Genomic DNA, 72,089 nt, shown 5'->3' with positions numbered 1-72,089 from the left:
AAGCATAGTATTGTGCGGGCGGGTCCCAGACCGACGTTTCCGGTTTTGTCTTAGTTTTACATCTTGTGTTTGTTTTGTTGGATGTCAGGTAGCCTCACCAAGATTAGCATTAGTCGCTCGTTAGGCTGCTACTAGTCCCAGTTACCACCTTGTGATCTGAATGCAACTCTTGGCTGCCTTTCTTTTCGCTCGTGAATGTGCTTTTGGTGTGACCAAGCCGGCCGGTGTGGCCATGCGGTTCTAGGCGCTTCAGTCTGGAACCGCGTGACCGCTACGGTCGCACGTTCGAATCCTGCCTCGGGCATGGATGTGTGTGTTGTCCTTAGGTTAGTTAGGATTAAGTAGTTGTAAGTTCTAGGGGACTGATGACCACAGATGTTAAGTCCCACAGTGTTCAGAGCCATTTGAACCATTTTTGGTGTGACCAACTCAGAGGTCAACTCCTGGACCACCGTCTGTCACTGGCCCTTGTGTTTTATTTTACTATTGTACTATTTAGTTACCATCATTTGTCTCAGATGTTGGGTGATCTGTTGTTTGTTTTTTTAAATTAACTTTTGCTATGCCATTCGCCGTTTGACAGTATGTTTGTTAAATTTTTTATAATTGCCTTTTTGGCGTTAAAGGCCTTCAGCCGTGATTGTGGTTACTTGCTTTACAATTTTGATTGTTATCACATTGGTTAATTTTCAAAACTTACACTACTGGCCATTAAAATTGCTACATCACGAAGATGTGCTACAGACGCGAAATTTAACCGATAGGAAGAAGATAATCAAATGATTAGCTTCTCAGATCATCCCACAAGGTTGGCGCCGGTGGCGACACCTACAACGTGCTGACACGAGGAAAGTTTCCAACCGATTTCTTGTACACAAACAACAGTTGACCGGCGTTGCCTGGTGAAACGTTGTTGTGATGCCTAGTGTAACGATAAGAAATGCGTACCATCACGTTTCCCACTTTGATAAAGATCGGATTGTAGCCTATCGCGATTGCGGTTTATCGTATCGCGACATTGCTGCTCGCGTTGGTCGAGATCCAATTACTATTGGCAGAATATGGAATCGGTGGGTTCAGGAGGGTAATACGGACCGCCGTGCTGGATCCCAACGGCCTCGTATCACTAGCAGTCGAGATGACAGGCATCTTATCCGCACGGCTGTAACGGATCGCGCAGCCACGTCTCGATCCCTGAGTCAACAGATGGGGAAGTTTGCAAGACAACCATCTGCACGAACAGTTGGACGACGTTTGCAGCAACATGGACTATCAGCTCGGAGACCAGGGCTGCGGTTACCCTTGACGCTGCATCACAGACAGGAGCTCCTGCTATGGTGCACTCGACGACGAACCTGGGTGCACGAATGGCAAAACGTCATTTTTTTAGGATGAATCCAGGTTCTGTTTAGAGCATCACAATGGTCGCATCCGTGTTTGGCGACATCGCGGTGAACGCCCATTGGAAGCGTCTACTCGTCATCGCCATACTGGCGTATCACCCGGCGTGATGGTATGGGGTGCCATTGGTTACACGTCTCGGTCACCTCTCGTTCGCATTGACGGCACTTTGAACAGTGGACGTTACATTTCAGATGTGTTACGACCCGTGGCTGTACCCTTCATTCAGTCCCTGCGAAACCCTACATTTCAGCAGGATAATGCACGACCGCATGTTGCAGGTCCTGTACGGGCCTTTCTGGATACAGAAAATGTTCGACTGCTGCCCTGGCCAGCACATTCTCCAGATCTCTCACCTATTGGAAACGTCTGGTCAATGGTGGCCGAGCAATGGGTCGTCACAATACGCCAGTCACTACTCTCGATGAACTGTGGTATCTTGTTGAAGCTGCATGGGTAGCTGTACCTGTACCCGCCATCCGAGCTCTGTTTGACTCAATTGCCAGGCGTATCATGGCCGTTATTACGGCCAGAGGTGGTTGTTCTGGGTACTGATTTCTCAGGATCTATGCACCCAAATTGCGTGAAAAATCTAGTATAGTATATTTGTGCAATGAATACCCGTTTATCACCTGCAATTTTAATGGCTAGTTGTGTATTTGTTGTCCCTATTTTATGTATTTGTTAACTTCTTAATAATTTCCATTTTTCACGTTAAAGGCCTTCAGCCGTGATTGTTTCCGTAATTACTAGGTTTCACACTCAGTGGCTATCCTATCTGTATTTGGACCTACCGCGCTAATCATTTACATTCCCACCAATGGCGTGTGTGTGTTCGAAGTCACATTGATATCCTACCGGGTGTCTTCGGTTCTTCACTTATCTTTATCAGGCAGTGAGACACACCCTGAGGGGTGAATGCGGATCATTGTGGTTGAGCGCTGGATTCTGGCATAGTCGCAGCAGTGGCGAGTAGCCAGTGGCCACTGGGCTGTCGAGATAGCGGCGCGGCGCGGCGCAACACGAAACAGATGGACACAGTGCCAGGTCAGTTGCGGGAACTGTGCGCTAAAAAAACTCTCCCTGCTCTGCTGGGAGTCGGGTTTCTGCGTCGTGTCGGAACACCAGCCACGGAGCACTGCAAGCGGCAGCGAGGCCTCTCCGTTCTCCTCTGTCTGTTCACACTGGTAGCGCGTGCAGAGTGGGCAGAAAGAACAACAGAAACACCTAACTACTACAGAGCGAGAGAGATAAAGGGGGGGGGGCAGAGAGAGGGAGTGAGAGAGGGGAGTGGGAGCGTGAATGAGGGGAGGGGGTTGAAACTAAAGAAAAAAAGATTAATTTCTTGCTTTCTGCTGAGGTCGTGGTGATGAGAAATGGAGAACAAGCTAAGATTGTGGAAGAGTACGATAGAGGCAGGACTATAGGAAGCGAGGGAGACAGGATAGGTGGAAGATAAAAAGTGTGGAAGAAGCACAGGAAATGAACAATGGAGACAGAGAGTGTAGAAGGAATGTAGAGAGACTGAGGAGGGTTTCAAGGAGAAAGATATGGGAGAAGGACACAGAGAAAAGGAGGGAAGCAAAGTGTGAGGGAAAAAGGAAGGAAGTAGGAGGGAGAGTACGGACGAAGGAGGAAAAGAGAGTGAGAGAGGGGAAGGGAGAAACAGAGAACGGAAAGCTGAAATGAGAAAGAAAAAGGTGGATGGAGCAAAAGAGGGAGAGCAATGGAAAGTGAATACACATAAAAAGTGTGAGGCGAGGAAGTGAGGACAGGTGGAGGGAAATGGAAATGAGGGAGATGAGGGTGGATGGAGAAACGGAGAGACAGAGGGTGGAGGAAGGAAGAAAAGGAAAGAGGGAGAAAGTAGGAGCAAGGAAAGGAGGAAAAGAGGTTGGGAGGATGACAGGAGGAAAGGAGAGCGAAGATTGGAAGGAGGGAAATAAGTATGGATGGAGATAAGGAGGGAAGCACAAAGGAGAGATCGAGATAGAAAAGGACCCTTGGAGGACGGGCGAGAAAGAAGGAATGAGAAAAGTATTCAATTTTCAGGTAAGAAATATAAAAGAAAGATATAGAGGAACACAAGTAATATACAAAATGAATAATAGCCAATAGGGAACAATTAACAGTGGAAGACCAAGAAGAAAGTGCTCGGATTAAAACAGCGATCTAGTCTTTCCCCATTACTGTTCAACCTATACACTGAAGAAGCAATGACAGAGATAATAAGAAGGTTCAAGAGTGGGATTAAAATTCAAGGTGAAAGGGTATCAATGATAAGATTCGCTGATGACACTGCTATCCTGAGTGAAAGTGAAGAAGAATGACAGGATCTGATGAATGGAATGAACAGTCTAATGAGAACGGAAAATGGAATGAGAGTAAGACAAAGAAAGACAAAAGTAATTATAACTAGCAGAAATGAGTACAGCGAAAAACTTAACGTCAGGACTGACAGTCACAAAGTAGATGGAGTTAAGGAATTACGTCCTAGACAGCACAATAATGAATGACGGACCGAGGAAGGAGGACATTAAAAGCAAACTGTTGTTGTTTGTTGTTGTGGTCTTCAGTCCATGAGACTGGTTTGATGCAGCTCTCCATGCTACTCTATCCTGTGCAAGCTTCTTCATCTCCCAGTACCTACTGCAGCCTACATCCTTCTGAATCTGCTTAGTGTATTCATCTCGTGGTCTCCCTCTACGCTTTTTACCCTCCACGCTGCCTTCCAATACTAAATTGGTGATCTCTTGATGCCTCAGAACATGTCCTACCAACCGATCCCTTCTTCTAGTCAAGTTGTGCCACAAACTCTTCCCCAATTCTATTCAGTACCTCCTCATTACTTATGTAGTCTACCCATATAACCTTCAGCATTCTTCTGTAGCACCATCTAACCTTCAGCATTCTTCTTTAGCACCACATTTCGAAAGCTTCTATTCTCTTCCTGTCCAAACTATTTATCGTCCACGTTCCACTTCCATACATGGCTACACTCCATACAAATACTTTCAGAAACGACTTCCTGATGCTTAAATCTATACTCGATGTTAACAAATTTCTCTCCTTCAGAAACGCTTTCCTTGCCATTGACAGTCCACATTTTATATCCTCTCTGCTTCGACCATCATCAGTTATTTTGCTCCCCAAATAGCAAAACTCCTTTACTACTTTAAGTGTCTTATTTCCTAATCTAATTCGCTCAGCATCACCCGATTTAATTCGTCTACATTCCTTTATCCTCGTCTTGCTTTAGTTGATGTTCATCTTATACCCTCCTTTGAAGACTCTGTCCATTCTGTTCAACTGCTCTTCCAGATCGTTTCTCTGACAGAACTGCAATGTCATCGGCAAGCGACAAGTCTTTATTTCTTCTCCATGGATTTTAAGTCCTACTTTAAGCAGACTACAGCCTTGCCGCAGTGGATACACCGGTTCCCGTGAGATCACCGAAGTTAAGCGCTGTCGGGCGTGGTCGGCACTTGGATGGGTGACCATCCAGGCCGCCATGCGCTGTTGCCATTTTTCGGGGTGCAATCTGCCTCGTAATGCCAATTGAGGAGCTACTCGACCGAATGGTAGAGGCTTCGGTCAAGAATACCATCATAACGACCGGGAGAGGGTTGTGCTGACCCAACGCCCCTCCTTCCGCATCCTCCTGAGGATGACACGGCGGTCGGATGGTCCCGGTAGGCCACTCGTGGCCTCAAGACGGAGTGCTTTACTTTAAGCAGACTAGCACTAGAAAAAAGGGCATTCCTGGCCAAAAGAAGGCTACTGTTATCAAACATAGGCCTTTATTTCGGGAAGAAACTTCTGAGAATGTACGTCTGAAGCACAGCTTTGTATGGTAGTGAAACATGGAGTATGGGAAAACCAGAACAGAAGACAATCGAAGCATTTGAGATGTGGTGCTAGAGACGAATGTTTAGGTGGACTGATAAGGTAAGGAATGAGCAGGTTCTGCGCAGAACAGGAGAGGAAAGGAAGAAGGGACAGAATCTACATCTACATACATACTTTGCAATCCACCATACGGTGCGTGGCGGAGGGTACCTCGTACCGCAACTAGCATCTTCTCTCCCTGTTCCACTCCCAAGCAGAATGAGGGAAAAATGACTGCCTCTATGCCTCTGTACGAGCCCTAATCTCTCTTATCTATGTGGTCTTTCCGCGAAATATAAGTTGGCGGCAGTAAAATTGTACTGCGGGCAGCCTCAAATGCTGGTTCTCTAAATTTCCTCAGTAGCGATTCACGAAAAGAACGCCTCTTTTCCTTTAGAGGCTCCCACCCGAGTTCCTGGAGCATTTCCGTAACACTCGCGTGATGATCAAACATACCAGTAACAAATCTAGCAGCCCGCCTCTGCATTGCTTCTATGTCCTCCCTCAATCCGACCTGATAGGGATCCCAAACGCTCGAGCAGTACTCAAGAATAGGTCGTATTAGTGTTTTACAAGCGGTCCCCTTTACAGATGAACCACATCTTCCCTAAATTCTACCAATGAACCGAAGACGACTATCCGCCTTCCCCACAACTGCCATTACATGCTTGTCCCACTTCATATCGCTCTGCAATGTTACGCCCAAATATTTAATCGACGTGACTGTGTCAAGCGCTACACTACTAATGGAGTATTCAAACATTACGGGATTCTTTTTCCTGTTCATCTGCATTAATTTACATTTATCTATATTTAGAGTTAGCTGCCATTCTTTGCACCAATCACAAATCCTGTCCAAGTCATCTTGTATCCTCCTAGAGTCACTCAACGACGACACCTTCCCGTACACCAAGGCATCGTCAGCAAACAGCCGCACATTGCTATCCACCCTATCCAAAAGATCATTGATGTAGATAGAAAACAACAGCGGACCTATCACACTTCCCTGGGGCACTCCAGATGATACCCTCACCTCCGATGATAGAACATTTGTTAATATATCTGGTCATGACTTCCATGGTACCAGAAGGAGCTGTAGAGGGCAAAAAGTGTAGAGGAGGACAGAGATTGGAATGTCCATTATAATTATCCTGGCTGTTATGCCGTGGTCGGTTGATGAATTCTGTGTCGATTGCCATCGTTTCGTCTCCTACTGCGGGAGACATCTTCAAGGGGTCCGTAGCTCGATGGAAGGTCCAACACACCCACTGGCTCGCTACTGACTGCCGCCAAATTCCGTGTCCGCGCGCTCCCGCACCGCGGCGTGACGTCACGTGTTTTGAAAACGTCAGTGCAATTGAGCGCTGTCCGCTGCCATCACCCAGTAGTGGACGGGTGGTACACATCTTCTTCAACACCGGCGTCCATATGCCGTTTAATTTGACGCCCTCCTCCTTTGGGTTGAAATTATTTGGGTGTTTAGCGATTTCGATTGCCTCCCTGTAGAGCCTTTCGTAATATCCGCTCGTGGCTGCTAGTACTCGCGTCTCCTCGAAACGAATATTGTGGTTCCCTGGCTGGAAAGCATGCTCCGCAACAGCTGATCGTTCCGTTTCTCCTCTCCTACAATTGCCCTTGTGCTCTTCCAAACGTTTAGAAACAGTTCTTTTAGTGGTACCCACATAAACATCACCACAGCTGCATGGTATCCTATGTACTCCAGCTTTCTCCAATGGTTTGCGAGCGTCCTTGGCAGGCTTAAGGTATTCCTGTATCTTCCTGGTGGGCTTGTAAATTACGGTAATATTCCGCTTCGTCAAGATCCTCCCTATTCTTTCCGTTACATTTTTAACAAACGGCAGGAAAACCTTAGATTTTGCAGTAGCCTGTACGTCAGTATGATTTCTGCGTGGCTGCCTCAACGCACGTTTTATTTCGGCGGACGAATGTCCGTTCTTCATTAGTGCATTGTGGAGATCTTCCATCTCAGCGTCGAGCAACTCAGGTTCACAAATGTTTCTAGCTCTGTCCGCTAACGTCTTGAGGGGGGCGTGAAATTAACCGGTATATGGATGCCGGTGTTGAAGTAGATGTGTACCACCCGCCCACTACTGGGTGATGGCAACGGCGATCGACGGCGACGGACAGCGGCCAATTGCACTGACGTTTTCAAAACACGTGACGTCACGCCGCGGCGTGGGAGCGCGCGGACACGGAATTTAGCGGCAGTCAGTAGCGAGCCAGTGGGTGTGTTGGACCTTCCATCGAGCTACGGACCCCCTTGAAGATGTCTCCCGCAGTCGGAGACGAAACGTTGGGAATCGACACAGGATTCATCAACTGACCACGGCATAACAGCCCGGATAATTATAATGGACATGATATTTCCGGCCGTGAAAGTCTACATTTTAGTATTAGAGATTGGAATACACCCAGCAAATAACTGAGGACGTAGGTTGCAAGTGCTACTGTGAGATGAAGAGGTTGGCACGGGAGAGGAATTCGTGTCGGGCCGCATCAACCCAGTCAGAATACTGACGACTCCAAATAAAGAAAGTTTATAATACTACGCTGTCACTTATTACACCCTACTGAATCGGACGGAGGAAGTCCTGGGTCAGGAGTAGCAGGCTGTTCTTGTCCAGCTGCGCATGTAACTGCGTTCGTGACACATACGACGCAAAGTCAAAATTCCGAAATAAAAGAAGGTAAGACGAAAGAGGATAACGAAGAAGAACGACGGACGTAATAAAAAAATGTGGTATAGCTCTTCACAGAAAAAGCAGCTCTCGAAGGGAAACCCTTCTGTGGACGGAACTCTCTGTAAACGGCGTTTCGTTGCATATATGTTGGGCTGCACAGTGATGCTGCATGGTAAAGCGCGCGTCATTTACGACGGCGGCCGACTTTAAGTTCGTTCTGCGGATCTGACGTCACAGAACACAGTCAGCCAATGAACAGAGAACGACGTTGCCAGAGCTCGACTGCAGTGCAGAGCACGGACGAGTGGCTTCAGTTTTAGAAACGTTCAGTCATAAATAAAGTAACTGAACAAAAGCAATGTCTTGATAGCAGACTTTCTTTTATAGAAAGTTTGGAAAAAGCATTCTTTATACCAATTGCTTCATATTCTATTAATTAATTAAACCATACAAGCAACAAGCCTCCTAATTCAAGCGATAGCAAGGAAAGGTGTTTGTATCATCGCAATGCCGGCAGAACAGCGGTAATTCTTTATTTCCTATTGTACTTCGACGAAACGTGAATAATTCATAGTCATACCAACAGTTTTTGTCGGTATTTTGCGTGATACTTTAAAGTCCTCCAGGAATTATGTTGAATGACGAGCTGCGTTAGCGTAATGGTGAAGGTGCTTGGCTGCTAAGCAAAAGGTTCCGAGTTCAAACCTTGTTCAGTGCTTAATTTTTATTTATTTAGCGTATGACTCATAACATCACAGTAAAAATTACAGAAACAACACGATTTTAAAAAAAAATCTCATATGTGTAAACAGAGCAATAAATAACAGTTTGTATATAAGGACACCGCCAATTGTAAATTTACACTCACAGAAGAGCAATCACAAGCAGACATCCAGCTTAGATAATAAATAGTCGATTGCCTCTTGTGTCGCCATTAGGAAATCCTGTGGGTCGCCCTCGTATGCCCTTAGTGGGCATTCCTGCACGATGTGTTTGACCGTCTGTCTCTCAGCGCCACAGTCGCAACCGGCCGAAGGAAGTTTACCCCATCTGTGTAAGGACTCGGCGCATCTGCCACAGTTGGTTCTGATGCAATTGAGAGTTGACCAAACTTTGCGAGGGCAATCAAATCCTTTTGGTTTACGAAAGATGCATGGCATACTGTGGCAGTTTACTGCTGTTCTGCTCTCGCATTCCTCTTTCCATCAGTCATTTATTTTAAAGTTGGTTTGGTGCAGAGCCTGTGCGGTCTTTAGTGGAGGATGCCTAGACCGGAGTCGGTTTCCTTGGATGTCGTGAGTATCTTCATGGATTTGTAATTGAGGGTTGGTCATGAGTTTTTGAAATTCTATTTTCTTTATATAAAAACAATATCGAAGTGACTTACTTCACGAATTTTATTCGTTTGAATGTAATTTTTTGAAATTTCTAGTGGCCACTATAATCGACCATACGCTATGGAGTTTTACCTCTGCAAACTCTTCAAAATTTCGTGCAGTGGTTTACTACATCTAATGCTGCACAATAACTGCGTTGAACATCGAAACAAAGTTAAGTCATTTATGGGGGGGGTAAGGTATCAGTCAAGAAGATGTGTAAAAATCAATTTTTTTGGGCCAAATAGTTTTTGTGAAATCGAATGGTAAGTGTGTCAAAGCAGTCGAAACAAAATGTGTCTTCACAGGCGAGCAGTGCAGTGATGACGAAAATCGCGCACAGCGCGGAATGCGGGGAGCACGTCTCTGTATCAGCGAAAGGGTTAATGCGGCCGTGGTGGCTTTACTTCATAAACTGCGCGCTCCCCCCTAAACGTAAGTTTGCGAACTACAGGACTATTACAAATGGTTGAAGCGATTTCATAAATTCACTGTAGCTCCATTCATTGACATATGCTCACGACACACTACAGATACGTAGAAAAACTCATAAACTTTTCTTCGGCTGAAGCCGCACTTCAGGCTTCTGCCGTCAGAGCGCTCGAGAGCGCAGTGAGACAAAATGGCGACAGGAGCCGAGAAAGCGTATGTCGTGCTTGAAATGCACTCACATCAGTCAGTCATAACAGTGCAACGACACTTCAGGACGAAGTTCAACAAAGATCCACCAACTGCTAACTCCATTCGGCGATGGTATGCGCAGTTTAAAGCTTCTGGATGCCTCTGTAACGGGAAATCAACGGGTCGGCCTGCAGTGAGCGAAGAAACGGTTGAACGCGTGGGGGCAAGTTTCACGCGTAGCCCGCGGAAAATTGGCTCATGCCACAACTGGAGACCGACAGCGCCGACTTCATCTTTCATCAGGATGGTGCTCCACCGCACTTCCATCATGATGTTCGGCATTTCTTAATCAGGAGATTGGAAAACCGATGGATCGGTCGTGGTGGAGATCACGATCAGCAATTCGTGTCATGGCCTCCACGCTCTCCCAACTTAACCCGATGCGATTTCTTTCTGTGGGGTTATGTGAAAGATTCAGTGTTTAAACCTCCTCTACCAAGAAACGTGCCAGAACTGCGAGCTCGCATCAACGATGCTTTCGAACTCATTGATGGGGACATGCTGCGCCGAGTGTAGGAGGAACTTGATTATCGGCTTGATGTCTGCCGAATCACTAAAGGGGCACATATCGAACATTTGTGAATGCCTAAAAAAACTTTTTGAGTTTTTGTATGTGTGTGCAAAGCATTTTGAAAATATCTCAAATAATAATGTTATTGTAGAGCTGTGAAATCGCTTCAATCATTTGTAATAACCCTGTATACTACACTATGGAGCTGCTTCCCTTGGTGCGTGCAACTGGCAACACAGCAATCTCCCTCGTCTGGGCGGCCATGCGCGAACCGCCAAGATAAAAGAATTCAACTACAGTCGCAGATATTGGCAAGTGGGGGCGGCTCGGCTGGCTACTGCTACGAGGCCGGCGCGCCGTTCTCAGCCACTGTTAGCAATTTCGCCCGCTATTTACCCCGCGGAGCGTGCCAATTCCTCGCAACAGCGGCTGCGACGCCACTGCCCTAAATTCTTCAGCCGAGGACCCGAGCAGCAACAGCCAGCCGTAGCGGATCGGAAAACTATGTGACGGGGTGCTGCGATTACGCGGAAAAGCAATTCGCTAGAACGCAACATCCTGGCGGACTTTGCTAAGTGCATCATCAGGGCAACTTCTGTAGTAGGACTATTGATATTTTTAAAAACATGCTCGGACCTGCCACCATCCAGCACAGCGTAACTCAGTACTGAACACCTTACAAGGGAACCTCCCCATCGCACCCCCCCTCGGATTTAGTTATAAGTTGGCACAGTGGATAGGCCTTGAAAAACTGAACACACATCAATCGAGAAAACAGGAAGAAGTTGTGTGGAACTATGTAAAAAATAAGCAAAATATACAAACTGAGTAGTCTATGTGCAAGATAGGCAACATCAAGGATAATGTGAGCTCAGGAGCGCCGTGGTCCCGGGGTAGCGTGAGCAGCTGCGGAATGAGAGGTCCTTGGTTCAAGTCTTCCCTCGAGTGAAAAGTTTACTTTCTTTATCTCCGCAAGGCTATGATCTGTCCGTTCGTGCCGGCCGGAGTGGTCGTGCGGTTCTAGGCGCTACAGTCTGGAACCGCGGGACGGCTACGGTCTGCCTCGGGCATGGATGTGTGTGATGTCCTTAGGTTAGTTAGGTATAAGTAGTTCTAAGTTCTAGGGGACTGATGACCGCAGCAGCTAAGCCCCGTAATGCTCAGAGCCATTTGAACCATTTTTGTCTGTTCATTCATTGACGTCTCTGTTCACTGTAATAAGTTTAGTGTCTGTGTTTTGCGACCGCACCGCAAAACCGTGCGATTAGTAGACGAAAGGACGTGCCTCTCCAATGGGAACCGAAAACATTTGATCGCAAGGTCATAGGTCAACCGGTTCCTCCACAGGAAAACACGTCTGATACATTCTATACGACACTGGTGACGGCATGTGCGTCACATGACAGGAATATGTTGTCGACCCACCTAACTTGCACACTTGGCGAATGGGTAAAAAGATTCTTCTACCTTGCCCGATTTAGGTTTTGTTGTGGATGTGATAATCACTCCCAAAAAAGTGATGAAAACGTAAGAGTTTGTCACATAAACTGCAACAAACGAATGCAACAGTCTCACAGTTGCACAGTTTTCCCTGTGCTCTGTCAAAACATATGTTTTCAACGTTTTTCCGTGTGTAGACCGTCAAATCCTGCATATGTCCAAGCAATTCTGAACATGTTCCGCGAATTTTGGAGAGCGAAGTTGATTATGTGTGAGTGCCTGAATGTTGATAATTGTGTGAAAATAAAAAATTAAACTTTTGTCTCGAGGGAAGATTTGAACCAAGGACCTCTCATTCCGCAGCTGCTCACGCTAACCACGGCGCTCGTGAGCTCACACTATCGTTGATGTTGCCTATGTTCCGCATGGACTACTCAGTTTGTATATTTTGCTTTTTTTTTTCACAGTTCCACACAACTTCTGCCGGTTTTCTCGATTGATCTGTGTTCAGTTTTTCAAGGCCTATCCACTGTGCCAACTTATAACTAAATCTGACGGGGGTGCGATGGGGAGGTTCCCTTGTTAGTACAAAGAGCCAGGTCGATCTGTAACAGCGAGAGTTTGGCGCGTGAGTTAACACATGTAAGGATTTAAGGTGCTGCCATACACCGACGATATCTACTGGATGGTTATAATTAACGTTTCCCTATTTAACACGTTATAACAAGCAAACTAGCTACCGTGAGAGTAACAAACATGGTAGCAATAATGTCCAGGGTACAGGGTGCATGATTTCCATGCGTCACAGCGCACCGTCCAGTTCCAACTATGGCCACCAGATGCAGCGATCAGTCATCGCGATTCACAGTCTCACACACCTGACCACTTGCAGTATACTGGGTAATCAAAAAGTCAGTATAAATTTGAAAACTTAATAAACCATGGAATAATGTAGATAGAGGGGTAAAAATTGACACACATGCTTGGAATGACGTGGGGTTCTATAAAAATAAAAAAAAATAATAAAAGAAAGAAGTATTGCTATAAAGATCTCTTGCGCGCGTCTTTTGGTGATGATCGTGTGCTCAGCCGCCACTTTCGCCATGCTTCGCCTCCCAGGTCCCCAGACCTCAGTCCGTGCGATTATTGGCTTTGGGGTTACCTGAAGTCGCAAGTGTATCGTGATCGACCGACATCTCTAGGGATGCTGAAAGACAACATCCGACGCCAATGCCTCACCATAACTCCGGACATGCTTTACAGTGCTGTTCACAACATTATTCCTCGACTACAGCTTCTGTTGAGAAATGATGGTGGACATATTGGGCATTTACTGTAAAGAACATCGTCTATGCTTTGTCTTACTTTGTTATACTAATTATTGCTATTCTGATCAGATGAAGCTTTTGTATTTTTTCGGTTCTAATAAAACCCCTTGTCATTCCAAGCATGTGTGTCAATTTGTACCTCTCTATCTACATTATTCCGTGATTTATTCAAATTTATACTGACTTTTTGATCACGCGGTACTTGTTAACGTGTCAACATGAGCTTGGACAAAAGGAGAAGGCATTATTGTTGAGGCTCTGTTATCAAAACAACAGTAAAGCTGCGAGCTGCGCTTCGAGAATATCGCCAGGTGGAAGGATTACAGAAGGGTCCTCTGTCTCCACCTGCTGTGCGGAGCATGACGAAACGAATTAAATGGATAACTAGACGTCGCTCCGGGAAAACACGATCGGTTGCACCACAGGTGTTCGATTGAATCACTGTTGCTCTGACAGACAACACTGCTCGCCGTTCCTGATCGTCAGGCAGTGCGCGTGCTGTGTCACGACAGTTGAACATCCCGTGGTCCACTGTACGGAAGGTGCTTCGAACCATTCTCAAATGGTATCCATACAAGATCCATACCGTACAACAGGTAGCACCACAGGGCTCACAACGACGTCTTGACTTCCCTCTCCACTTTCTCGCAAGGACTGAAGTTGACGAGCGCTGTCCCTGGACCATCCTATGGACAGACTAAGCTCATTTTTCTCTGACGGTTGAGGTGAACACTCTGAATTGTCGAGTGTGGGGATCTTCACCTCCAGCCACTGTGCACGAAGTTCCTCAGTGTGGTGAACGAGTCACCGCACGGTGTGACTTCACGCCCACATGCATCAATGATCCATTCAGTTTTCAACAGTTTGGCGCTCAAGGGCCAAAGACGTGCAGTATCACTGGCGATATGTTTCGCCAGCACATCATACCTGCCGTACGGGAGAGAGGCACGCTGAAGTCGACAGTTTTCATGGAAGATGGGGCACTAGCACACATCGCTCGTGAAGTTCACCTGCTTCTCCGAAATACATCTGGAAACGAAAAAATTATCAGCCGATCGTTTCCAAATGCTTGGCCGGCACGATCACCTGACCTCACTCCCTATAGTTTCCGGTTGTGGGGCTACCTGAATGACAGGGTTAACCAAATGGTTCAAATGGCTCTGACCACTATGCGACTTAACTTCTGAGGTCATCAGTCGCCTAGAACTTAGAACTAACTAAACCTAACTAACCTAAGGACATCACACACATCCATGACCGAGGTAGGATTCGAACCTGCGACCGTAGCGGTCGCTCGGTTCCAGACTGTAGCGCCTAGAACCGCTCGGCCACTCCGGCCGGCTGGGTTTACCAGAGGAACACCAACACATGTGGTGCTCTGAAGCGCAGGATATCAAGGGAGGTACATCTACATCTACATGTCTACATCTACATACATACTCCGCAATCCACCATACGGTGCGTGGCGGAGGGTACCTCGTACCACAACTAGCATCTTCTCTCTCTGTTCCACTCCCAAACAGAAAGAGGGGAAAATGACTGTCTATATGCCTCTGTACGAGCCCTAATCTCTCTTATCTTCTACATCTACATCCACACTCCGCAAGCCACCTGACAGTGTGTGGTGGAGGGTACCTTGAGTACCTCTATCGGTTCTCCCTTCTATTCCAGTCTCGTATTGATGGTGGAAAGAAGGATTGTCGGTATGCCTCTGTGTGGGCTCTAATCTCTCTGATTTTATCCTCATGGTCTCTTCGCGAGATCTACGTAGGAGGGAACAATATACAGCTTGACTCTTCGGTGAAGGTATGTTCTCGAAACTGTGACAAAAGCCCGTACCGAGCTACTGAGCGTCTCTCCTGCAGAGTCTTCCACCGGAGTTTATCTATCATCTCCGTAACGCTTTCGCGATTACTAAATGATCCTGTAACGAAGCGCGCTGCTCTCCGTTGGACCTTCTCTATCTCTTCTATCAACCCTATCTGGTACGGATCCCACACTGCTGAGCAGTATTCGAGCAGTGGGCGAACAAGCGTACTGTAACCTACTTCTGTTGTTTTCGGATTGCATTTCCTTAGGATTCTTCCAATGAATCTCAGTCTGGCATCTGCTTTACCGACGATCAACTTTATATGATCATTCCATTTTAAATCACTCCTAATTCGTACTTCCAGATAAATTATGGAATTTACTGCTTCCAGTTGCTGACCCGCTATTTTGTAGCTAAATTATAAGGTATCTATCTTTCTATGTATTCGCAGCACATTACACTTATCTACGTTGAGATTCAATGCCATTCCCTGCACCATGCGTCAATTCGCTGCAGATCCTCCTGCATTTCAGTAGAATACTCCATTGTTACGACCTCTCGATACACCACAGCATCATCTGCAAAAAGCCTCAGTGAACTTCCGATGTCATCCACCAGGTCATTTATGTACATTGTGAATAGCAACAGTCCTATGACCCCTGTGGCACACATGAAATCCCTCTTACTTCGGAGGATTCAAACATTACGGGATTCTTTTTCCTATACATCTGCATTAATTTACATTTATCTCGATTTTGAGTGGTCTTTCCGCGAAATATAAGTTGGCGGCAGTAAAATTGTACTGCAGCCAGCCTCAAATGCTGGTTCTCTAAATTTCCTCAGTAGCGATTCACGAAAAGAACGCCTCTTTTCCTCTAGAGACTCCCACCCGAGTGCCTGAAGCATTTCCGTAACACTCGCGTGATGATCAAACCTGCCAGTAACGAATCTATCAGCCCGCCTCTGAATTGCTTCTATGTCCTCCCTCAATCCGACCTGATAGGGATCCCACACGCTCGAGCAATACTCAAGAATAGGTCGTATTAGTGTTTTATAAGCGGCCTCCTTTACAGATGAACCACATCTTCCCAAAATTCTACCAATGAACCGAAGACGACTATCCGCCTTCCCCACAACTGCCATTACATGATTGTCCCACTTCATATCGCTCTGCAATGTTACGCCCAAATATTTAATCGACGTGACTGTGTCGAGCGCTACACTACTAATGGAGTATTCAGACATTACGGGATTCTTTTTCCTATTCACCTCCATTACTTTACATTTATCTATATTTAGAGTTAGCTGCCATTCTTTACACCAATCACAAATCCTGTCCAAGTCATCTTGTATCCTCCTAGAGTCACTCAAGGACGACACCTTCCCGTACACCACAGCATCATCAGCAAACAGCCGCACATTGCCATCCACCCTATCCAAAAGATCATTTATGTAGATAGAAAACAACAGCGGACCTACCAGACTTCCCTGGGGCACTCCAGATGATACCCTCACCTCCGATGAACACTCACCGTCGAGGACGACGTACTGGGTTCTATTACTTAAGAAGTCTTCGAGCCACTCACATATTTGGGAACCAATCCCAGATGCTCGTACCTTAGTTAGGAGTCTGCAGTGGGGCATCGGGTCAAACGCTTTCCGGGAGTCAAGGAATATGGCATCCGTCTGATACCCTTCAGCCACGGTTCGCAACATATCGTGTGAAAAAAGGGCGAGTTGCGTATCGCAGGAGCAATGCTTTCTAAAGCCGTGCTGATGCGTGGACAGCAACTTCTGTGTCCCAAGGAAATTCATACCTATGGAAGTGGTTCGTTCTGCTGTGCAGAATGCAACGCTGCGCTTTCAGATGCTTCAGGACACTGATGGGCGACATATTAAGCCCGTTTTCTAGCAGTAATGGTACCAGCATGTAATGCTATGAAGTACCGTAGCAGCAGATTAAAACTGTTTCAATTGAACTAAATCTGCATTATTTCTCCCCCTCCCCCCCCCCCCCCACCCCACCACCTTCACATTAATGCTACCAAGTTTAGTACTCCTACGGAGATTGGTTTCCTTTTATAAGGTGTTAAATAGGGAAAGTTTTATTATAACTACCCGCTAGTTCTAAGTTCCTCGTGTTGGCAAGTTGTTCTAGATTCGAATTCTGGAATACCTACTTCGTCCTCTTTGTTGAACGAGTTCTGAATAACTCTCCCAATGAATCCAGGCACCCGCCTTCCCAACAATTAATTTTATATGATCATTCCACTTCAGCCGGCCGCGGTGGTCTAGCGGTTCTAGGCGGTCAGTCCGGCACCGCGTGACTGCTACGGTCGCAGGTTCGAATCCTGCCTCGGACATGGATGTGTGTGATGTCCTTAGGTTAGTTAGGTTTAGGTAGTTCTAAGTTCTGGGGGACTGATGACCTCAGCAGTTAAGTCGCATAGTGCTCAGGGCCATTTGAACCATTTCACTTCAAATCGTTCCGTACGCATACTCCCAGATATTTTACAGAAGGAACTGCTACCAGTGTTTGTTCCGCTATCATATAATCATACAATAAAGGATCCTTCTTTCTATGTATTCGCAATACATTACATTTGTCTACGTTAAGGGTCAGTTGCCATTCCCTGCACCAAGTGTTTAGTAATTCTGCCTTAGTGGCCTTTTCATCATGAGAGACATAACTATTGTCATCGCGCAGTGATGCTATTGATTGCGCCATGGCGCTGTTTCGCGTAACTCGTAAATTATATGTATATATACTCTTTTCTATTTATTTTGGTTTTGTTTTTGTTATTGCTCGCGTAATAACGCATATACGAAAAGAGCCGCGAAATACCTTTTAGTAATGCTGTGCCAAGAATTTCTTTATAATCATTAATTTTCAACAAAACAGAATATATTGGGTTCTTATTGTTCTGTATCTGGCTTTCTATTAAAGGAACATTTTTGGTTACTGTAACTCACTATAAAAAAATCAACATATCTTCCCTACTTTATAGTTATTGAAAAATGAAAATTACTTTGTTATGAAATACTGATGTTACAGTTCGCAAAGATTGTTCAACATTTTGCAGTGGATTTTTGTTAAGCGTAAAACACCAATAATTACCACCACTAGCACAAGAACATGAGACTATTGTCGGAGAAAAATACGTTTTCACTATAAGGTTTGCCAGACCAGAACTAAGCACAACAAAATTCCTATTTTGTTACGAAGGTATATTATCTCTTTTGTACTGTTAGCAATGTATTATCAGCAGCCCGCGTCAACCTGCAAAACACATCATAAAATCTGCTGCTCTGCTCTGCAAGTCCGGAAGCTGAAAAAGATGATTTTATTTCACTATTACCTTCCCGCTTCTTTGCGGTATGATCGATTTCTTTTAATGCAGTTTGAATGCGCCGCGGGAGCGGCTTGTTCGTTCGTAGCGCAGCTCTGCACCGCGGATAATATTTAAATAACTGAAAATGTCTTAAAAGGATGGGATAATAATTTAAGCAAGCTACTACAAATAATAATGCAAGGTTCCATTAAATAACTCTATTCAAAACATTCAAATATGTTAACTTATCTACAATACACACCTTTTTTAAAAATGAGTACGTAATGGCGTACATCGATTAACCATGACAAAAGAAGACCACGTTAGCATGTACAACTGCGACACAGGCTATCTTACTCCCGTAACTCCAAGAGGAAGACAAAGAAATTACTGTTCGTTCTGTATTATTTATACTAGGGATATTTTTCATCTCTGTATGATATTTATCGTCTGTGCGGTTTCAGTACTCGCCGACACAGATAATATCTAAAATACACTCCTGGAAATTGAAATAAGAACACCGTGAATTCATTGTCCCAGGAAGAGGAAACTTTATTGACACATTCCTGGGGTCAGATACATCACATGATCACACTGACAGAACCACAGGCACATAGACACAGGCAACAGAGCATGCACAATGTCGGCACTAGCACAGTGTTCCTGTGGAACGGCTTGCCATGCCATTTCCACCTGGCGCCTCAGTTGGACCAGCGTTCGTGCTGGACTTGCAGACCGCGTGAGACGACGCTTCATCCAATCCCAAACATGCTCAATGGGGGACAGATCCGGAGATCTTGCTGGCCAGGGTAGTTGACTTACACCTTCTAGAGCACGTTGGGTGGCACGGGATACATGCGGACGTGCATTGTCCTGTTGGAACAGCAAGTTCCCTTGCCGGTCTAGGAATGGTAGAACGATGGGTTCGATGACGGTTTGGATGTACCGTGCTCTATTCAGTGTCCCCTCGACGATCACCAGTGGTGTACGGCCAGTGTAGGAGATCGCGCCCCACACCATGATGCCGGGTGTTGGCCCTGTGTGCCTCGGTCGTATGCAGTCCTGATTGTGGCGCTCACCTGCACGGCGCCAAACACGCATACGACCATCATTGGCACCGAGGCAGAAGCGACTCTCATCGCTGAAGACGACACGTCTCCATTCGTCCCTCCATTCACGCCTGTCGCGACACCACTGGAGGCGGGCTGCGCGATGTTGGGGCGTGAGCGAAAGACGGCCTAACGGTGTGCGGGACCGTAGCCCAGCTTCATGGAGACGGTTGCGAATGGTCCTCGCCGATACCCCAGGAGCAACAGTGTCCCTAATTTGCTGGGAAGTGGCGGTGCGGTCCCCTACGGCACTGCGTAGGATCCTACGGTCTCGGCGTGCATCCGTGCGTCGCTGCGGTCCGGTCCCAGGTCGACGGGCACGTGCACCTTCCGCCGACCACTGGCGACAACATCGATGTACTGTGGAGACCTCACGCCCCACGTGTTGAGCAATTCGGCGGTACGTCCACCCGGCCTCCCGCATGCCCACTATACGCCCTCGCTCAAAGTCCGTCAACTGCACATACGGTTCACGTCCACGCTGTCGCGGCATGCTACCAGTGTTAAAGACTGCGATGGAGCTCCGTATGCCACGGCAAACTGGCTGACACTGACGGCGGCGGTGCACAAATGCTGCGTAGCTAGCGCCATTCGACGGCCAACACCGCGGTTCCTGGTGTGTCCGCTGTGCCGTGCGTGTGATCATTGCTTGTACAGCCCTCTCGCAGTGTCCGGAGCAAGTATGGTGGGTCTGACACACCGGTGTCAATGTGTTCTTTTTTCCATTTCCAGGAGTGTAAATAATAATAAAAAAATACATAATTCCATACAACAATAGAATACGATGCACAATATTTTCTCTTTACTACAAAATATGTCTTTTGCTAAGGGACGTTACAGCTGGTGTGCTTCACATATGACTAGAATGTCGTGGGGTCCTCTGCCAGATTTCGAGAAAGCGTTTCGTTGTGGGAACTATTAAAAGCATCCCGCTAGAAGTCCGAGCTATATTTACGACTGCCGGCTGTAAACTCGCCAGCGAAGATTGTTTTTCCGACACTTGTTCGCCGCTTCCACCGCCGGGCCGTATAGCGCTGGCTGCTGGCTGCTGGCTCGGATGGGGGCAGGATGGAGCGCGTGACGTCACGTGACGTGACGTGACGGAACACACGCAGCCAGGCTGGATGCAGCTGGCCGCCGACTTCCCGGAAAGCGGCGACACGGCGCCGGCGATTACGCCCACGCCTCTGCACTCCGCCCGCAACAGCGGCCAAGGTCGCCACCCACACACAAAAGACCCCGCTGCTTGCAGACTGCAGAGCGCACTTTGCAGGGTCGGTTATTCTGTAACCTGGGTCGCATCTGGGGACTGCCGACGAGAATGGGACGATGTAACATTATGTGATTGCCCTACCATTTTAAATCATTATCTAACCGAGCAGACAAAAAATGTTCAAATGTGTGTGAAACCTTATGGGACTTAACTGCTACGGTCATTAGTCCCTAAGCTTACACACTAGCACTAGTACTCCGTCTTCAGGCCACAAGGGGCCTATCGGGACCATCCGACCGCCGTGTCATCCTCAGTGGAGGATGCGGATAGGAGGGGCGTGTGGTCAGCACACCGCTCTACATCTACATCTACAACTACTTCCATACTCCGCAAGCCACCTGATGGTGTGTGGCGGAGGGTACCTTCAGTACCTCTATCGGTTCTCCCTTCTATTCCAGTCTCGTATTGTTCGTGGAAAGAAGGATTGTCGGTATGCCTCTGTGTGGGCTCTAATCTCTCTGATTTTATACTCATGGTCTCTTCGCGAGATATACGTAGGAGGGAGCAATATACTGCTTGACTCTTCGGTGAAGGTATGTTCTCGAAACTTTGACAAAAGCCCGTACCGAGTTACTGAGCATCTCTCCTGCAGAGTCTTCCACTGGAGTTTATCTATCCGTAACGCTTTCGCGATTACTGAATGATCCTGTAACGAAGCGCGCTGCTCTCCGTTGGATCTTCCCTATCTCTTCTATCAACCCTATCTGGTACGGATCCCACACTGCTGAGCAGTATTCGAGCAGTGGGCGAACAAGCGTACTGTAACCTACTTCCTTTGTTTTCGGATTGCATTTCCTTAGGATTCTTCCAATGAATCTCAGTCTGGCATCTGCTTTACCGACGCTCAACATTATATGATCATTCCATTTTAAATCACTCCTAATGCGTACTCCCAGATAATTTATGGTATTAACTGCTTCCAGTTGCTGACCTGCTATTTTGTAGCTAAATGATAAAGGATCTATCTTTCTGTGTATTCGCAGCACATTACACTTGTCTACATTGAGATTCAATTGCCATTCCCTGCACCATGCGTCAATTCGTTGCAAATCCTCCTGCATTTCAGTACAATTTTCCATTGTTACAACCTCTCGATACACCACAGCATCATCAGCATCTTTGACCGGAGCCGCTACTATTCTGTCGAGCAGCTCCTCAATTTGCATCACGAGGCTGAGTGCAGCCCGAAAAATGGCAACAGCGCACGGCGGCTGGATGGTCACCCATCCAAGTGCCGGCCACGCCCGACAGCGCTTAACTTCGGTGATCTCACGGGAACCGGTGAATCCGCTGTGGCAAGGCCGTTGGCTTAACCTAAATTGTCCTAAGGAAAACACATACACCCATGCGCCAGGGAGGACTCGAACCTCCGCCGGGATCAGCCGCACAGTCCGTGACTGCAACGCCCTAGACCGCTTGGCTAGTCCCGCGCGGCTAACCGAGCAGTCGCTCGGCAACAGCTACAGTTAGTAAACAACGTCCTGTGACGTGACGTGTTTATTGTGGAAGCGCCGTCAGAGATAGAGTGAGCTATCGACTTTGAAAGTCGCTGGACAAAAGAACATTTTTATACATTCTTTTGATGTACGACATATTCCCGATGAACAGTTACTCACTCTTCTGTCTCTCGTATTTGGTGTCGGACACTCATGTCTTGCCACCTTATTATTATTGTTTAAAAAGTATTATTTTAGTGTAACGTGAAAGTGTCAGGGAGAGCAAAGGACTTGGAAGAGCAGTTCAAAGGAATGGACAGTGTCTTGAAAGGAGGGTATAAGATGAAGATCAACAAAAGCAAAACGAGGATAATGGAATGTAGTCGAATTAAGTCGGGTGATGCTGAGGGAATTAGATTAGGAAATGAGACACTTAAAGTAGCAAAGGAGTTTTGCCATCTGGGGAGCAAAATAACTGATGATGGTCGAAGGAGAGAGGATATAAAATGTAGACTGGCAATGGCAAGGAAAGCGTTTCTGAAAAAGAGAAATTTGTTTAACATCGAATATAGATTTAAGTGTCAGGAAGTCGTTTCTGAAAAAGAGAAATTTGTTTAACATCGAATATAGATTTAAGTGTCAGGAAGTCGTTTCTGAAAGTATTTGTATGAAGTGTAGCCATGTATGGAAGTGAAACATGGATAATAAATAGTTTGGACAAGAAGAGAATAGAAGCTTTCGAAATGTGGTGCTACAGAAGAATGCTCAAGATTAGATGGGTAGTTCACATAACTAATGAGGAGGTATTGAATAGAATTGGGGAGGAGTTTGTGCACAACTTGACTAGAAGATGGGATCGGTTGTTAGGACATGTTCTGAGGCATCAAGGGATCACCAATTTAGTATCGTAGGGCAGCGTGGAGGGTAAAAATCGCAGAGGGAGACCAAGAGATGAATACACTAAGCCGATTCAGAAGGATGTAGGTTGCAGTAGGTACTGGGAGATGAAGAAGCTTGCACAGGATAGAGTAGCATGGAGAGCTGCATCAAACCAGTCTCAGGACTGAAGACCACAACAACAACAACGTGAAAGTGCATAGCAGCAGATTCATGTGAGAAGCTATGTTGCGCGACGTGTATCTGGAAACGTTAAAAGATGTAATTTCGTTATATATCGACTGACATAAATTCAAAGTTAAATGGAACTTGTGTATGGACCAATTATTTAGTATAGAACCTATGTCTCACTACTTCATGACCATACGTATTTAACTTTCTTTCATGTTCCTGCAAATTTTGACGGTTCACAGTCACGATTTGTTTCGTCGAGCCGGCCGGAGTGACCGAGCGGTTCTAGGCGCTACAGTCTGAACCGCGCGACCGCTACGTTCGCAGCAGGGGACTGTTCAAGCTGGTGGAGGCTCTGTAATGGCGGTCCTGGGTTGTTTGCAGATGACGCTGCGTTTATCGACTAATAAAGTCATCATAACATCAAAACAAATTTCAAAACGATTTAGAAAAGATATCTGAATGGTGCGATAACTGGCAAGTTTAACCTAAATAAAGAAAAATGTGAGGTCATCCACATGAGTGCTAAAAGGAACTCGTTAAACTTCGGTTACACGATAAATCAGTCTAATCTAACTTCTACAAAATACCTAGGTATTACAATTACGAAAAACTTTAATTGGAAGGAACACATAGAGAATGTTGTGGGGAAGGCTAACCAAAGACTGCGTTTTATTCGCACGACACTTGAAAAATGTAACAGATCTACTAAGGAGACTGCCTACAATACGCTTGTCCGTCCTCTTTTAGAATACTGCTGTGCGGTGTGGGATCCTTACCAGATAGGACTGACGGAGTACATCGAAAAAGTTCAGAGAAAGGCAGCACGTTTTGTATTATCGCGAAGTATGGGAGAGAGTGTCAAAGAAATGATACAGTATTTGGGCTGGACATCACTAAAGGAAAGGCGTTTTTCGTTGCGACGGAATCTTCCAATCACCAACTTTCTCCTCCGAATGCGAAAGTATTTTGTTGACACCGACCTACATAGGGCGGAAAGATCACCACGATAAAATAAGGGAAATTAGAGCTCGTACGGAAAGATAAAGGTGTTCGTTCTTTCCGCGCGCTATACCACATAGGAATGATAGAGAATTGTGAAGGTGGTTCGATGAACCCTCTATCGGGCACTTAAATGTGATTTGCAGAGCATCCGTGTAGATGTAGATACGATTCTGACAGGTGACACGTATGTAAGCATCCTGTCTGATCACGTGCATCCGTTCATGCCCATTGTGCATTTCGACGGACTTGGGCACTTTTCAGCAGGACAATGCGACAACCCACACAGCAGAATTGCTACTGAGTGGCTGCAGGAGCACTCTTCTGAGCTTAAACATTTCCGCTGGCCACCAATCTCCCCAGACATGAAAACTGTTGACAGTATCTGGGATGCCTTGCAACGTCATGTTGAGAAGAGATCTCCACCTGCTCTTATGGATTTATGGATAGCTCTGCAGGATTCATGGTGTCAGTTGCCTCCAGCACTACTTCAGACATTAGTCGAGTCCACGCCACGTCGTGTTGCGGCACTTCTGTCTGCTTGCAATGGGCCCTACACGAAATTAAGAAGTTGTACGAGTTTCTTTCGCTCTTCAGTGTGCAGACAAAAAAGATTACAGTTTCACAAAAAATGGATGATTTATTCAACACAGAGAGCTTCAGAAATTGAGCAATTTTATAGCGCAGTTGTCCATCTGTCGCCCTAAGCAAGCAGTTAGTCGGATTGGCACTGACTGGTAGTGTCAGCGACATCGAGCCAAATTCTGTCCAATTTGGCGCGTTAGATCGTCGAAATGGTTCGAGAGCTCGTCCATAATGCTACATTCTCAGCTGGAGAGAGATCAGGCGACATTGCTGGTCACGGCATCGTTTGGCAAGCCTGAAGACACGGAGAAGATACTCTCCTCGTGTGGGGGCTGGCGTTATCTTGTTGAAATTTTAGCCCACGATGGCTTTCCATGAAGGGCAACAAAACAGGGCGTAGAATATCGTCGTCGTACCTCTGTGCTGCTAGAGTGCCGTGGATGACTTCCAGAGAGGTTCTGTTATGAAGTGAAATGGTCCGTCGTTAGGTTTCGTCACATATCGGATTTGTCCGAAATACTTCATGTCGACTTCCCTGGTCCCACCCCCACACCCTTCCCCCCCAACACCAGTGACCTAGTCCAATTCTGTCCAATTGGCGCGTTAGATCGTCAAAAGTCCGAAATGGTTCGAGAGCTCGTCCATAATGCTACATTCTCAGCTGGAGAGAGATCAGGCGACATTGCTGGTCAAGGCATCGTTTGGCAAGCCTGAAGACACGGAGAAGAGACTCTCCTCGTGTGGGGGCTGGCGTTATCTTGTTGAAATTTTAGCCCGCGATGGCTTTCCATGAAGGGCAACAAAACAGGGCGTAGAATATCGTCGTCGTACCTCTGTGCTGCTACAGTGCCGTGGACGACTTCCAGAGAGGTTCTGTTATGAAATGAAGTGGTCCGTCGTTAGGTTTCGTCACATATCGGATTTGTCCGAAATACTTCGTGTCGACTTCCCTGGTCCCACCCCCCACCCCCCCACCCCCTTCCCCCCAACACCAGAGACCTAGTCCAATTCTGTCCAATTGGCGCGTTAGATCGTCCAAAGTCCGAAATGGTTCGAGAGCTCGTCCATAATGCTACATTCTCAGCTGGAGAGAGATCAGGCGACATTGCTGGTCAAGGCATCGTTTGGCAAGCCTGAAGACACGGAGAAGATACTCTCCTCGTGTGGGGGCTGGCGTTATCTTGTTGAAATTTTAGCCCACGATGGCTTTCCATGAAGGGCAACAAAACAGGGCGTAGAATATCGTCGTCGTACCTCTGTGCTGCTAGAGTGCGGTGGACGACTTCCAGAGAGGTTCTGTTATGAAATGAAGTGGTCCGTCGTTAGGTTTCGTCACATATCGGATTTGTCCGAAATACTTCGTGTCGACTTCCCTGGTCCCACCCCCCACCCCCCACCCCCTTCCCCCCAACACCAGAGACCTAGTCCAATTCTGTCCAATTGGCGCGTTAGATCGTCCAAAGTCCGAAATGGTTCGAGAGCTCGTCCATAATGCTACATTCTCAGCTGGAGAGAGATCAGGCGACATTGCTGGTCACGGCATCGTTTGGCAAGCCCGAAGACACGGAGAAGATACTCTCCTCGTGTGGGGGCTGGCGTTATCTTGTTGAAATTTTAGCCCACGATGGCTTTCCATGAAGGGCAACAAAACAGGGCGTAGAATATCGTCGTCGTACCTCTGTGCTGCTAGAGTGCCGTGGATGACTTCCAGAGAGGTCCTGTTATGAAGTGAAATGGTCCGTCGTTAGGTTTCGTCACATATCGGATTTGTCCGAAATACTTCGTGTCGACTTCCCTGGTCCCCGCCCCCCACCCCCTTCCCCCCCAACACCAGAGACCTAGCAGTTGTAGCGTCAAAATGGGGTGGTGAAGCTAAACATTGCAGTTTATGTTGCTAGCGCCGAGCGTCGACTATGTCAGCCCATTTCCCCTCAGACGGCTTCGCCCACCGCAGAGACCAATGTTGTCTTTCAGATTTTTCCTCGTCACTTTCAGCAACTCTTTTTGAGGAATGCTGACGGGAAGAAACAGCAGTCGCGTTAAAAACAATTTTTTTCAACCGAACTGGAATGCCATTTCTTTAGATCGGAAATGTTGTTATTCCACTCACACCGCTAACGGCTAGTTCTTCTTTCTGCCACCTATACTTGCTTCGCAGAGTCAGAGACAAAGACTGGACGTGATGAAAACTTAAGCTGGGTAAGATGTCAAACGGGCCGACTTGGAGCAGGAGAGGCAGGCACCACACGACATTTTAATTTCCACTGTCTGTACTTTTACAAATAACTTCATAAAACTTTACAAAAGCAGACAAAATGTCTGATGGGATAACCGCAATCACTAGTTTTTCAAATGTTATTTATAATCCGTCTTTATTGCATAAAATGTTCATTCAAATGACCGGTTTCGGTTCCTCTAGAACCATTTTCAGATCTGCAGTTTCGGTTACAGGAGTAACCTGTCCATGAACAGCAACCTTCACATGCTGTGACGCAGCATGCTGACGGGAAATTGCAGACCTGAAGATGGTCCTAGAGGAACCGAAACCGGTCATTTGAATAAACATTTTATTGAAAGGGTCCTGTAGCCACCTTTCATTAGTCCGGTAGCCCAATTTCACAAGTATTTGTCTTTCTTTTCCTTGTTTCTCTTTTCTCTTTACTCTCATAGTGGCGTGATTGAATGAATGTGGTTGTGTGTCACGTTGCTAGACGGTGGCGTAGTCTGCTGCAGAAAGTCTGCGATAGTCGTACAGATTCAGCAGCCCTGGTACAGAATAGCCAACTCTCGTAGTGGTCAAGTAGGCAAAGAGGTTTGCCCTACTTGTGAGAAATCCACCTGCGTTAGGTTGGTGGCGGAAATAGCATCTTTGGGCTTTCCGGTCCACGCGGAGCGTGGAGGAGGCTGGAGAGGAAAAAGGGGGCAGTCTGCCGCCGGTACGGGAAGCGTCCACGGCTGTGCTCCGGTCGAAGAAGGGTGAGTTAGACTGACCGCGTGGCGCGTTGTTACTTGGCGAGGGGAGAGCTGTTAGCTTTTGGTCTCGCTTTTCAAATCTGGAAGATTGCTTTGCCTTGTCGCAGCAAGGAATGCTAAACTTTGGCAGATTTTTCTTTTAGCAAATTTCTGTAGCAGACTTGGATCCGCCGGAAGAACGCCACACAAAGGTGTCGATAAGAAGTGAGCACTCGCTTTTGTATGAATGTCTGTTTGCCTTCAGCTGTGCCTGCACAAGCTTTCACCTTTCTAAATATTTAGAGCTTTGCCTTCTCGTAAATTTTCCCTGCTTTATGTGTCTTTCGTCCGTGGGGAGCCAACCACGTGGTAGAACATTATAGTTGTTGGGCTACCGGCATCACTAACTGTCCGATCGCATGTTTGTTTTAGATAATGTTAACATGATTGTGTGATGTGATATTGTTGGAATTTGGCACTATACCTAGAAATTGTGTCTCCACAAACCACGTGTTATCAGGAATCGTGTACATGCCTCACATCCTTATCTTCGGAATAAATGATTTTATCTACAATTTTCCGAGATTACGTTTTTGCACCTAAGCCACTCACCTCGTAGGTTTCCCGTTAGCACATCCAATGCGTTTCCTTATGCACAGGTCCAGTGATTAGTCTCCCCTTGTATATTATAACAAATGCTTTAGATTAAGTCTTATTTTCAGGCGTGTTGCTGGGAGCTGATCTTCTGCACAGTGTTCTTGCATGTGCTATTTTATTTTAAATGTTTGATTGTCGCGAACAGTGCACGGGGAATACTATTAATTACATCGTATCCGCTGTGAGCGACCTCACGACGTATGCATTTTTGTAAGTTTTTGGTCTGTGATCAAATTAATTTATTTTCCGACTCGACCAAACCTTCGATTAGTTGTATGGTTAGAGTCGGTGGCGACCCTAATCTTCTCAAGTTAACTTCACAAGCAATAAGCATTTACATTCCCAATAATAATGTAATAACCCGTAGTAACCGGTTAGTTACATTATGCAATCAAGACGGATTACAAATAACTTCATAAAACTTTGTCATCATGAGCAGGAAGGATTCAGGATTCACATTCATACCAGGGAAAGTTCAAAAACATAGCAAAATAATTTTTTATTACATGTGGAATTTCATCATTTTTTCACTTAGTATTGACTGAATTTTTTGCTATAGGTACACTTTCCTTCATAAGTAAGAGACCATCTTGTATTTATTTTGGACTACAAGCCACACTTACAGGTGTCTGTGACTCTAGAACTTATTTAATAGATGAAAAAATGAATGAGCTGTTACATTTTAGGCAACGGCCCTGCCGCAGTGGATACACCGGTTGCCGTCGGAGCACCGAAATTAAGCGCTGTCGGGCGTGGCCGGCACTAGGATGGGTGACCATTCGGGCAACCACGCGCTGTTGCCATTTTTCGGGGGGCTCTCAGCCTCGTGATGCCAACTGAGGAGCTACTCGACAAAATAGTAGCGGCTCCGGTCAAAGAAAACCATCATAACGACCGGGAGACGGTGTGCTGACCACACGCCCCTCCTATCCGCATCCTCCTCTGTGGATGACATGGCGATCGAATGGCCTGAAGACGGAGTGCTTCTGTTACATTTTAAGTTTCCTGTTTAGAAAAAACTCAAATTTTATAGTTAATTATCTCAATTTGTACCACAGTTTGGAAAATTCTAGAGTTTTGTATTAAGGAATTTGTGTTTAATAAGCAGTGCATCTGGAAAAAATATAATATAAAACAAAAATGTCAGCATTCGACACTGCCTTTTCGATATCGATGTATCGCCGGGGCATGTATCGCTGAGGCATGTCGATAACACTTCGAAGAAACAGGAGTCGATTTAGAAGAGATAGGGGATCCAGTATTAGAATCGGAATTTAAAAGAGCTTTGCAGGACTTACGGTCAAATAAGGCAGAAGGGATAGATAACATTCCATCAGAATTTCTAAAATCATTGGGGGAAGTGGCAACAAAACGATTATTCACGTTGGTGCGTAGAATATATGAGTCTGGCGATATACCATCTGACTTCCGGAAAAGCATCATCCACACAATTCCGAAGACGGCAAGAGCTGACAAGTGCGAGAATTATCGCACAATCAGCTTAACAGCTCATGCATCGAAGCTGGTTACAAGAATAATATACAGAAGAAAATTGAGAATGCGCTAGGTGACGATCAGTTTGGCTTTAGGAAAAGTAAAGGGACGAGAGAGACAATTCTGACGTTACGGCTAATAATGGAAGCAAGGCTAAAGAAAAATCGAGACACTTTCATAGGATTTGTCGACCTGGAAAAAGCGTTCGACAATATAAAATGGTGCAAGCTGTTCGAGATTCTGAAAAAAGTAGGGGTAAGCTATAGGGAGAAACGGGTCATATACAATATGTACAACAACCAAGAGGGAATAATAAGAGTGGACGATCAAGAACGAAGTGCTCGTATTAAGAAGGCTGTAAGACAAGGCTGTAGCCTTTCGCCCCTACTCTTCAATCTGTACATCGAGGAAGCAATGATGGAAATAAAAGAAAGGTTCAGGAGTGGAAATAAAATACAAGGTGAAAGGATATCAGTGATACGATTCGCTGATGACATTGATATCCTGGGTGAAAGTGAAGAAGAATTAAATGATCTGCTGAACGAAATGAACAGTCTAATGAGTACACAGTACGGTTTGAGAGTAAATCGGAGAAAGACGAAGGTAATGAGAAGTAGTAGAAATGAGAACGGCGAGAAACTTAACATCAGGATTGATGGTCACGAAGTCAATGAAGTAAAGGAATTCTGCTACCTAGGCAGTAAAATAACCAATGACGGGCGGAGCAAGGAGGACATCAAAAGCAGACTCGCTATGGCAAGAAAGGCATTTCTGGCCAAGAGAAGTCTACTAATATCAAATACCGGCCTTAATTTGAGGAAGAAATTTCTGAGGATGTACGTCTGGAGTACAGCATTGTATGGTAGTGAAACATGGACTGTGGGAAAACCGGCACAGAAGAGAATCGAAGCATTTGAGATGTGGTGCTATAGACGAATGTTGAAAATTAGGTGGACTGATAAGGTAAGGAATGAGGAGGTTCTACGCAGAATCGGAGAGGAAAGGAATATGTGGAAAACACTGATAAGGAGAAGGGACAGGATGATAGGACATCTGCTAAGACATGAGGGAAAGACTTCCATGGTACTAGAGGGAGCTGTAGAGGGCAAAAACTGTAGAGGAAGACAGAGAATGGAATACGTCAAGCAAATAATTCAGGACGTAGTTTGCAAGTGCTACTCTGAGATGAAGAGGTTAGCACAGGAAAGGAATTCGTGGCGGGCCGCATCAAACCAGTCAGTAGACTGATGACCCAAAAAAAAAAAGATATTTTATCAACAGCCCTGAGGGTAGAAAGGCTGATGGAATTGATATTAGTGACCAATATAATGAGGAGTAAGACACGGGGGAACCGCTGCGGCTGGATAAGAATTGGAATAGCGAGAGCAGTCTACAGGTCTGACTAAACATGACTTGCTGAAGCGCAGGGGCGGGGGGGGGGGGGGGGGCTCGTGAAGAAGCGAAGCTTCGCTGCGCCACAGGTTATTACGCGGACAAGCAGTGCTCTGCGGCGTGGGGCCGTCGCTCGTTTATTATTCATCGACAGGTCGCGCGCGTCCTCTACCTAGCAGCTGTGAACGACCGGTAACGCGACTACGCAGCGGACGGGGCTCACACCTGCTCGCAGCCCCACCTAACTCGTACCTGCCCACGTTTCTGTACAGTGTCTCAGTTAGTTATGGGGAGTTCGTGAATGAGTCGTTCAAATGAACGAACCACTCAATTTCAATGAACTGGTACTTCAAACTCTTCACAGATAGCACACTCCACACTTTTTTCTAGTTCACTCACTCTCTTCCCCTCTCCCTCTCCCACTACATCGGCGCTACGTCACTCATTCTCCCTTCACTTCAGTCCTCCCTCTGCTGCCTGTTGACGAATGGCGCGGGGTTTGTGGGGAAAGATAGGTTTATGAGGGGTTGGGGAGGTGAGGGGTGAGGGGAAGGCAGCGGCAGCTGCTAAGTGCAGTGCTGACATTACTCGTGACTATTTGTGTATTTTACTTCGCGTCTACCGTTGGCAGCGCTTGCAGACAAATGAATATTAAAGATACAAACGAAGAGGGTGGCTGTGTGAGCACGCACAGCCGACATGAAAATAAATGTTTGTTAATAACACTGAAAGAGGGATTTTACCTGAAATCGTACCAATGACTACAGGTGACAGTTTACGTTTTGAATCTGGAGGGTTATTATTCTCAACAAAAATAAAATCTACAGGAAAACTTCTGAATAATTATTTAACGTAGATATATAGACTTTGTGACAGTGGTAAACATACTCATTCTATTTTGGATTAAACTTTACAAGGAACTTAAATTTGGACTGCATTTCGTTGGTATCCCTATTTTTCAGTCCATGAATACAACAAATAATATTTCATTTGGCAGATAAAGACTTTTTTCGACGCTTCATGAGAAAATTTCGAGCAAGATTAAATGTAATACCTTCTTTATATATGACAGGCTTCTCTGTTTATCTTTCCTTTGTCCCCCTCATCCATGCTCTATTTAACTCAGACGCTATAAGAGCGTAAAACGTTGCGTGCACGTTACTGCATAGTTCGGCCATCTGTTGGTAAAATTATGAAGTATTACGAAGCTTCATTGTACGAGCGAGGCGAAGCGAGCGTAGCCGCGGCTGAGCGGCGAACTGGGCAACTTCGCCAGACTTCCGTACTTCACGAATGAACTACTTCATTTGAACGCTTCACGGCAAAGAGTGAAATGAATGAAGCAATTCACTGGAATTAACGAGTTCGACCCATCTCTAGTCTCAGTCCCTGCACAGTTCTCGCACAGACCACCTTGTTGTTGTGGTCTTCAGTCCTGAGACTGGTTTGATGCAGCTCTCCATGCTACCCTATCCTGTGCAAGCTTCTTCATCTCCCAGTACCTACTGCAACCTACATCCTTCTGAATCTGCTTAGTGTATACATCTCTTGGTCTCCCTCTGCGATTTTTACCCTCCACGCTGCCCTCCAATGCTAAATTGGTGATCCCTTGATGCCTCAGAACATGTCCTACCAATCGATCCCTTCTTCTTGTCAAGTTGTGCCACAAACTCCTCTTTCCCCAATTCTATTCAATACCTCCTCATTAGTTATGTGATCTGCCCATCTAATCTTCAGCATTTTTCTGTAGCACCACACATTTCGAAACCTTCTATTCTCTTCTTGTCTAAAATATTTATCGTCCATCTTTCACTTCCATACATGGCTACACTCCATACAAATACTTCCAGAAACGACTTCCTGACACTTAAATCTATACTCGATGTTAACAAATTTCTCTTCTTCAGGAACGCTTTCCTTGCCACTGCCAGTCTACATTTTATATCCTCTCTACTTCGACCATCATCAGTTATTTTTCTCCCCAAATAGCAAAACTCATTTACTACTTTAAGTGTCTTATTTCCTATTCCAATTCCCTCAGCGTCACCCGACTTAATTCGACTATATACCATTATCCTCGTTTTGCTTTTCTTGATGTTCTTCTTATATCCTCCTTTCAAGACACTGTCCATTCCGTTCAACTGCTCTTCCGAGTCCTTTGCTGTCTCTGACACAATTACAATATCATCGGCGAACCGCATAGTTTTTATTTCTTCTCCATGAATTTTAATTTCTACTCCGAATTTTTCCTTTGTTTTGTTTACTGCTTGCTCAATATACAGATTGAATAACATAGGGGATAGGCTACACCCCTGTCTCACCCCCTTCCCAACCACTGCTTCCGTATCATGCCCCTCGACTCTTATAACTGCCATCTGGTTTCTGTACAAATTTTAAATAGCTTTTCGTTTCCTGTATTTTCCCCTGCCACCTACAGAATTCTAAAGAGTATATCCCAGTAAACATTGTCAAAACCTTTCCCTAAATCTACAAATACTAGAGACGTAGATTTCCCTTTCCTTAGTGTCTTTTTTGGCCGGCCGGTGTGGCCGAGCGGTTCTAGGCGCTTCAGTTTGGAGCCGCGCGGCCCCTGCGGTCGCAGGTTCGAATCCTGCCTCGGGCATGGATGTGTGTGACGTCCTTAGGTTAGTTAGGTTTAAGCAGTTCTAAGTTCTAGGGGACTGATCACCTCAGATGTTAAGTTCCATAGTGCTCTGAGCCATTTGAACCTTCGTCTCTTTTCTAAAATAAGTCATAGGGTCAGTATTGCCTCACGTGTTCCAACATTTCTACAGAATCCAAACTGATCTTCCCCTACCAGATTTTCCATTCGCCTGTAAAGAATTCGTGTTAGTATTTTGCAGGTATGGCTTATTAAACTGATAGTTCGGTAAATTTTATATCTGTCAACACCGCTTTCTTTGGGATTGGAATTATTATATTCTTCTTGAAGTCTGAGGGTATTTCGCCTGTCTCATACATCTTGCTCACCAGATGGTATAGTTTTGTCAGGGCTGGCTCTCCAAAGGCTATCAGTAGTTGTAATGGAATGTTGTCTTCTCCCGGGGCCTTGTTTCGTCTTAGGTCTTTCTGTGCTTTGTCAAACTCTTCACGCAGTATCATGTCTCCCATTTCATCTGAATTCGCATCCTCTTCCATTTCTATAATATTGTACTCAAGTACAACGCCGTTGTATAGACCCTCTATATACTCCTTCCACCTTTCTGCTTTCTCTTCTCTGGTTAGAACTGGGTTTCCATCTGAGCTCTTGATATTCATGCAAGTGGTTCTTTTTTCTCCAAATTTCTCTTTAATTTTCCTGTAGGCAGTATCTATCTTACCCCTAGTGAGATAAGCCTCTACATCCTTACATTTGTCCTCTAGCCATCCCTGCTTAGCCATTTTGCACTTCCTGTCAATCTCATTTTTGAGACGTTTGTATTCCTTTTTGCCTCCTTCATTTACTGCATTTTTATATTTTCTCCTTTCATCAATTAAATTCAATATTTCTTCTGTTACCCAAGGAATTCTACTAGCCCTCGTCTTTTTACGTACTTGATCCTCTGCTGCCTTCACTACTTCATCCCTCAGAGCTACCCATTCTTCTTCTATATTTCTTTCCCCCATTCCTGTCAATTGTTCCCTTATGCTCTCCCTGAAACTCTGTACAACCTCTGGTTTAGTCAGTTTATTCAGGTCCCATCTTCTTAAATTCCCACCGTTGTATAGACCCTCTATATACTCCTTCCACCTTTCTGCTTTCTCTTCTCTGCTTAGAACTGGGTTTCCATGTGAGCTCTTGATATTCATACAAGTGGTTCTCTTTTCTCCAAAAATCTCTTTAATTTTCCTGTAGGCAGTATCTATCTTATCCCTAGTGAGAGATGCCTCTATCCTGGGCTAATCTCCGTGTTTCTACGTGCCTTGCACGACCAGTCTCATCGCCTGCTATCAGAGACGCCATCTGCTGAGACTAGCCCAAACGATTTAATTATCATCACGACCAAAAATAAAGTTACGTAATTCACACTGTATTTGTTTGCACGTAAGTGTCTGCGGCCCTGGTACACAGTACCACAGCAGGCTGCAAAGGAGCCAAAGTGATGCAACCCAATGACCGGGATAGCCTATGAGCACAGTTCACTAACAAGGGAACATCCCCATCGCACCCCCCTCAGATTTAGTTATAAGTTGGCACAGTGGATAGGCCTTGAAAAACTGAACACAGATCGATCGAGAAATCAGGAAGAAGTTGTGTGGAACTATGAAAAAATAAGCAAAATATACAAACTGAGTAGTCCATGCGCAAGATAGGCAATGTTAAGGGCAGTCTGAGGCGAGGAGCTCTGTGGTCCCGTGGTTAGCGTGAACAGCTGCGGAACGAGAAGTCCTTGGTTCAAATCTTCCCTCGACCGAAAATTTTAACTTTTTATTTTCAGTTTCTGTGAAAAACTCTTATGTTTTCATCACTTTTTTTGGAGTGATTATTACATCCACAAGAAAACCTAAATCGGGCAAGGTAGAAGAAACTTTTCACCCATTCGTCAAGTGTACTAGTTAGGTGGGTCGACAACATATTCCTGTCATGTGACGCACATGCTGTCACCAGTGTCGTATACAAAATATCAGACAGTGTTTTCCTGTGGAGGAATCGGTTGACCTATGACCTTGCGATCAAATGTTTTCGGTTCCCATTGGAGAGGCACGTCCTTTCGTCTACTAATCGCACGGTTTTTCGGTGCGGTCGCAAAACACTGACACTAAACTTATTACAGTGAACAGAGACGTCAATGAACGAACAGACAGATCATAACTTTGCGAAAATAAAGAAAGCAAAATTTTCAGTAGAGAGCAGATTTGAACCAAGGACCTCTCGTTCCGCAGCTGTTCACGCTGACCGCGGGACCACGGAGCTCCTCGCCTCACACAGCCCTTAATATTGCCTATCTTACGCATGGACGACCCAGTTTGTATATTTTGCTTATTTTTTCATAGTTCCACACAACTTCTTCCTGATTTCTCGATCGATCTGTGTTCAGTTTTTCAAGGCCTATCCATTGTGCCAACTTATAACTAAATCTGAGGGGGGTGCGATGGGGATGTTCCCTTGTAAGTAATGAACACAATTTTGTTTTCTCAAAGCAGTTTGGTTTTACTCAGAATTCCGATACATCACATTATTCCGCACTCTTTTTCCTACGAAACCCTACTTCTCAGCACAATCTCCGTTCAATGCGACGGACTTACGCAAACTTAGTGCGAAGGCGTGTATGCCCACAGCTCGAAGTGGGAGCCAACGTCTTGCTCACCATCATCGATGTCCTACTTCCAGAAGAAGATACCCTTCATTGGTCCAGACATGTGGAAGTGGGAAGGTGCGAGACACGGGATGTAGGAAGTATGAGGAAGAACTGTCCAATGACGTTTTGTGGGCTGCTCTCGCGAGCTCTTGTGTGCGACCTTGCGTTGTCATTCAATTGTACGAGGGCAGTTCAATAAGTAGTGCAACACTTTTTTTTTTCTCGGCCAATTTTGGTTGAGAAAACCTGAAATTTCTTGTGGAATATTTTCAAACATTCCCGCTTCGTCTCGTATAGTTTCATTGACTTCCGACAGGTGGCAGCGCTGTACGGAGCTGTTAAAATGGCGTCTGTAACGGATGTGCGTTGCAAACAACGGGCAGTGATCGAGTTTCTTTTGGCGGAAAACCAGGGCATCTCAGATATTCATAGGCGCTTGCAGAATGTCTACGGTGATCTGGCAGTGGACAAAAGCACGGTGAGTCGTTGGGCAAAGCGTGTGTCATCATCGCCGCAAGGTCGAGCAAGACTGTCTGATCTCCCGCGTGCGGGCCGGCCGTGCACAGCTGTGGCTCCTGCAATGGCGGAGCGTGCGAACACACTCGTTCGAGATGATCGACGGATCACCATCAAACAACTCAGTGCTCGACTTGACATCTCTGTTGGTAGTGCTGTCACAATTGTTCACCAGTTGGGATATTCAAAGGTTTGTTCCCGCTGGGTCCCTCGTTGTCTAACCGAAAACCATAAAGAGCAAAGGAGAACCATCTGTGCGGAATTGCTTGCTCGTCATGTGGCTGAGGGTGACAATTTCTTGTCAAAGATTGTTACAGGCGATGAAACACGGGTTCATCACTTCGAACCTGAAACAAAACGGCAATCAATGGAGTGGCGCCACACCCGCTCCCCTACCGAGAAAAAGTTTAAAGCCGTACCCTCAGCCGGTAAAGTCACGGTTACAGTCTTCTGGGACGCTGAAGGGGTTATTCTGTTCGATGTCCTTCCCCACGGTCAAACGATCAACTCTGAAGTGTATTGTGCTACTCTTCAGAAATTGAAGAAACGACTTCAGCGTGTTCGTAGGCACAAAAATCTGAACGAACTTCTCCTTCTTCATGACGACGCAAGACCTCACACAAGTCTTCGCACCCGAGAGGAGCTCACAGAACTTCAGTGGACTGTTCTTCCTCATGCACCCTACAGCCCCGATCTCGCACCGTCGGATTTCCATATGTTTGGCCCAATGAAGGACGCAATCCGTGGGAGGCACTACGCGGATGATGAAGTTATTGATGCAGTACGACGTTGGCTCCGACATCGACCAGTGGAATGGTGCCGTGCAGGCATACAGGCCCTCATGTCAGGGTGGCGTAAAGCCGTAGCATTGAATGGAGATTTTGAAAAATAGTGTTGTGTAGCTAAAAGATTGGGGAATAACCTGGTGTATTTCAATGCTGAATAAAACAACCCCTGTTTCAGAAAAAAAAGTGTTGCATTACTTATTGAACTGCCCTCGTATTTTTTGGGGCGACGAACGCGCTGTAGTCGTTTCTTCGTTAAATTTCCTATTGGTTACACAGAGGCAACGGCCTTGCCGCAGTGGATACACCGGTTCCCGTGAGATCACCGAAATTAAGCGCTGTCGGGCATGGCCGGTACTTGGATGGGTGACCATCCAGCCGCCATGCGCTGTTGCCATTTTTCGGGGTGCACTCAGCCTCGTGATGCCAATTGAGGAGCTACTCGACCGAATAGTAGCGGCTTCGGTCAAGAAAACCATCATAACGACCGGCAGAGCGGTGTGCTGACCACACGCCCCTCCTATCCCCATCCTCCTCTGTGGATGACACGGCGGTCGGATGGTCCCGGTAGGCCATTCGTGGCTTTAAGACGGAGTGCTTAATTGGTTACACAGAACAATTAAGATGGTTCAAATGGCTCTGAGCACTATGGGACTTAACATCTGAGGTCAACAGTCCCCTAGAAGTACTTAAACCTAACTAACCTAAGGACATCACACACATCCATGCCCGAGGCAGGATTCGAACCTGCGACCGTAGCAGTCACGCGGTTCCAGACTAAAGCGCCTAGAATCGCTCGGCCACACTGGCCGGCAACAATTACGACTTGCACTATGAGGTGCGACATCAAACAGAAGTGAGTCATCAAAAAGACTGTGGTGTCAATCGGCCGCGGTCCGTTAGTACATGTCGGACCCGCGTGTCGCCACTGTCAGTAATTGCAGACCGAGCGCCACCACACGGCAGGTCTTGAGAGACTTACTAGCACTCGCCCCAGTTGTACGGACGACTTTGCTAGCGACTACACTGACGAAGCCTTTCCCTCATTTGCCGAGAGACAGTTAGAATAGCCTTCAGCTAAGTCCATGGCTACGACCTAGCAAGGCGCCATTAACCATTTCTAGAGAGAGTCTCACTTGTATCATCCAGAATGCTGTATACAAATGATGGATTAAAGTTAAGTATTCCAGCAGCTACGTACTTTTCTTTATAGCATTCATTACGTATCCTGTTTCAGACCTAAGCAAGCCTGCGTGAATTAAACGCGTGCCTTTCGGTTACCCGTCACTGTGGACTGGCTGTCTTGTCAGACCACAACAAAGACCGTCGCCATGACTTTACTGGCTAACAGTGCGGCTTTCAGTTTTTCTTTCGGGGGGAGAGGTGATGTCGCATCTTTCCACGAATTGCCGTTTTGTTTCCGGTTCGATGTGATGAAATCAATGTTTCATCGCCTGTGACGATGTTCGGCAAAAAAATTGATCCTATCTTGCTCTTCGTGATCTTCCATCAGCTGGCGAGGAAGCCAGAGGGCCACACCTTTGAATATCCCAACTGCAGGATGGTTGCGCCACCACTGCCAACAAGGGCGCCCAGGTGAGCAGCGAGATCCGTCCACACGTTCCAGCATTGCAGAAGTCGCAGCTGTGTGCAGCCAGCCGGCTCGCGGGAGACCAGACAGGTCTGCGCCACCTGCTGTTGCGATGATGGAGGAGGACATTGGTGTTTAACGTCCCATCGGCAGCGAGGTCACTGGAGCACTAGCTCGGATTTGGGAAGGTAATCGGCAGTGCCCTTTCAAAGAAACCGTCCCGACATTTGCATGAAGTGATTTAGGGAAATCACGGAAAACCTAAATCGGGATGGCCGGACGTGGGATCGAACTGTCGTCCTCCCGAACGCCAGTCCAGTATGCTGACCACTGCGCCACCTCACTCGGTGTTGCGATGATGACAGACACCTCGCCCAAAGACTCGCCGTGCTTTTGTTCACTGACAGGTCTCCAGAGACATTCTACAAGTGCCTATGAATATCTGCGAAACTCTGCTTTTCTGACTAATGACTCAATGACAATGATGACAGACACCTCGCCCAAAGACTCGCCGTGCTTTTGTTCACTGACAGGTCTCCAGAGACATTCTACAAGTGCCTATGAATATCTGCGAAGCTCTGCTTTTCTGACAAATGACTCAATGACAATGATGACAGACATCTCGCCCAAAGACTCGCCGTGCTTTTGTTCACTGACAGGTCTCCAGAGACATTCTACAAGTGCCTATGAATATCTGCGAAGCTCTGCTTTTCTGACAAAGCAAACTCAATGACAGCTCTTCGCCTTGAGACACAGCACCATTACAGACGCTAAGCCGTCCTCACTCCCAACTTTGCGTTTCCGTGAACTTCGCTGTCTATCTGTGTTTGGTTTCCCGCTCTTGTTGCGGTTACGTCGTGCTTCTTCTTCCTTCTACGTGTGGCAGCAGTGATGTGTATCGACATTTGCGCCGTGTACCACCTTTCGTTTGGTGCATATAGTTTACGGCAATGGGGTCTGGAGTGAGTCGGTCAGTTGTTGCGGACGAGGGAAGTTATCTCCGCGCGGTGCAGTCGAAAGTACGGTGTGCGAAGTTTGTGGTCTTGGGCGCGTCGTTTATACACCAGTGGCCATTATAACTGCTACACCAAGAAAAAATGCAGATGATAAACGGGTATTCATTGGACAAATATATTATACTAGAACTGACATGTGATTACATTTTCACGCAATATGGGTGCATAGATCCTGAGAAATTACTACCCAGAACAACAATCTCTGGCCGTAATAACGGCCTTGATACGCCTGAGCAATCAGTCAAACAGAGCTCGGATGGCGTGTAGAGGTACAGCTGCCCATGCAACTTCAACACGATACCACAGTTCATCAAGTGTAGTGACTGGCGTATTGTGACGGGCCAGTTGCTCGGCCACCATTGACCAGACGTTTTCAGAGATCTGGAGAATGTGCTGTCCAGGGCAGCACTCGAACATTTTCTGTATCCAGAAAGGCCCGTACAGGACCTGCAACATGCGGTCGTGCATTATCCTGCTGAAATGTAGGGTCTCGCAGGGATCGAATGAAGGGTAGAGCCATGGGTCGTAGCACATCTGAAATGTAACGTCCACTGTTCAAAGTGCCGTCAATGCGAACAAGAGGTGACCGAGACTTGTAACCAATGGCACCCCATACCATCACGCCGGGTGATACGCCAGTATGGCGTTGACGAATACACGCTTCCATTGTGCGTTCACCGCGATGTCGCCAAACGCGGATGCGACCATCGTGATGCTGTAAACAGAACCTGGATTCATCCGAAAAATTAACGTTTTGCCATTCGTGCACCCATGTTAGTCGTCGAGTACACCATCGCATGCACTCCTGTCTGTGATGCAGCGTCAAGGGTAACCGCAGCCACGGTCTCCGAGCTGATAGTCCGTGCTGCTGCAAACGTCGCCGAACTGTTCGTGCAGATGGTGGTTGTCTTGCAAACGTCCCCATCTGTTGACTCAAGGATCGAGACGTGGCTGCACGATCCGTTACAGCCACGCTGATAAGCTGCCTGTCATCTCGACTGCTAGTGATGCGAGGCCGTTGGTATCCAGCACGGCGTTCCGAATTCCCCTCCTGAACCCACCGATTCCATATTCTGCTAACAGTCATTGGATCTCGACCAACGCGAGCAGCAATGTCGCGATACGATAAACCGAAATCGCCACAGGCTACAATCCGACCTTTTTTGAAAGTCGGAAACGTGATGGTACGCATTTCTCCTCCTTACAAGAGGATATCACAACAACGTTTCACCAGGCAACGCCGGTCAACTGCTTGTGTATGAGAAATCGGTCGGAAACTTTCCTCATGTCAGCACGTTCTATGTGTCGCCACAGGTGCGAACCATGTGTGAATGGTCTGAAAAGCTAACCATTTGCGTGTAACAGCTTCTTCTTCCTGTCGGTTAAATTTCGTCATCTTCGTGGTGTAGCAATGTAATTATCAAAGACGGTCCACATAGACTGGAACGAGTCGCCCTTCTCAGTAACTTTAATACAGCAGCTGATGGTGTGCATGTAGACATGATATTCTTTACTCATGTTGGAGGTAGGGGGTGGCAACTTCCAAAAGTATTTCGTTCCGTCGAGAAATAAATACACGCCCGCAACTCGTGGTCGTGAGGTAGCGTTCTCGCTTCCCACGCCCGGGTTCCCGGGTTCGATTCCCGGCGGGGTCAGGGATTTCCTCTGCCTCGTGATGGCTGGGTGTTGTGTGCTGTCCTTATGTTAGTTAGGTTTAAGTAGTTCTAAGTTCTAGGGGACTTATGACCACAGCAGTTGAGTCCCATAGTGCTCAGAGCCATTTGAACCATTTGAACCAATAAATAAACACGTCAGTCACTTGGCCTATACGTGAAGTTACTTTTAGATCTGACGATTTCTTGTTAGTTAAAAGCCAGGAATGGAATCTAACTGTCAACCACTCCAGTTCAGTTCTTCTCACACTACTCAAGGACCGCAGCTACTTATAAACTGCGTAAGAACGACGACCGGAAGATGAGATCAAGTTGGGTTCACACATGGGGGAGGACGATGACGTACACTCCTGGAAATGGAAAAAAGAACACATTGACACCGGTGTGTCAGACCCACCATACTTGCTCCGGACACTGCGAGAGGGCTGTACAAGCAATGATCACACGCACGGCACAGCGGACACACCAGGAACCGCGGTGTTGGCCGTCGAATGGCGCTAGCTGCGCAGCATTTGTGCACCGCCGCCGTCAGTGTCAGCCAGTTTGCCGTGGCATGCGGAGCTCCATCGCAGTCTTTAACACTGGTAGCATGCCGCGACAGCGTGGACGTGAACCGTATGTGCAGTTGACGGACTTTGAGCGAGGGCGTATAGTGGGCATGCGGGAGGCCGGGTGGACGTACCGCCGAATTGCTCAACACGTGGGGCGTGAGGTCTCCACAGTACATCGATGTTGTCGCCAGTGGTCGGCGGAAGGTGCACGTGCCCGTCGACCTGGGACCGGACCGCAGCGACGCACGGATGCACGCCAAGACCGTAGGATCCTACGCAGTGCCGTAGGGGACCGCACCGCCACTTCCCAGCAAATTAGGGACACTGTTGCTCCTGGGGTATCGGCGAGGACCATTCGCAACCGTCTCCATGAAGCTGGGCTACGGTCCCGCACACCGTTAGGCCGTCTTCTGCTCACGCCCCAACATCGTGCAGCCCGCCTCCAGTGGTGTCGCGACAGGCGTGAATGGAGGAACGAATGGAGACGTGTCGTCTTCAGCGATGAGAGTCGCTTCTGCCTTGGTGCCAATGATGGTCGTATGCGTGTTTGGCGCCGTGCAGGTGAGCGCCACAATCAGGACTGCATACGACCGAGGCACACAGGGCCAACACCCGGCATCATGGTGTGGGGAGCAATCTCCTACACTGGCCGTACACCACTGGTGATCGTCGAGGGGACACTGAATAGTGCACGGTACATCCAAACCGTCATCGAACCCATCGTTCTACCATTCCTAGACCGGCAAGGGAACTTGCTGTTCCAACAGGACAATGCACGTCCGCATGTATCCCGTGCCACCCAACGTGCTCTAGAAGGTGTAAGTCAACTACCCTGGCCAGCAAGATCTCCGGATCTGTCCCCCATTGAGCATGTTAGGGACTGGATGAAGCGTCGTCTCACGCGGTCTGCACGTCCAGCACGAACGCTGGTCCAACTGAGGCGCCAGGTGGAAATGGCATGGCAAGCCGTTCCACAGGACTACATCCAGCATCTCTACGATCGTCTCCATGGGAGAATAGCAGCCTGCATTGCTGCGAAAGGTCGATATACACTGTACTGGTGCCGACATTGTGCATGCTCTGTTGCCTGTGTCTATGTGCCTGTGGTTCTGTCAGTGTGATCATGTGATGTATCTGACCCCAGGAATGTGTCAATAAAGTTTCCCCTTCCTGGGACAATGAATTCACGGTGTTCTTATTTCAATTTCCAGGAGTGTACATGCAGCTCCGCATTTACAGACGTGACCGCCTCCACGGGTGATGCAATTCCTGCTGTGAGTCGTCCGTGCGCCCACACACACACACACACCACTTCCCAGCTTACTAAACAGGCGACGCAACGATACCAACTGCCCAGTCACGCGGATTTCCTGCGATGTGTGACTCACTCAGCAGTTCGTGAGAATTGCAACACTCTGAAGACGTTACGAGAAAAATGTTCAAATGTGTGTGAAATCTTATGGGGCCTTAACTGATAAGGTCATCAGTCCCTAAGCCTACACACTACTTAAATTATCCAAAGGACACACGCCCATGCCCAAGGGAGGACTCGAACCTCTGCCGGGAACAAGACGTTACCAAAGACGAATATCATGCCCAACGTGACCTGCGCAAACTGTTCAAACATTAGCTGGCCATATACGCGATCGTACTCCTACGATGTGCGGGATCCGCGGAGTGAACCAAAGCGATGTTGTTCGGACACGGATGAGATACAGAGAGACAGGAACTGTCGACGGCATGCCTCGCTCAGGCCGCACAAGGGCTACTACTGCAGTGGATGACCGCTACCTACGGATTACGGCTCGGAGGAACCCTCACAGCAACGCCACCATGTTGAAAAATGGCTCTGAGCACTGTGAGACTTAACTTCTGAGGTCATCAGTACCCTAACTAACCTAAGGACATCACACACGTCCATGCCCAAGGCAGGGCCGGCCGCTGTGGTCTAGCGGTTCTAGGCGCTCAGTCCGGAACCGCACGACTGCTACGGTCGCAGGTTCGAATCCTGCCTCGAGCATGGATGTGTGTGATGTCCTTAGGTTAGTTAGGTTTAAGTAGTTCTAAGTTCTAGGGGACTGATGACCACAGATGTTAAGTCCCATAGTGCTCAGAGCCATTTGAACCATTTGAACCCGAGGCAGGATTCGAATCTGCGAACGCAGCGGTCGTGCGGTTCCAGACCGTAGTGCCTAGAACCGCTCGGCCACCCCGGCCGGCGCAACCATGTTGAATAATGCTTTTCGTGCAGTCACAGGACGTCGTGTTAAGACTCAAACTGTTGGCTGCATGATCAACTTCACTCCCGACGTCTGTGGGGAGGTCCATCTTTGCAACCACGACACCATGCAGCTCTGTACAGATGGGCCCAACAACATGCCCAATGGACCGCTCAGGATTGGCATCACATTCTCTTCACCGATGAGTGTCGCATATGTCTTCAACCAGACAATTGTCGGAGACGTGTTTGGAGGCAACTCGGTCAGGCTGAACGCCTTAGACACACTGTCCAGCGAGTGCAGCAAGGTGGAGGTTCCCTGCTGTTTTGGGGTGGCATTATGTGAGGCCAACGTACGCCGCTCGAGCTCATGAAAGGCGCCATAACGGCTGTACGATACGTGAATGCCATCTTCCGACTGATAGTGCAACCATATCGCACCATATTGGCGAGGCATGGACGACAATGTGCGCCGGCATCGTGCACATCTTGTGAATGAGTTCCTTCAGGATAACGACATCGCTCGACTAGAGTGGCCAGCATGTTCTCCAGACATGAGCCCTATCTACATGCCTGGGATGGATTGAAAAGGGCTGTTTATGGACGACGTGACCCACCAACCACCCTGAGGGTTCTACGCCGAATCGTCGTTGAGGAGTGGGACAATCTGGACCAACAGTGCCTTGATGAACTTCTGGATAGTACGCCACGACGAATACAGGGATGCATCAGTGCAAAAGGACGTGCTACTGGGTATTAGAGGTCCCGGTGTGTACAGCAATCCGGACCACCACTTCTGAAGGTCTCGCTGTATGGTGGTACAAAATGCAGTGTGTGGTTTTCATAATAAAAAGGGCGGAAATTATTTTTCTGTTTATCTCTATTCCAATTTTCTGTACAGTTTCCGGAACTCACGGAACCGCGGTGATGCAAAACTTTTTTTGATGTGTGTAATATTTTTATAAATATCGAAACCTATGTCAAGGGTTAAACAAACCTTTGGTTTGCAACTGGTTGCCTGATTTTTTTTTAACTTCTTCGAATTTATACAGTTGCTGAATCGCAGCCAAGTTTGAGATTTTGACATTTGTTATTGTAGCACACGTTTGGGTTTGGAATCTTCTTCATATCGTCGAGATGAAGTTAGTACGGACGACAGTAGGAAGAAAATTGTGGCAAACGGGACGGGTCTGTGCGTTATGGACTCACATATTGCTCGAAAGGAAAATCGTACAAAATGGTTGAAAAAATGGCTTTCCGAGAGGCCACATTCCAGCCACATGGGTCTTATCCATAATCGCGGGCATCCCTGTGAAAATCGTGACAGTTCGATATTCTAGGAAGACAGCGTTGTTGATCCCGTGTAAAGCACAGTAACTGACAGTGCAAAGTGCCCAAAACCCGACCAAGATATTTTTTTATTTTTAGAAACAGAAAACAGCAAATATTATGTTTTAAAAACATACTATTTACAATCAAGAAAATTTTTCTGGGATCGTGACCGCATTGTGAATATGTAAAACTACCAGCGTTTCGGTTACTATTGCAAGTGATCTTCTTCAGCATCTTCAAGGTCACTTGCGTCAGTGACCGAAACGCTGGAAGTTTTACATATTGACAATGCGGTCACAAACCCCCACAAAAATTTTATTGATTGTGGCAATGGCTAATTTTGGTTGAAAAATTGCGGAATTTGTGTGTGGGACACGGTGGAATATTCCCACTCCAGCCCCTACAGTTTCTACACCTACATCTACATCCATACTCCGCAAGCCACCTGACGGTGTGTGGCGGAGGGTACCTTCAGTACCTCTATCGGTTCTCCCTTCTATTCCAGTCTCGTATTGTTCGTGGAAAGAAGGATTGTCGGTATGCCTCTGTGTGGGCTCTAATCTCTCTGATTTTATACTCATGGTCTCTTCGCGAGATATACGTAGGAGGGAGCAATATACTGCTTGACTCTTCGGTGAAGGTATGTTCTCGAAACTTTGACAAAAGCCCGTACCGAGCTACTGAGCGTCTCTCCTGCAGAGTCTTCCACTGGAGTTTATCTATCATCTCCGTAACGCTTTCGCGATTACTAAATGATCCTGTAACGAAGCGCGCTGCTCTCCGTTGGATCTTCTCTATGTCTTGTATCAACCCTATCTGGTACGGATCCCACACTGCTGAGCAGTATTCAAGCAGTGGGCGAACAAGCGTACTGTAACCTACTTCCTTTGTTTTCGGATTGCATTTCCTTAGGATTCTTCCAATGAATCTCAGTCTGGCATCTGCTTTACCGACAATCAACATTATATGATCATTCCATTTTAAATCACTCCTAATGCCTACTCCCAGATAATTTATGGTATTAACTGCTTCCAGTTGCTGACCTGCTATTTTGTAGCTAAATGATAAAGGATCTATCTTTCTGTGTATTCTCAGCACATTACACTTGTCTACATTGAGATTCAATTGCCATTCCCTGCACCATGCGTCAATTCGCTGCAGATCCTCCTGCATTTCAGTACAATTTTCCATTGTTACAACCTCTCGATACACCACAGCATCATCTGCAAAAAGCCTCAGTGAACTTCCGATGTCATCCACCAGGTCATTTATGTATATTGTGAATATCAACGGTCCTATGACACTCCCCTGCGGCACACCTGAAATCACTCTTACTTCGGAAGACTTCTCTCCATTGAGAATAACATGCTGCGTCCTGTTATCTAGGAACTCTTCAATCCAATCACAGTTTCGTGAGGTTCCGGTAGGCAGCAGCGCTATACTTGGCCACAAAAGTGCTGTATGTAACGGAGATGCGTTCCAAGAAGAGAGCTGTGACTGCGTTTGCTTTAGCGGAAGACCAGAGCATCGCAGATGTTGATACGCCCTTGCAAGTTGTCAACTGAGACACCTGGCAGTGAACAAAAGCACGGCGAGTCGGTGGGCGAGGCGTTTGTCGTCATCCCAGCAAGGTCGCGCAAACCTGCCCGATCTCCCGCGCGCCGGCCGGCCGCACGCAGCTGCAGTGTTGGAACGTGCGGACACCCTCATTCGAGGTGGTCGACGAACCAGAATCAGACACTACGCTGCTCAACTGGTCGTCTGTCGGCACAGTGCTGACTTAATCGTCCACCAGATTTTTTTTTCTTTTTGGTCGTTGCGGACGTCACATGACATTCGGTCAAGTTCGTTGTTGATCCTTTCACTCAGTTTTTTTTATTACAGAGGCCAGCCAGCTCTGATCGAACACGCTCAGCTACCGTGCCGGCATACCAGTTCGGGTACTCAACGGCGAGTGGCCGCTGGATTTCTAACTAAGAGAAGACCATAAAGAGCAACGAAGGACCACCTGTACGGAATTGCTTGCGCGGTAAAAGGCTGATAGTGACAATTCTTTGGCGAACATCGTTACAGGCCATGGAACATGAGTTAAGGGGCTCTGGAAAGGCTCAAAATCATGAAAAGTTCAATTTTTACTTTTTTGCGTTTTCTGAATCTGCAGACTATTACCTTTTAATAGATATATAATTTATTCAATTCCGAAGACTACAACTATTTTTAAATTTTTTTGAAATGCGTTCTACATGGGCGTGACCCACTGTGGCGCTGTTACACTGCTGTCAAATGGTGTTATTATTAACGTCCGTGTTCATCAGGTACATTTTAGTGATGTGAGATAAAGTATGTGTTGTGGCTAAACCTATTTTCAGACACTTAGCAGCACCTGAACTGTTGAAAAAGTGCATTCACGGAAAAACTCAAAACCCCAATGAAAGTGTAAATAGTGTTATATGGTCGAGAATCCCCAAGACTGTATTTGTTGGAATAGAAACACTTCACTTTGGTGTGTATGATGCTGTTGCGACTTTCAATGATGGCAACATTGTAAGGTGCAAAGTATTTAGAAATATGGGAATGAAGATAGGTTCTAACATGGTACGAGCGATGCTTGCTTTAGACAAGGAACGCCTTCGGGCTGCAGACAGGGCTGTAAAGAGTCTAGAAATACAAGCAAGAGTAAACAGGAGGAGGAACAAGAGGAAGCTGGAGGAGGAGTTTGCATAGGATGAAGATAATCCATCCTATAGACCTGGAATGCACTAAAAAGTTAATCCAATCTTTGTCGCTCGATCCCCAAAACTTTTATTTTCTCATACTAATTACATGTTTTCTAAGGATCTTCCACACATATTTGTTTCAAACTTTCAGTAAATGTTACACAGTACCTTCTGCATAATTTAACACAGCCTTTTTCCAAAAAACTGTATATTTTTGAATATATAAATAAAAAATTGCAAAAAATGTTGTGAATTTTCATTACAATTGAAACAAAATCATCTTTAATAACTGAACTAAAATCTTGTAAAATCCCTGTGTTAAGTTGTAGCCCATATTCCAATAAATAATCTGTAAAAAGTTCAACTTCCTACCTCAAATACTTTGTGAGGAAAGATGTAATTTATAAGCGTTATTTTAACATTGCAAGTATAGGGCGTTCCGGAGCCCCTTAATGACTTCGAACCGGAAACAAAACGGCAACCTATGGAGTGGCACCACACAACCTCTCCTCTGAAGAAAAATTTCAAAAGCGCACCCTCAGCCGATAAATTCGTGGCGACAGTTTCCTGTGACTCGGTTATTCCGTTTAATATCGATGTTCTGGGACTCTGAAGGGATTATTCTGATTGATGTCCTCCCTCACGGTGCCACGATCAACTCGGAAGTTTGTTGTGCTACCCTTGGCACAAAAATCCATGCGTACTTGTCTTCCTGCACGACAACGCAGGGCCTCACATAAGACTTCCCACTCGAAAGGACCTGGCAAAACTTCATTGGACACTTCCTCCTCACTCATCGTGCAGCCCGCATCTCGCACCTCCCTACTTCCGTCTGTTTTGGTCCAACGAAGGACGCACTCTGTGGGACGCAGCGTGTAGATCGTGGGGAAGTTGCTGATGCAAGAAGACGTTGGTTCTTACGTCGATCAGTTGAATGGCAGCGTCTGTGCATACTTCTCAGTAAGGGGGAGTAAAGCCGTCACACTGAACAGATATTACGCTGAAAAAAAGGCTTTTGTAGCCAGAAAAGTGGGGAATAATATGGTGTATTGGTTGTTGTTGTGGTCTTCAGTCCTGAGATTGGTTTGATGCAGCTCTCCATGCTACTCTATCCTGTGCAAGCTTCTTCATCTCCCAGTACCTACTGCAACCTACATCCTTCTGAATCTGCTTAGTGTATTCATCTCTTGGTCTCCCTCTACGATTTTTACCCTCCACGCTGCCCTCCAATACTAAATTTGTGATCCCTTGATGCCTCAGAACGTGTCCAACCAACCGATCCCTTCTTCTAGTCAGTTTGTGCCACAAACTCCTCTTCACCCCAATTCTATTCCATACTTCCTCATTAGTTATATGATATACCCATCTAATCTTCAGCATTCTTCAGTAGCACCACATTTCAAAAGCTTCTATTCTCTTCTTGTCCAAACTGTTTATCGTCCACATTTCACTACCATACATGGCTACACTCCATACAAATACTTTCAGAAACGACTTCCTGACACTTAAATCTATACTCGGTGTTAACAAAAAAAAAATGGCTCTGAGCACTATGGGACTCAACTGCTGTGGTCATAAGTCCCCTAGAACTTAGAACTACTTAAACCTAACTAACCTAAGGACATCACACACATCCATGCCCGAGGCAGGATTCGAAGCTGCGACCGTAGCGGTCGTGCGGTTCCAGACTGTAGCGCCTTTAACCGCTCGGCCACTTCGGCCGTCTCGGTGTTAACAGATTTCTCTTCTTCAGAAATGCTTTCCTTGCCATTGCCAGTCTACATTTTATATCCTCTCTACTTCGACCATCATCAGTTATTTTGCTCCCCAAATAGCAAACCTCATTTACTGCTTTAAGCGTCTCATTTCCTAATCTAATTCCCCCAGCATCAACCGATTTAATTCGAATACATTCCATTACCCTCGTTATGCTTTTGATGATGTTCACCTTATATCCTCCCTTCAAGACACTATCCATTCCGTTCAACTGCTCTTCCAAGTCCTTTGGTGTGTCTGACAGAATTACAATGTCATCGGTGAACATTAAAATTTGTATTTCTTCTCCATGGATTTTAATACCTACTCCGAATTTTTCCTCTGTTTCCTTCACTGCTTGCTCAATATACAGATTGAATAACATCGGGGAGAGGCTACAACCTTGTCTCACTCCCTTCCCAACCACTGCTTCCCTTTCATGCCCCTCTTATCTGCCATCTGGTTTCTGTACAAATTGTAAATGACCTTTCGCTCCTTGTATTTTACCCATGCCAGTATTTGAAAGAGAGTATTCCAGTCAACATTGTCAAAAGCTTTCTCTAAGTCTACAAATGCTAGAAACGTAGGTTTGCCTTTCCTTACCCTTTCTTCTAAGATATGTCGTAGGGTCAGCATTGACTCACGAGTTCCGATATTTCTACGGAATCCAAACTAATCTTCCCCGAAGTCGGCTTCTACTAGTTTTTCCACTCGCCTGTAAAAAATTTTGCGTTAGTATTTTGCAGCTGTCACTTATTAAACTGATAGTATGGTAATTTTGACATCTGTCAAGAATTGCTTTCTTTCGTTCAAATGGCTGTGAGAACTATGGGACTTAACATCTGAGGTCATCAGTCCTTTAGAACATAGAACTACTTAAACCTGACTACGTAAGGCCATCAAACACATCCATGCCCGTGGCAGGATTCGAACCTGCGACCGTAACGATCGCGTGGTTCCATATTGAAGCGCCTAGAACCGCTCGTCCACTCCGGACGCCGCTTTCTTTGGGATTGGAATTATTTTTCTTGAAGTCTGAGGGTATTTCGCCTGTCTCATACATTTTGCTCACCAGATGGAAGAGTTTTGTCAGGACTGGCTCTCCCAAGGCCGTCACTAGTTCTAATGGAATATTGTCTACTCCCGGGGCCTTGTTTCGACTCAGGTCTTTCAGTGCTCTGTCAAACTCTTCGCGCAGTACCGTATCTCCCATTTCATCTTCATCTACATCCTCTTCCATTTCCATAATATTGTCCTCAAGTACATCGCCCTTGTATAGCCCCTCTATATTGGTATCCTGAATAAAACGGAATAAAATGTGTTGGAGTACTTATTGAACGGCCTCGATACAAGCGAATGGTAGTTGACCCTGACTAATTGTGTAAGAATGCGCATTTGCTTGTGTTCGCTTGCTTTCTTTCCGGAGTAAACAGGGCCTGCAACGCGCTGCCCGCCTCGGAGCCAGGCGGCAGAAGCGACGCAGCGCCCGCCCCGCCTTTTGTTGGTAAACACGCGGGGGGTGTCCGGGTCGCCGTGTCCAAACAGACGGCAGCCAGGCGTCGATACTGGGGCGTGGGGCGTGGGGCGTGGGGCGTGGGCGTGACCCACGTCACGTACACTGCCTGTGATAACACGGCGGACCACACCTCCGCCGATGAAACTTCCCAACACTACTGAAGCGGTATAATACGCGCTGCACTATACAGGGAAAGCAGAAAGGTGGAAGGAGTATATAGAGGGTCTATACAAGGGCGATGTTCTTGAGGGCATTGATATAGAAATGGAAGACGATGTAGATGAAGATGAAATGGGAGATATGATACTGCGTGAAGAGTTTGACAGAGCACTGAAAGACCTGATTCGAAACAAGGCCCCGGGAGTAGACAACATTAGAACTACTGACAGCCTTGGGAGAGCCAGTCCTGAAAAAACTCTACCATCTGGGAGCAAGATGTATGAGACAGGCGAAATACCCTCAGACTTCAAGAAGAATATAATAATCCCAATCCTAAGGAAAACAGGTGTTGACAGTTTTGAAAATTACCGAACTATCAGTTTAATAAGTCACGGCTGCAAAATACTAACGCGAATTCTTTACAGACGAATGGAAAAACTAGTAGAAGACGACCTTGGGCAAGATCAGTTAGAATTCCATAGAAATGTTCGAACACGTGAGGCAATACTGACCCTATGACTTATCTTAGAAGAAAGATAAAGGAAAGGCAAACCTACGTTTCTAGCATTTGTAGACTTAGAGAAAGCTTTTGACAGTGTTGACTGGAATACTCTCTTTCAAATTCTGAAGGTGGCATGGGTAAAATACAGGGAGCGAAAGGCTATTTACAATTTGTACAGAAAGCAGATGGCAGTTATAAGAGTCGAGGGACACGAAAGGGAAGCAGTGGTTGGGAAGGGAATGAAACAGGGTTGTAGCCTCTCCCTGGTGTTATTCAATCTGTATATTGAGGAACGAGTAAAGGAAACAAAAGAAAAATTCGGAGTTGGAATTAAAATCCATGGAGAAGAAATAAAATCTTTGAGGTTCGCCGAAGACATTGTAATTCTGTCAGAGACAGCAAAGGACTTGGAAGAGCAGTTGAACGGAATGGATGGTGTCTTGAAGGGAGGATATAAGATGAACATCAACAAAAGCAAAACAAGGATAATGGAATGTAGTAGAGTTAACTCGGTTGATGCTGAGGGATTTAGATTAGGAAATGAGACACTTAAAGTAGTAAAGGAGTTTTGCTATTTGGGGAGAAAAATAATCGATGATGGTCGAAGTAGAGAGGATATAAAATGTAGACTGGCAATGGCAAGGAAAGAGTTTCTGAAGAAGAGAAATTTGTTAACATCGAGTATAGATTTAAGTGTCAGGAAGTCGTTTCTGAAAGTATTTGTATGGAGTGTAGCCATGTATGGAATTGAAACGTGGACGATAAATAGTTTGGACAAGAAGAGAACAGAAGCTTTCGAAATGTGGTGCTACAGAAGAATACTGAAGATTAGATGGGTAGATCACATAACAAATGAGGGGGTATTGAATGAGAATTGGGGAGAAGAGGAGTTTGTGGCACAACTTGACTAGAAGAAGGGATCGGTTGGTAGCACATGTTCTGAGGCATCAAGGGATCACCAATTTAGCATTGGACGGCAGCGTGGAGGGTAATAATCGTAGAGGGAGACCAAGAGATGAATACACTTTGCAGATTCAGAAGGATGTACGCTGCAGTAGGTACTGGGAGATGAAGAAGCTTGCACAGGATAGAGTAGCATGGAGAGCTGCATCAAACCAGTCTCAGGACTGAAGACCACAACAACAACTATACAGCCATAGTCACTGCACAAGTTGAAAATGGTTTCCATGTGCCTCGGTTCCACGCGTGTACGCGCCGTAGCTTGCTCTTTCTCACATGTTCACGTTGGCCAGGCTGCATCCGAACAGTGTCAAAGGCAGCACGTAAACGCTGCTCCAGTGTCTCCAATTTGGAATGGGTTCTGCACACGCGATACTTTTCTGATGGCCGCATAACCAGAAATCTCACTGGCTGTGATCTGGTGAACGAGCTGGCCATGCAACTGGACCCTCTCGTCCTATACATCGACCAGGCAAGACGCGATTGAGATGCGTCCGGACGTTAACGGCGAAGTGGGCTGGAGCACCATCACGTAGCAGTCACATAACCCTTCGAATCATCAGTCGCACTTCTTCCACCAGGCGAGGCAAAGTCACCCGCAAGAAACGCTCATAGTTCGGGCCTGTTAGGCGACGTGCGAGGAAGACTGGTCCCAAAATACGGTCGCCAATTATCCCACCCCACACATTCCGGCTGCAGCGATGCTGATGATGTGCTGTCAGCATCCTGTGGGGGTTCTGCATGCCAGCCCACCGATGACTGTCCCGAAAGTTGATGATACCCCTCCGCGTAAAGGAGACCTCATCTGTGAACAGGATGGATGGCACAAAAACCGGGATTGTGGCTTCCTGGAGAAGAAACCAGTGACAAAACTGCTGCAGACGTGGAAAGTCTGTCGCTAGCAAGCCCTGCACACGCCGTAAGTGACAAGGGCAATAACAGCTGTCATGGAGAATGTCCCACACGGTCGTCTGGCTCACCCTGTATAGGTGGGCCAACTGCCTGGTACTGACTAGAGATGGGCAAAACTGTTCTTTTCAGAGATCGGATCAGAACTGTTCACTCCCTGAAATGAATTAGCTCTTTTTCATTTACAATAGAAAATAAATGGAAGGCACATTGTCCTTTAAACTTGGTTTATTCCAGTACTATACCTGTATTTTGATCTTATTTGATCCTATTTTGAAGTAAGACAGATAATGAGTAAGAATTTTGTATTGTTTATTGAAATTTCCACGATATGACAAAGTTTTTGATTATTGATTTATTTTGCACTATCGTGGTTTTTTGGGTGATCGGAAAATGTTGTAACTTGAGATTTACATTAACAATATATTTGGCTATAATGTATTAAAATTTCATTAACCTCATACAAATACATCGCAAGCCATATATTTTTAAAGTGAACGTTTCCTTCCGAAGATGCCTAAAATCGCAAAATCCGTATCAGAATAAGAAAAAATATATAAATTTGACTGTAAAACGAAAGTGCTGCATATAGCCTTACGCAGAATAAAACAAGGAAAATATTGGTGTATCACATTTTGCGATACATTTATCGGTTCGCTCGTAATTAAAGAGTAAATTCGAGTGTCCATAATAAAAATCCTATAGTAAGAGGAGTCGTCAGGAACCTAATCTGATCAGTTTAAACAAATAAAAATAAAATAAAAACAAATGATGTATACATAACATAATAATGTAATATACATAGCGGTATCACTACGAAGAACAATATCCAGTAGAGACGAACTCCGATGCAGAGGCGCTGAGTCGAGCAGGTCGAGCCGCGAGCTGTATTACTGCGTGAGCTGAGACCGCAGAGACCAGAGTGACACCTGAGTCGCTTTGCTCAACGCTCTGGCTAGAGTCGAGAATGGTGGGGTGAGCGAGCGTTGAGCGGGCGAGTTCCGAGGGTGGGGGGAGCGGTGAACGGCCACCAGTCACCCGCTCCGAGACAAATCGTCCGTTCCCTTGCGAGCAGGTTGTTGCAAGTAGTTCCTATGTTATCCGCTAGGTGGCTCTCTGTCCTGTTGCTCGCATCAACTGCCCAGAGGGCAGGACGTGCGACTGAAACGATCGCCGACAGAGTGCGATGCGAAGTTAAGCTGCGCCAGACACTGCACAGTGCACACGGCAGACGACGCACAGAGACAGCACGGCATATGTGAAACACAAAATCCAATGGGGCACTGCACAATGCAGGCAGCCAAGGTAGAAGCAGGGCAGAGGCCGGCGCTAGCTGTGTTGTATGGCGTGCACTGTGCTCTGACCAGCAGAGGCGCTGCTGATATGCTCCGTCTCTCTCTCTCTCTCTCTCTCTCTCTCTCTCTCTCTGCCGTGGGAAACGTTTGGAGCTACCGTTCTTTTTTTCTGAATCACTGATTGTTCACTCCTTTGAAAGATTCAACTCTATGAATCAGTTCAAGAGCGGATCCCCCATCTCTAGTACTGACACGGCAGTCGCCTTAGTGTTTATCACATTTTCCTCCATAACTGTTGTCTGAACATTTCGGGTACGTCCTTCATGATTTCCTGCTTCCTGAAACCATCCTGTCTCAGACCAGCGGCGCAACACTGTAGCAAACATTGAATGCTGTGGTTGTTGTCGGCGGGAATAGGGAACCATTGTGTACAACGCTATATCAGATCCACAACACAGTGAGTCAGCAAGAGAAGTGAATCAGACACATCACTACCAGTTACTATGGGTGAAAAGGGCGCTATTGCATGACGTACGAGGAACAGTGGTACCCACTAGGAGGAAACCATGCATTCTGTAATTGTGGCTGCATGGCACAGCGCGTATTATACCGCAATATCTGTAACAAACTACATCTACATCTACATACATACTCCGCAATCCACCATACGGTGCGTGGCGGAGGGTATCTCGTACCACAACTAGCATCTTCTCTCCCTGTTCCACTCCCAAACAGGACGACGGAAAAATGACTGCCTATATGCCTCTGTACGAGCCCTAATCTCATCTTATCTTTGTGATCTTTCCGCGAAATATAAGTTGGCGGCAGTAAAATTGTGCGGCAGTAAAATTGTACTGCAGTCAGCCTCAATTGCTGTTTCTCTAAATTTTCTCAGTAGCGATTCACGAAATTAACGCCTCCTTTCCTCTAGAGACTCCCACTGGAGTTCCTGAAGCATTTCCGTAACACTCGCGTGATGACCAAACCTACCAGTAACAAATCTAGCAGCCCGCCTCTGAATTGCTTCTATGTCCTCCCTCAATCCGACCTGATAGGGATCCCAAACACTCGAGCAGTACTCAAGAATAGGTCATATTAGTGTTTTATAAGCAGTCTCCTTTACGGATGAACCACATCTTCCCAAAATTTTACCAGTGAACCGAAGACGACTATCCGCCTTCCCCACAACTGCTTGTCCCACTTCATATCGCTCTGCAATATTACGCCCTAATATTTAATCGACGTGACTGTGTCAAGCGCTACACTACTAATGGAGTATTCAAACATTACGGGATTCTTTTTCCTATTCATCTGCATTAATTTACATTTATCTATATTTGGAGTTAGCTGCCAGTCTTTACACCAATCACAAATCCTGTCCAAGTCATCTTGTATTCTTTTACAGTCGCTCAACGCCGTACACCACAGCATCATCAGCAAACAGCCGCACATTGCTATCCACCCTATCCAAAAGATCATTTATGTAGATAGAAAACAACAGCAGACCTACCACACTTCCCTGGGGCACTCCAGATGATACCCTCACCTCCGACGATTGAACAGATGGTATCTACCATGGAAAGCATGCATTTCCGGACAGCGGTTCATTACACCTTTTTTCCGTATCCTCTCATCCATCAATCCCTGTAGAGGCGCTATATGGGGGTAACAAAGGTGAAGAAAGCGAAGAGGATGAAGATGAGATAAAAAATATGATACTGCAGGAAGAATTTGATAGATCATTGAAAGACTAAAGGGGAATCGAGGACCCTGTCGTTCCTCCAGCACTACTGATGTCCTTGGCAGAGTCAGCTATCATAAAACTATTCCACCTGGTCTGTAAGATTTACGAGACAGGCGAAATATACTTAGCGTTCGAGAAGAATGTACTAATTCGAATTGCAAACAAAGGAGCTGCTGACACGTGTGAACATTACCGAACTATCAGTTTAACGACTCATTGTTGCAAAATACTGGCACGAATTATTTACAGAAAAGTGGAAGAAATAGTAGAAGCCGACCTGCGAGAAGATCAGTTTAGATATCGGAGAAACGTTGGACACGCGGAGCGGTACTTACCCCACGACTTAGGGTCAAGGAAAGGCAAACCTACATTTATGGTCTTACAGAAGGCTGTCACATTGTTGACCGGAATACACTCATTGAAGTTCTGAAGATAGTAGGTGTAACATACAAGGAGCGAAAGGCTATTTACAACTTGTGCAGAAATCAGACGGCAGTTATAAGAGCCGAGTGGTATGAAAAGGAAGCAGTGATAGAGAAGGGAGTGAGGCAGTGCTGTAGCCTAACCCGATGTTATTCAATCTCTAAATTGAGTAAGCAGCAAAGAAAACAAAAAATTTGGAGGAGAAATTAAAGTTCATGGAGAAAAAATAAAAACCTCAGGTCTGAAAATAACATTTCTATTCTGTGAGAGACAGCAAAAGACGTGGAAGAGTAGTTGAACGAAATGGACAGCGTCTTGAAAAGATATTATAAGGTGAAAATTAACAAAAGTAATACAAGTGAATGAAACTTCGGATTAAAGCGGGTGATGCTCAGGAAATTAGGTTAAGATACGAGGCTCTTAAGAGTAGCAGACGACTTTTTCTATTTGGGCAGCAGAATAAATGGTGATGGCAAGGAAAGCGTTTCTGAAGAAGAGAAATTTGTTAACATCGAGTATAGATTTAAGTGTCAGGAAGTCATTTCTGAAAGTATTTGTATGGAGTGTAGCCTTGTATGGAAGTGAAACATGGACGGTAAATAGTTTGGACAAGAAGAGAATAGAAGCTTTCGAAATGTGGTGCTACAGAAGAATGCTGAAGATTAGATGGGTAGATCACATAACTAATGAGGAAGTATTGAATAGGATTGGGGAGAAGAGAAGTTTGTGGCACAACTTGACCAGAAGAAGGGATCGGTTGGTAGGACATGTTGTGAGGCATCAAGGGATCACCAATTTAGTATTGGAGGGCAGCGTGGAGGGTAAAAATCGTAGGGGGAGACCAAGAGATGAATACACTAAGCAGATTCAGAAGGATGTAGGTTGCAGTAGGTACGGGGAGATGAAGAAGCTTGCACAGGATAGAGTAGCATGGAGAGCTGCATGAAACCAGTCTCAGGACTGAAGACCACAACAACAACAATAAAATGTAGAATGGCTATGGCAAGAAAAGCGGTTCTGATGAAAAGAAATTTGTTAACATCGAATATAGACTGAAGTTTTAGGATGTCTTCACTGAAGGTGTTTGTGTGGAGTGTAGCCATGTATGGAAGTGGAATATGGACGATAAACAGTTTAGACAAGAGGAGAATACAAGCTTTCTAGGTGTGGAGCTGAAGAAGAATGCTGAAGATTAGGTAGTAGATAACACAGCTACTCAGGAGGTACAGAATAGAACTGGGGAGCCGAGAAATCTGTGGCACAGATTGACTAAAAGAAGTGATCGGATGATAGGAGACATTCTGAGACATGAAGAGACCACCAGTTTAGTACCAGATGATGAATACACTACACAGATTCAGAAGATGTAGGTTGCAGTAGTTGCTCGAAGACAGAGTAGCATGGAGAGCTGCATGAAACCATTCTTCGAATTGAAGACCACAACAACAGCATTGGTATAAGACGGTAATGAAGGGATTACAGTTTATACAGTTTGTCACTCGAGTTACCCTTATTTATGGGAAACTTCGTTCACAACAGTAAATACACTACTGGGCATTAAAATTGCTACACCACGAAGATGGAGTGCTATAGACAAGACGCGAAATTTAACCGACAGGAAGAACATGCTGTGATATGCAAACGATTAGCTTTTCAGAGCATTCACACAAGGTTGGCGTCGGTGGCGACACCTACAACGTGATGACATGAGGAAAGTTTCCAACCGATTTCTCAGACACAAACAGCAGTTGGCCGGCGTTGCCTGGTGAAACGTTGTTGTGATGCCTCGTGTAAGGAGGAGAAATGCGTACCATCACGTTTCCGACTTTGATAAAGGTCGGATTGTAGCCTATCGCATTTGCGGACTGTTAGAATATGGAATCGGTGGGTTCAGGACGGTAATACGGAACGCCGCGCTGGATCCCAACGGCCCCGTATCACTAACTGTCGAGATGACAGGCATCTTATCCGCACGGCTGTAACGGATCGTGCAGCCACGTCTCGATCCCTGAGTCAACAGATGCGGACGTTTGCAAGACGACAACCATCTGCACGAACAGTTCGACAACGTTTGCAGCAGCACGGACTATCAGCTCGGAGACCGTGGCTGCTGTTACCCTTGAGGCTGCATCACAGATAGGAGCGTCTGCGATGGTGTACTCGAGGACGAACCTGGGTACACAAATGGCAAAACGTCATTTTTTCGGACGAATTCAGGTTCTGTTTACAGCATGGCGATGGTCGCATCCGTGTTTGGCGACATCTCGGTGAACGCACATTGGAAGCGTATATTCGTCATCGCCATACTGGCGTATCACCCGGCGTGATGGTATGGGGTGCCACTGGTTACGTCTCGGTCACCTCTTGTTCGCACTGACGGCCCTCTGAACAGTGGAAGTTACATTTCAGATGTGTTACGACCCGTGGCTCTACCCTTCGTTCGATCCCTGCGAAACCCTACATTTCAGCAGGACAATGCACGACCGCATGTTGCAGGTCCTGTACGGGCCTTTCTGGATACAGAAAATGTTCGACTGCTGCCCTGGCCAGCACATTCTCTAGATCTCTCACCAATTGAAAACGTCTGGTCAATGGTGGCCGAGCAACTGGCTCGTCACAATACGCCAGTCACAACTCTTTTGATGAACTGTGGTATCGTGTTGAAACTGCATGGGCAGCTGTACCTGTACACGCCATCCGAGCTCTGTTCGACTCAATGCCCAGGCGTATCAAGGCCGTTATCACGGCCAGAGCTGGTTGTTCTTGGTACTGATTTCTCAGGATGTATGGACCCAAACTGAGTGAAAATGTAATCACATGTCAGTTCTAGTATAATATATTTGTCCAATGAATACCCGTTTATCATCTGCATTTCTTCTTGGTGTAGCAATTTTAATGGCCAGTAGTGTATATCTGGAAGACGACAACACAAAACACAGAGTGATTGAACCACTTCGAAAGAGATGCAAAAGTAGTGTCATGTGGTTTCCATTGGTGGGAGCATAGCGCTGTTTGCCGTTGTTGTACTGGATCTCACGAACGAGCTGCATTTCAACATATTGTCCATCAATAAACCTATCAATTGTACTGGTGTGTGTCACTGTTGACGAACAAGTAACTGATGTAGAAAAAAAAAAAAGATGCGAGCAGTAGTGAATGGAAATGGAAATGAGCGTTTCGCGGCATTGGCCGGGAGGCCCCTTGTGGGTCAGGTCCGGGCGCCTTGGTGCAGGTTGTAAGTAGGCTGTTTATGTTTTGCTATTGGCAACGTTACGCAGCGCTCTGTATGAAAATCACTGGCTGTGCTGTGTGCAGTCTGTGGCTAGTTTGCATTGTTGTAATACTCGCCATTATAGTGTTAGGCAGCTGGATGTGAACAGCGCGTAGCGTTGCGCAGTTGGAGGTGAGCCGCCAGCAGCGGTGGATGTGGGGAGAGAGATGGCGGAGTTTTGAAAGTTTGTAAAAATGGATGTCATGAACTGCTGTATATATATTATGACTGTTAAGGTAAATACATTGTGTTCTATTAACATCTTTCAATTGCTAACTATGCCTATCAATAGTTAGTGCCTTCAGTAGTTTGAATCTTTTATTTAGCTGGCAGTAGTGGCGCTCGCCGTATTGCAGTAGTTCGAGTAACGGAGATTTTTGGTGAGGTAAGTGATTTGTGAAAGGTATAGGTTAATGTTAGTCAGGGCCATTCTTTTGTAGGGATTTTTGAAAGTCAGATTGCGTTGCGCTAAAAAAATATTGTGTGTCAGTTTAAGCACAGTCGTGTATAAGTTGTTCTAAGGGGACGTTTCAAGGTCTTACTACATCCGACGCCACATTGGGCGACCTGCGCGCCGGATGGGGATGAAATGATGACGAAGACAACACAGCACCCAGTCCCTGAGGGGAGAAAATCTCCGACCCGGCCGGGAATCGAACCCGGTCCCGTAGGACGGCAATCAGTCACGCTGACCATTTTTTTTTCCTTCGTTGTTGATCGTTGTGTTTGGTCGTTGCGGACGTCACATGACATCCGTTAAAGTTCGTTTGTTGATCCTTCCACTCAGTTTTTTTTTTTTGGCTCTATACCGAAGGTTAAATAATGAACTGCGAAGAGAAACAGAGCAGGCTAGGAGAAAATGGCTAAAAGAGGAATGTGATGAAATTGAAGAACTGGACAGGAAGGGAAGATACGACTTACTATACAACAGAGTAAAGACTATGACAGGGGAACAAAACAGAGCAGGAAGTGCTACTATGGAAATTTTTAGTAAAGACGAAGAGGTAGTGTACAAAGATCGTGACGATGTCCTCCAGAGATGGGAAGAATATATAAAAGAGCTATACGACACAAATAGCAAACCAGAAACTCTGGAACTTGAATCACACAACAGTGTAAGTGATGAAGAGAAAGGACCGACCATCATAATGGAAGAAGTAAAGTCTGCCATTGCTGCAATGAAAAATGGTAAAGCAGTAGGTACAGATACAATACCGGGAGAAATACTAAAATGCTTGAACCACAATGGAATAACAGAAATATTGAGGTTATGTAATAAAATATATGACAGTGGTGAATGGCCTGAGGACTTTTTGACAACAGTAATGATTCCATTACCGAAAAAACAAGGAACCAAGAAATGCAGCGAGCACAGGACTATCAGCCTCATTTCACATGCAGCCAAAGTGATGTTAAGAATAATTAATAAAAGACTTGAAAATGTAATGGAGGAGAATCTCGGAGAGGAGCAGTTTGGCTTTAGACGGAATACGGGCACCAGAGATGCAATAGGGCTCCTACGAATCTTGGGAGAAAGGTTTATTGAAAAAGGAAGAGACCTATATATGTGCTTCATCGATTTAGAAAAGGCATTTGACAATGTGGTTTGGGACAAGCTGGCGAGTATTATGAGGGAAAAGAGAGTGGACTGGAAAACCAGAAGACTTATAAACTCATTATACCTTAATCAAAAAGTCTCAGTTAAAGTGAGAGGAGAAAGTACAAACTGGATCAGACTAGGGAAAGGAGTAAGACAAGGATGCTGTTTATCACCTACTCTTTTCAACCTGTACTTGGAAAATATGATTGACCAATGCTCATTAGATGACAAAGGAGTAGAAATTGGAGGAAGAAGAGTAGGATGCTTGAGATTTGCTGATGACATGGTCTTTCTAGCCACAGGGGAAAAAGAATTACAGGATTTGGTGGACACCATTGCAACTAACGGAAAAAAATATGGAATGAAAATTAACACAAATAAAACAAAAGTATTGGCAATAGGAGGAAATAAGGAAATAAAAATTGTGCTGAATGGAGAAACACTAGAACAAGTGCTAAATTTTAAGTATCTTGGAAGCAGGATAGACACCAACTGGAAGTGCACCACAGAAATTAAAACAAGGATAGCAATGGCAAAAGAGGCGTTTTATAAGAAAAGGAGAATCTTCTGCAGCGGTCTGGACAGAGAACTCAGAAAGAGACTCGTAAAATGTCTTGTATGGAGTGTTCTTCTATATGGCGCTGAAACATGGACTATGAGGAAAAAAGACAGAGAAAGGCTGGAGGCTTTTGAGATCTGGACATGGAGGAAGATGGAAAGAATAAGCTGGATGGACAGAGTAAAAAATGAAGAGGTACTGAGAAGAGTGGGAGAGAAAAGACAGTTACTAGATGTAATAAAGAAAAGAAAAAGAAATTGGATTGGGCATATATTAAGAAAGAATGACAGCCTGATAAAAACAGTTTTAGAAGGTTATGTAGAAGGGAAAAGGAAGCGAGGAAGGAAGAGATTCCAGATACTGGATGACATGATGGACGGTACAACATACAGCAGCCTTAAGAAGGAAGCAATGGATCGCAGAAAATGGAGAGGCAAAGGACCTGCTAATATAGCAGATAACTGATGATGAACCGCCTTAGAGCGCACCGTAGACCAGTCAGACGCAAAAAGAACCAACCGATTTGCTCCATTTGCCTAAGAAGGAGGAAGTGTGTAAGAATCATACTTTGTACTGTAGGATAGTGGCACTAAGAAGACCATGTTGGGTATACGTATAGTCCCTGGCCCAAAGTCTATCGAAAACACTTGACTCTGCCTTTCTGTCAACGACAGAATCAGAGGTAACCACTCAGCTATCGGGGCGGACAGCAGTAGTGAATGCAATCTTGAGAGAGAAGAGTGAAGTTGATATTTCTGTTGTCAAGTAGCATGAGTAAGTGGAGCAACTGTATCCAAACAACGGATACGGAAGACGAACGTGGTCAGCCTATGGCTCTGGCACATCGTACTGCATCTGCAGCAGGACCTTGAGCAACGGTCGACACAGCGAACTGTTACAAATCGGTTACTTCGAGGAGAGCTCTGAGCGCTGTAGCCTACGTTGCACTGACCACAAACCACCACCATTTACGACTTTAGTGGTGTCCAGCGAGAGTTCGGTGGAGGGTAAGATGGAACTTTGTTGTACACTCCTGGAAATGGAAAAAAGAACACATTGACACCGGTGTGTCAGACCCACCATACTTGCTCCGGACACTGCGAGAGGGCTGTGCAAGCAATGATCACACGCACGGCACAGCGGACACACCAGGAACCGCGGTGTTGGCCGTCGAATGGCGCTAGCTGCGCAGCATTTGTGCACCGCCGCCGTCAGTGTCAGCCAGTTTGCCGTGGCATACGGAGCTCCATCGCAGTCTTTAACACTGGTAGCATGCCGCGACAGCGTGGACGTGAACCGTATGTGCAGTTGACGGACTTTGAGCGAGGGCGTATAGTGGGCATGCGGGAGGCCGGGTGGACGTACCGCCGAATTGCTCAACACGTGGGGCGTGAGGTCTCCACAGTACATCGATGTTGTCGCCAGTGGTCGGCGGAAGGTGCACGTGCCCGTCGACCTGGGACCGGACCGCAGCGACGCACGGATGCACGCCGAGACCGTAGGATCCTACGCAGTGCCGTAGGGGACCGCACCGCCACTTCCCAGCAAATTAGGGACACTGTTGCTCCTGGGGTATCGGCGAGGACCATTCGCAACCGTCTCCGTGAAGCTGGGCTACGGTCCCGCACACCGTTAGGCCGTCTTCCGCTCACGCCCCAACATCGTGCAGCCCGCCTCCAGTGGTGTCGCGACAGGCGTGAATGGAGGGACGAATGGAGACGTGTCGTCTTCAGCGATGAGAGTCGCTTCTGCCTCGGTGCCAATGATGGTCGTATGCGTGTTTGGCGCCGTGCAGGTGAGCGCCACAATCAGGACTGCATACGACCGAGGCACACAGGGCCAACACCCGGCATCATGGTGTGGGGAGCGATCTCCTACACTGGCCGTACACCACTGGTGATCGTCGAGGGGACACTGAATAGTGCACGGTACATCCAAACCGTCATCGAACCCATCGTTCTACCATTCCTAGACCGGCAAGGGAACTTACTGTTCCAACAGGACAATGTACGTCCGCATGTATCCCGTGCCACCCAACGTGCTCTAGAAGGTGTAAGTCAACTACCCTGGCCAGCAAGATCTCCGGATCTGTCCCCCATTGAGCATGTTTGGGACTGGATGAAGCGTCGTCTCACGCGGTCTGCACGTCCAGCACGAACGCTGGTCCAACTGAGGCGCCAGCTGGAAATGGCATGGCAAGCCGTTCCACAGGACTACATCCAGCATCTCTACGATCGTCTCCATGGGAGAATAGCAGCCTGCATTGCTGCGAAAGGTGGATATACACTGTACTAGTGCCGACATTGTGCATGCTCTGTTGCCTGTGTCTATGTGCCTGTGGTTCTGTCAGTGTGATCATGTGATGTATCTGACCCCAGGAATGTGTCAATAAAGTTTCCCCTTCCTGGGACAATGAATTCACGATGTTCTTATTTCAATTTCCAGGAGTGTATATTCTGATGAAAGCTCGTTCTGCTTCGATGCCAGCGATGACTGTGTGTCGGTTAGCAGGGGGCTAGTTGAGGGCCTGCAGCCAACCTATCTGTGTCCTAAGCACACTGGATGTACAACTGCAGTTATAGTGCAATTTCGTATGGCTGCTGCAGCACTCGTGGTTATCCTACGTACCCTCCGGACACTGGATGCAAAATTGTGCGTCATCCTGGTGATTCGACATGTTGTGCTGCTGTTCAAGAATACCATTCCAGGGGAATGTTTTCCAACAGGATAACACTCGCAGACATACCGCTTTTCCAACAAGATAACGCTGGCACACACGCCGCATTTCCAACAAGATAACGCTCGCACTCATACCTCTGTTGTAACCCGACACGCTCTATAGAGAGTCGACAGATTGCCTTGGCTTGCTCGATCACCAGATGTGTCTCCAGTCGGACAACTCCAGCATCATTCACAAGCAGCATTATCATCTCTCTACTGACCCAGCCAGTGCAATCGAGGAGAGCTCCGAGCCACACGCCCTGTAGCATACATTTCACTGGCCGCAAAGCACCACCATTTGTGACTGCAGTGGTGCGAAGCGAGGGATCATTGGAGGGCTGGATGGAGGTCTGTCGTGTTTTCTGATGAAAGCTGCATCTGCCTCGGTGCCAATGATGTTGGTTAGGAGGAGCCTAGTCGGGTGCCTGCAACCAACCTGTCTATATGCTAGAGACACTGGACGTACAGCTGGGGTTACGTTCCGGGGTGTGATTTTGTATGACAGCAGGAGTCCTCTTGTGGTTATCCCACGCACCTTGGCTGCAAAATTGTACGTCACTCTGGTGATTCGACATGTTGTGCTGCCGTTCATGAATACCTTTCAAGGGGGTGTTTTCCAACAGGATAACGCTCAGACACATTCCTCTGATGTAACCCAACGTGCTATACAGAGTGTCGACAAGTTGCCCCGGCCAGCTCGATCACTGGAACTGTCTCCAATCGAGCAGATGTGGGACATCACGGGACGACAACTCCAGCGCCATCCACAAACGGCATTAAGCGTGTCTCTATTGACCGAGCAAATGCAACAGGCACGTGCAAACTGACATCCAGAAAAAAGTACAACACAATGCATGCAAGTTTGCACGCCCGCATTCAACATTCTGGCGGTTACACCTGTTATTAACGTACCAGCATTTTACAGTCGCGACAGCTTATTTTGCGCTTACATTGACCTATGACCTTCCAGTGGTGACCACTTAATGTTACCAATATTCCCGGAATTTCAATACTCTACCGTAATTACCGGGTGATCAAAAAAGACAGCATAAATTTGAAAACATAATAAACCACGGAATAATGTAGATAGAGAGGTAAAAATTGACACACACATGCTTGGAATGACACGGGGTTTTATTAGAACAAAAAAAAAAAGTATTGCTAGACGCGTGAAAGATCTCTTGCGCGCGTCGTTTGGTGACGATCGTGTGCTCAGCCGCCACTTTCGTCATGCTTGGCCTCCCAGGTCCCCAGACCTCGGTCCGTGCGATTATTGGCTTTGGGGTTACCTGAAGTCGCAAGTGTATCGTGATCGACCGACATCTCTAGGGATGCTGAAAGACAACATCCGACGCCAATGCCTCACCATAACTCCGGTCACGCTTTACAGTGCTGTTCACAACGTTATTCCTCGACTACAGCTATTGTAGAGAAATGATGGTGGACGTATTGAGCATTTCCTGTAAAGAACGGCATCTTTGCTTTGTCTTACTTTGTTATGCTAATTATTGCTATTCTGATCAGATGAAGCGCCACCTGTCGGACATTTTTTGAACTTTTGGAATTTTTTGGTTCTAATAAAACCCGATGTCATTCCAAGCATGCGTATCATTTTGTACCTCTCTATCTACATTATTCCGTTATTTATTCAGTTTTCAAGTTTATACTGAGTTTTTGATCACCCGGTATTTTTTCCTGTCAGCTCAGCTTCGAACCCCGACCATCTCAGTTCCGCTGTCCGGCTGCGACAGCCGGCGTTCGCAGCACCGGCGTTATTGACGGGCGATGTGTGGGGCAGAGGTTAACAGGAGACAACGAGGGGTGTGGCAACTGGCCGGCGTGTGGGGTCTCCTCCGGGCTTTGAGGCGAGCCGCCGAGCTGCAGCGCGTGGGGCGCGACAGCTGGGGCAGTCACGTCAGGGCGGCTGACACAGCCATGGTCCGACCCGCGCAGCTCGAGACACAGCCGGGGTAACTGCATCGTCGCCAGCTCCTTCGGGGGGAATCGAAACTCAATAAAGGAAAAAAAAAATTTTTGTCTAGCGATCCCTTGTCTGTGATAACTACAGAGGAATTGCCCTACTCGATGTCACGTATAAAATTTTGTCGATGTGTATACTACACAGACTGATTCCCGTAACCGAAGAACTGATTGGGGACTACCAATGTGGTTTCCGCACTAACAGATCCACTTTGGATCACTTATTCACATTGAGACAAATAACTGAGAAGGCATGGGAATTTAATGTAGATATCCATATTCTATTTATAGACTTCAAGAAGGCCTATGATAGCATACACCGACAGACACTCTTAAACACCATGAAAGAATTTGAAATACCATTAAAATTAATCAAATTAGTTAAAATGTGTTTGGAAGAAACCATATGCAAAGTTAAGACACCTGCAGGAGAGACTGAAAATTTTAAGGTGTACACTGGACTGAGACAAGGGGATGCCATCTCACCTATTCTATTTAATACTATCTTAGAGAAGATTGATAGAGAATTCACCAAAACTAATCCACAAGGGATCCAACTGCAGGGACAGGATATTACTAGACTTGCTTATGCAGATGATGTAGCCTTAATAAGCACTTAAAAAGCTGAATTAATCAGGATGATGCAAAATTATTACAAAATAGCTGAGAAAGCTGGACTTCATGTGAATGAAGAAAAGACAGAATATCTAGTCATAAGTAAAAAACTCCAAAAGAATACACCACTGACCGTAAATGGTCTCACTTTCAAGGCAGTTGACCACTTCAAGTACTTAGGGAGTCTTTTTAGCAGAGACAATAGAGCAGAAATAGAAATAGACGCCCGTCTAGCAGCAGCTAATAGAACTTTTTACAGCTGTATCAAAATTTTAAGGATGAGATCACTCAGTACTGAATTCAAAATCCGTTTTTATCAGTCAACTATTGTACCAGTAGCATTATATGGATGTGAAGCTATTACATTCAGGAAAAAAGATGAAGAAAAAATGTTGATATTTGAAAGAAAAATACTAAGAAAAATATTTGGACCAATCTTCGATGAAAATGTCATGGAGTGGAGGATAAGGAAAAATGAAGAACTACGGGAGCTGTACAAACATAGTACCATTGTGGAAATGTTAAAGGAGAGAAGACTGAACTGGGCTGGTCATGTAACAAGGAGGCCGGAGAACAGACTACCCAAAATAGCATCCACTAAGAAATTAGAAGGAAAGAGAAGAAGAGGAAGACCTCGAATTAGGTGGATGGAGAATATCCGGGAAGATGCAGCTAGGATGGGCATCAACTCTGATTGGACAACAATTTCCCTGGATAGAAATAATTGGAAGAGGCTCGTAGAGCAGGTGGTATGGTCCATAAGGCCTTAGCCACGTGTAAAGTAAAGTAAAGTAAGTAAGATCCGAGAAAGCAGGGTTCCTAGACATCCCACATTTAACGAATAGGCAGGGGTTAACAGTTTTCACATAAACAATTCGAAGCCATCACTTCCCAGCAAGCCCTTGTAATTGCAAATACACTACTGGCCATTAAAATTGCTACACCAAGAAGAAATGCTGATCATAAATGGGTATTCATTGGACAAATATACTAGAACTGACATGTGATTACATTTCCATGGCAATTTGGGAGCATAGATCCTGAGAAATCAGTACCGAGAACAACCACCTCTGGCCTCTATACGCCTGCGCATTGAGTCAAACAGAGCTCGGATGGCGTGTACAGGTACAGCTGCGCATGCAGCTTCAACTCGATACCACAGTTCATTAAAGAGTAGTGACTGGCGTATTGTGACGACCCAGTTGCTCGGCCACCATTGATGAGACGTTTTCAGTTGGTGAGAGATCTGGAGAATGTGCTGGCCAGGGCAGCAGCAGAACATTTTCTGTATCCAGAAAGGCCCGTACAGGAACTGCAACACGCGGTCGCGCATTATCCTGCTGAAATGTAGGGTTTCGCAGCGATCGAATGCAGCATAGAGCCACGGGTCGTAACACATCTGAAATGTAACGTCCACTGTTCAAAGTGCCGTCAGTGCGAACAAGAGGTGACCGAGACGTGTAACCAATGGCACCCCATACCATCACACCGGGTGATACGCCAGTATGACGGTGACGAATATACGCTTCGAAAGTGCGTTCACCGCGATGTCGCCAAACACGGATGCGACCATCATGATGCTGTAAACAGAACCTGGATTCATCCGAAAAAATGACGTTTTGCCATTCGTGCACCCAGGTTCGTCGTCGAGTACACCATTGCAGGCGCTCCTGTCTGTGATGCAGCGTCAAACGTAACCGCAGCCTCAGTCTCCGAGCTGATAGTCCGTACTGCTGCAAACGTCGTCGAACTGTTCGTGCAGATGATTGTCGTCTTGCAAACGTCCCCATCTGTTGGCTCAAGGATAGAGACGTGGCTGCACGATCCGTTACAACCGTGCGGATAAGATGGCTGTCATCTCGACAGCTAGTGATACGAGGCCGTTGGGATCCAGCACGGCGTTCCGTATTACCCTCCTGAACCGACCGATTCCATATTCTGCTAACAGTAATTGGACCAACGCGAGCAGCAATGTCGCGATACGATAAACCGCAATCGCGATAGGCCACAATGCGACCTCTATCAAAGTCGGAAACGTGATGGTACGCATTTCTCCTCCTTACACGAGGCATCACAATAACGTTTCACCAGGCAATGCCGGTCAACTGCTGTTTGTGTATGAGAAATCGGTTGGAAACTCTCCTCATTTCAGCACGTTGTAGGTGTCGCCACCGGCGCCAACCTTGTGTGAATGCTCTGAAAAGCTAATCATTTGCACATCACAGCATCTTCTTCCTGTCGGTTAAATTTCGCGTCTGTAGCACGTCATCTTCGTGCTGTAACAATTTTAATGGCCAGTAGTGTACCATGAGTGTAAGCGATGAGAATGATTAAATCTTCCGTACATTTTTAATTTTGATCGGCATAAATGTTAAATATGCGCACTTGTTTATTTTTCACGATATTTATTGTGCTTTGGTTTTTTTATAAAATGGTTCAAATGGCTCTGAGCACGATGGGACTTAACATCTGAGGTCATCACTCCCCTAGAACTTGGAACTACTTAAACCTAACTAACCTAAGGACATCACACACATCCATGCCCGAGGCAGGATTCGAACCTGCGACCGTACCCAGATAGCACAGTAAGCCAGTTTCAAACTTGTTTCCAGCTGTAAAGTTCAAGTATATAAGCTTGATCAAAGCTGGAATATTCAAGCCTGTTAGCTGGATTCTAGCTTGAAATAAACATCAAAGTTGGCAGAGTTCAAGCTATATTTCAAGCTTGACTTATCAAGCTTGGCTCCAGCTGTATCTACACACGTGGAATACAGCCTGGTATTTACAGCTTGTTTTAAGCTATGTAAATATTCATCTGAATTTATTGAACCTAATTAATTACGTTACGTAATATTTAACATTTGTAACATTAACGTACCGAACTGTTTTCTAGTATAAAACAAACTTGTCAACAAACCACAACCATTAACGCGCGTCACAAAGG

The 72,089-nt window shown here is 46.2% G+C and overlaps 2 pseudogenes; both read left to right on the top strand.

Moving 5' to 3' along the window:
• Positions 1-4,808: 4,808 nt before the first annotated feature.
• Positions 4,809-4,926, top strand: LOC126109024 (5S ribosomal RNA; annotated as a pseudogene).
• A 24,310-nt stretch (positions 4,927-29,236) lies between these two features.
• Positions 29,237-29,354, top strand: LOC126109052 (5S ribosomal RNA; annotated as a pseudogene).
• The last annotated feature ends 42,735 nt before the right edge of the window (positions 29,355-72,089 follow it).

This window comes from Schistocerca cancellata, chromosome 11, assembly GCF_023864275.1.
Source record: "Schistocerca cancellata isolate TAMUIC-IGC-003103 chromosome 11, iqSchCanc2.1, whole genome shotgun sequence".
In the NCBI taxonomy this organism is placed as follows: Eukaryota; Metazoa; Arthropoda; class Insecta; order Orthoptera; family Acrididae; genus Schistocerca; species Schistocerca cancellata.
This window is presented reverse-complemented; position numbering and strand designations above follow the sequence as displayed.